This window comes from Aegilops tauschii, chromosome 1 (assembly GCF_002575655.3).
Source record: "Aegilops tauschii subsp. strangulata cultivar AL8/78 chromosome 1, Aet v6.0, whole genome shotgun sequence".
Classification (NCBI taxonomy): domain Eukaryota; kingdom Viridiplantae; phylum Streptophyta; class Magnoliopsida; order Poales; family Poaceae; genus Aegilops; species Aegilops tauschii.
Window position 1 is genome coordinate 324,407,890 of NC_053035.3, and position 72,089 is coordinate 324,479,978.

Sequence of the window (72,089 nt, forward strand, 5' to 3'; positions counted from 1 at the left end):
CGGCTCGTCCGCTAGGCTACACGCAGTAGGGACCAAAGCTTCCACCGCCTGCTCGCGCTGGCTGACCGGAGCGACGCACAGAGCGAATGGACACATCATGTCGGATCCACCGCGACTCGCGACGTCCGTATAACTCGCGGTTGTAGTGTCCAATATCACGTATGCACCACATTCATCTGGTTCGAGTGCAGCTTGCCGCATGCCGCATTCTTCTGGCGTGACCACTCCAGCACACCTCGTGTCGGGTTCTTCTGGCCACACATCTTCGCCGTCCTCTAGCTCCACCACATCATCACACATTATGTCATGGACTTCTGGCGCCACTTCTTTGCCTGCTTCTAACGTGACCACACCGTCACGCGTTGCATCATGGTCTTCTGGCGCCACGACTTCGCCCGGTTCGAGCGTGATCACACCATCACGCCGTGTGTCGTGGTCTTCTGGCGCCACGACTTCGCCTGGGTTTACTGGCGCGGATGCACTCACCGGACATGTGTCCAGCTGACCATGATCATCTGGATCCTCCTCGTCCACTAGCTCGAACATCAGCATCATATCCCCATCATCTCCTTCCTCGGCCATGAGTGCCTTCGGCTTCGGTGCTTCTTCGCAGTCGGCCTTGAAGTGACCGAGGAGGCCACACGTATAACACCTTACTTTTCTGATGTCAAACTTCCTCCTCGGTGGTGCAGGCGCATCCTTGTCATCCGAGCCGGCGAAGTTCTTTCTCGCCGAGTGCTGCTTTCCCTTCCCCTTCTTCTTGCCGTTGCTCGAGGATCCGCCTTGCTTTTCTTTCAACAGGGCGATCCATTGCGCCTTTGTGTGCTCACTCGCCTCCGCGTCGCCGAAACTGAGACAAATTCTCTCGTCATGGTACTTGAACCTTCCGACGAGATCCTCAACCGTGAGATTTTTTAGGTCGAGACATTGCTCGATCAACGTGACAATCTGGATATAGCGTGTCGGCGCGACACGCAAAAGTCGTCGGACGATCGCAACTTCTTCTAGGGTTGAACCATAGCTGCATATGCCATTGACGAGGGTCTTAAGACGGGAGGCAAACTGATCAACCGTCTCACTTTCATCCATCTTCAGGCATTCGTAGCTTCTAGTCAGGGACTGGAGGTGTGCTTCCTTGACACGGTCATGACCCTGGTGCAGGATCTTGATGGTCTCCCATGCCTCCTTCGCCGATTTCTTTCCGACGAGGTGTTGTAGCACATCCTTCGGCATGGCGGAGTAGATCGCCGTCAACGCCTGACGATCAATCCGGTACTTTGCTGCGCCCTTCACGTACTCGGCGCCGCCGGGGTCCACGGCTTCCCAGAACTCAGCCCCCTCCATAGCGATCTCCATGTTCATCGCCCATAGTGCGTAGTCCTCTCGATCCAGACGGGGAAATTGCGACACCCCCACCATCGGCATCGGTGCTCCCGCTGCTGCTGTCACGATCTCCTTGCCTGTGTTCGACATGATCCTTCGAGTGCTTTCCGAAGATCACGACCGATCAAACCAAGCTCTCAATAACAATTGTTGGCACAGGCCCGATCAAACGTTGCACGTCGGCTCCTTGACGAGTACTTTCCGTCGACCGAACACGTACGTACGAAACCACGCTACTATTCTTCCTGAGGCAACGTGCACGTACAAAACTAGCTGATGGATTTTGAAGCTAGCTAGCTTAGTACGTAGCAACGATTGAATACTTAATCGATCTAGACTAGCACAACTCGGCGAAACACAAGAGATTTGATGGCTAATAGGTGCATGTCACAACTATGTATATTATTGCTTTCAATCTGGTTTCAAGGTACAGGGGTACATATGTATATATAGTAGCTAGAACTAGAAAAGCTAACCTAGTCGGTTTACTACTCCTAATCCTAGTCCCTATACGTGATTTGTTCCTGTCCAAGCCGGACAAGGACTCGTGGTTAATTCCAACACAAACGGCCTCATTTTGTCCGGCATCAAGCCCCGACTGGTCGAGCCTCTCGAGCGTTCGGCCGGCTGTTGGCTCGATGAGCTGCCGGCCGTCCTCTAGAGCCTGCGCACAACTCCAAACAAGTCAACCGGCTTCACGCCTTTCTTCCTCGTCTACGGTGCTGAAGCCGTCATCCCGACAGACATAGAATTTGACTCCCCCCGAGTCACCATGTACACTAAGGTGGAGGCAAAAGAAGCACGAGAAGACAGCGTCGATCTGTTGGGAGAGGGCCGGCTGTTGGCACTCAGCCGGTCCACCATCTACCAGCAGAGTCTACGCCGATACTACAATCGAAAGGTCAAGCCAAGATCTTTCCAAGAGGGAGACCTTGTGCTCCGGCTGATCTAGCGAACAGCCGGCCAGCACAAGCTCTCGGCTCCTTGGGAAGGCCCCTTCATCATCAGCAAAGTTCTGGGCAACGACTCCTACTACTTGATCGATGCTCAGAAGCCTAGAGCACGCAAGAGAGACGACTCCGGCAAGGAGACAGAGCGGCCGTGGAATGCAAAGCTCCTCTGAAGATTTTACAGTTGATGCAGTATGTACCACGCTACCTTTTGTATTAAGTACGAAGACTCCGGGTCCCCCGAGAAGAGCTCAGGGGCTGCCCTCTTTTATCTATATGATAAGTATTATGCCTATAAATGTGTCATTTCATTATTCCGCCTGGCACCGGGCTCGACCAGTCGGCCCGGGAGCTCGCCGCCTTGTACTATGTGGTGCTTCCTGCAGTCGGACAAGTAGTGTGTTGGCACCTAAACCTTCTCCTGCCAGAAGCCGCAGCTCGCAGAGCGACTGTCCGGTGGGCAGGAGTTGCAGAAAGGGTGTCCACATGAAAAATGGCTAAGGACCCAAAGCACGCACATAGTCCAGGCCGGCATCCCACCTCATCGACCGGCTGCTGAGCAGCCGGCCGAACGGCTTCTACTTAACTTGCTAACGCTCTCGTCGGCAAAGTACTTGCTCTCCCGAAAGTAGCTAAGTACTTGACCCAGCCGCAGTCCGCAGAGCGGCTGTTTGGCTGGCAAGAGGGCAGCCTAGGGAGGGCGGCAAAGGAAAAAAGCCAAGGAGCAGAAAGCAAGAAAAGTCAGAACTCGGCAAAAGCACAACTTGGGTGGAAGAATATTTACATGTCAAAAGGCCCTTGGCCAGCATTCAACAGAGTTTGAAATACACCCCGCGGGTGGAATTGTGCAAATTTAACAAAGTTTGTCGAGACTGATAAAACAGGAAAAATAAAGATTAGTCGGCGGCCTAGGGAGCGGCAGAGGGGTCCGGCTGGTTGGTGGAGTCGGTAGTGCCGATTGGTGGAGTGGACGGCTGGTCAGTCTCCGCTTGGTCGCCTCCAGCAGCAGTCGGCGCACTCGAGCACGGCTCGTTGTTTGAGGCACGGTCGAGCTGAGGCTGGCCATCCGCTCCAACCTCTAGCATATCCTCTTCGCCTTCTCCCTCGTCGCTGGAGTCGATCATCTCGGCCGAGTCTTTGTCATCCTCCGGGTTCAGCCCAAACAACTCCAGTGGCGCCTCGGCACCATTCTCAGCCAGCTCGGGGACGAAGATGCTGTTGTTGGTGTACTTGGCGATCGCCGCTGCCCGTCTGACAAGGTCACGCTCCACCGCCACCAGCTCCTCCTGGACCTCCTACCGAAATGTGGTCAACTGGGCCAGATTTAGCCCAGGATACCACGCCTTGACGAACTCCTAGGTCCAACGCGCTCCAGCTCGGGCCCAGGAACCCTTCCAAGCCTCGAGTCGGCCAGCTGCCACCTCCAGCCAGTCGGCAGTCTAGCTAGGAGTGCGCGGAGCCAGCATGTCTGGCCACAGGGCGGAGATTGCCTAGGCCCCGACACGCTAAAGATGGCGCAGCATCCGATGAGCCGGCCGAAGACGGGCCTGGATGCTGAGAAGCTGTTCGCTAAGAGTCCGGGGGGCGTTGGCGGCGATCTGCGCACCTTCCGCCATCCGTTCTTCATGATAAGCCTCAATAGCCTGGTTGGCAGCGCCGGAGTGTCCAGGAAAGAAGTCTGCTCAGGCAGAAAGCAAAGAAGTCAGAAGCTAGAAGCCGGCTCGATCAGCAGCTGGCAGCTCAAAGAAAGAAAAAGAAGAAAGCTTACCATCAACCATGTCTTCAATCTTGCCAAAGCCGGCAGTCAGCAGCGCCTCCTTATCGGTATAGGTGGAGCGTTCTGTCTCGAACTCGGCGAGGAGACTGGACTCTTTCGCCTCTGCATCCTTCTGGGCCTTCTAGAGAGGCTCGGCCTGCTCCGTCAGTTGCTTGGCCAGTCGGTCACGCTCCTGGGTCAGCTCGTCGCACTCTGCCTCCTTGGCACGCAACGCGGTGTTGGTCTCACCCAGCTGTTGCTGCAAAGCAGCGTTGGCCTCTGCAAGAGTAGAGTAAGGAAAATACGTCAACAATCAACAAATAAGAAGTACAGTTGCCGGGGAGATCCGGCCCGACTGCTCAACAGTCAGCCCGAATCTCGGGGGCTATAGCCCGCGGGTGCGCTATCGCGCCCCCGCAGAGAAAGAGGTTATCAACAGCCAACAAAAAGAAGTACAGTTGCCGGGGAGATCCGGCCCGACTGCTGAATAGTCGGCCCGAATCTCGGGGGCTACAGCCCGCGGGTGCGCTGGCGCGCCCCGCAGAGAAAGAAAATAAGGACTTACTCCGGCTTTCCGACAAGTCGGCGGTCCAATGGTCCAGATCCCGGACGTTGGAGTTGAAGGTGATCGCGCGGAGGTTATGATAGTCCTATAATGAAGATAGCAGATAAAGTTAGCTCCCGGAGCTTGCAGATTAAAGTTCCGAGCCGCCTGCTCAGCAGCCGACCCGAAACTCGGGGGCTACACCCAGTGGGTGCGCTGGCGTGCCCCCACAGAGAAATACAAGAATCGAAGACGAAGATGTAAAAGACATACCCGAATGGTCGCTCGCGAATCCAAGAACGCCTTGTTGCATTGCTTAAGGGCATCGGCCTCAGCTCGGAGTCTGGCCTGGACGTCTAGGATCGCTTGGTTCAGAGCGCCCGTCCCACCTCCACGCACCCATTCAGTGGGCGCGGCGCTGGTTGCTTCGGCATCCGGGATGGACGAGCTCGCGGCGCCGGCTTCCAACGGCCGTGGCGCGGAGGCCGCCTTCGCGCCCCGGTGGCGCGATGGTGTGCTTGCGTCAGGAGTCGGGCCCGTCACCATCTCGTTTCCGGCTGGCGGCGCCGGCGGGGCGACCGGCTGCTTGTCCCGCGCTCCTCCAGACGGCGGTGGCGGGGGCACGACCACCTCCGGCATGAAGACATCGCCGCCTTCCCTCTCCATGACCGGTTGTTCGTCGCCGGCTCCCTAGTCGGCGCCGTGAACTCTGGTGGTGGCAGCACGGAGTTCAAGGGAATGACGAATAGCAGCGCCTGACGGCGCGCGGCCTCTTCAGCCAGCTTATTCGCCGCGGCATCGGCCTCAGCCTCCGCCAGCTTCTTCGGTGCGCCGGCCTCCGCCTTGTCCGCCTCCGCCTTCTCCATGCGGGCGGCTTCCTGCTCCTCGCGCGCCTCCCGCGCGTTTCGATCCTGCGCCTCCCGGAGGTCGGCCGCAGGGTCGATTCGCCGGGTGGTGGTAGAGGTCTCTGCCGACCCAATGACGGAGGCGGCGGCCGACTACTCAAGAGAGAGCGGGGCCCTGAATCAAGAAAAATAAAAGAAGAGAAGCTCAGATAAAATCAACAAGAAAGGAAAGCACAAGAAAAAGATACTTACACCGACACCATAGGAGGCACCTTCGGAAGCTTCTGGAACTTGGTCGCCTTCACGGCAGCCTCCTTCAGCCTGGTCACGGCGGTCGAGTTCTTGGTCTTCTTCGGCGCGCTGCCGAACAAGACAACACCTTGTTTGCGCTCACGTGTGCCGCCTCGAGCAGCCGGCTCGGCAGAAGGGCCCACGTCCACCTTGTCGGTGCCTCGCGCATGGCGCAGCTCGTCTTCCTCCTCATCATCATCGGGCCAAGTCTCAAGGCGACCTCCTTCTTCGGAGCTGCTTGCGACGTCGCCGCCGCCTATGGCGTCGTCTTCCAGGACGGCCGCCCCCAAGTCGGGGTCGTCATGGTCGCTCACCTCGCGGTTCGGCTGGTAGCCTCCACCCGGCCCCACAATGGCGGCCGTCGCCGGAGACATATAGATCTGCGTCCAAGCGACCGACTACTCAAGACTAGGGCCAAGACAAGTACTAAAAAGGAAAGAGTTCAAGAACTTACAGCAGGTGGCGAGTTGGCGCGGGAGTACGGCCACTTGCCGTACCGCCAAGACCCTTCCGATAGCTTGAGGTCGGAGATCTCGTTCACCATGCGGGCCACCTCGGCAGTCGGCATGTCCCTCGTGCACAGCCGGCTCGGGTCATGGTGCCCACTCATCTGACAGATCAGATGAGGCCGGCCTTGGAGCGGGAGAACCCGGTGCTCGACGAAGGCGACCAGCAGGTCGGACGCCTTGAGGCCTTCGGCGTCCGTCAGCACCCGGAGCCGGTTGATGGCGGCGGTGGCATCGGCCGACACGGGCTTCGCCTTGTAGCCCCAGTTGGCCCGAGGCTCAGTCGGAGGGCCTGCTTCGTAGGGCAGCAAGTTGATGAAGTCGATGGCCGGGTCGACATTCTCCGCGTAAAAATACGATTTCTGCCACAGTTTGACCGACTGTGACAGCTTGATGGCGGGGAAGGCATTCCTCGGGGATGGACGGCGCATCGCGACGAAGGCACTGCACTGGGCCGCCTTCTCCCTGGCGGAAGTGCCCAGTTTGATGTAGAAGAATGCTCCCCACAACTCGATGGTGGGGAGGATTCCGAGATAGCCCTCGCACATCGTGACGAAGGCGGACAGCAGCGTCACGGTGTTGGGCGTCAGGTAGTGCGGCTGAAGATGGTAGAAGTCGAGGAACGAGCGGAAGAATGCGCTCGCCGGCAGGCCGAAGCCGCGGAGGAAGTGCGAGCGGAAGATAACCCGCTCGCCTCCTTGCGGCACCGGCAAAATCTCTTTCTCCGGCGGCACGCGCACCTTGACGAAGCCCACGCCGGGCAGCCGCCCTGTGGCGCGAGGAAAGGCAAGATGGTCGTCGATCACGACCGAGCCATCCCAGTCCCCTCCCCTCTCGCGCGCCATGGAGTTTGAGCTGGACGGAGTGATGGCGCGGCGGTGGGGCGAAGACCGCTGCGGAGCAAGGAGCTTGGGGCGAAGGAGACCGACAGCAGCGAGCTGCGGCGGCGCCTCAGCGGAGCGCGGAGGTGCGGCGGCAGCGAGGAGAGGAGAAAGATGAGAATGGCAAGGGGAGAGGAGGGCGCGCATGCTCTACCGCTCCCCCTCCTCCCCCTACTTATAGCCCCTGGGCTACGAAGCCGAGGGGGCGGGGCGTGGGATCGCGGGATTAACTGCGCCCATGACCCCATCACCCCGCGATTATTGCGCAAGTTACTGCACGCAGTAACTCCGCACGGAAACACAACTGTCTGCCTCGGCCACGGCAAATCCGCCCGCGCGCCGAGGCCCGGTAGTGGCGGGCCCAGCCTGCTGTCGCGTCCCATCGATCGCATGGGCTGGCAGGCTGGCCCGGCTAGTTGGCGCCGCGTGGCATGCTCACAGTGGGCGGTAGACCTCGAAGCTTAGCAAGCACGCCACCAGGTTCCCGCCTTGACGTTTCAAAATTATCAGACGAGGCCGCCTGGTCATGGCCAACTCCCAGCAGGCGGCACACCAAGAGACAGACAAAGCATTCAGCAAGAGCACTCGGAGAAGGAAACTGCTGAGGCTTCTCGACTTATCAGCCGCGACGCCTCACCAGCTTCAGGGACTACTGTCAGAGTAATGGGCCACGGGTAGCCTAACCCGAGTCCCTGGGCATTTCAAGACATTTGGGCCGGCTGCGCCCCTCAAGCATCAAGGGTGAAGCGTCGCCTTCTGGTGGCCGGCATGCTCATACGGCCGGTTGCCAAAAGACGGCCTAGCACCAGAAGACGGCCCTGAGACGGGCCGACTCCTAGCAGGCGGCCTCCAGAGAGGCCGACTCCTAGCAGGCGGCTCACGACGCCCTCAAAGTCTGCGCCCCCATTAAGAAGACAAGACAAGATGTGGGTACAGTGTAGCCCATCACCCCCACGTCCAGGGCGCGGCGCGGCCACAGTGCCCCGTACAGGCGGAGATCACCGCGCGGCGTGGCACTGTTGCCACTCCACCCTTGACATCACTCCTGTCAGGCGGAGCCCTGCTCCCACGACGGCGTGTCGGTACAGCCTGCAGGCGGCAGGCCCTACCAGGCAGCGAGAGCCCAGAGGGCCGCAGACGCCTGACCATTCGGACCTGGGGGAGGCCGGCCTCTAGCAGGTGGCCCACTCCTCCCTCAGGATCCATGCGCCATTAACCAGATGAGACATGGTGTGGCTACAGTGATCTCCCACCAGACGGCGGGACTGTAGCCATGCCTCCCCGACCAAATGTGTGTCATTAGCATTACGGCTACAGTAACAAGCAGCCAGCAAGACCCGCGAGCGGCGGGAGCAGCCTGTCGGCCCCGTACCAGACTAGTCGGCAGGGCCCACCAGGCGGCGGAGAAGCCGGTGGCCAGAGATGCTGATGGCCAGGACCTACACCCGGCCGGATTACCATTGTACCCCTGGGGGGTAGGCCTTTATAAACCCCCCAGGGCACCTGTGCAAAGGGTTCCCAACCTGTTAGACCTAGACCCACACATAGAGAGAGGAGAGAGCTAGCCCTGCTTTCTTCCACCTCTAGCATACAGCTCGAGGAGCACCATTGTACTCACTAGTGCCTTAGTGATCATGCGGAGACCCCGCAGAGCAGGACTAGGGGTGTTATCTCCTAGGAGAGCCCCGAACCTGGGTAAAGTACGCCGGCGTTCGTGTCTACGCCTCATCCCACTTTCGGGCACCGGCGACGTTCTACTCGCTCCCACCATGATAAGCCATCCTTCGGCATATGTCGCACCCAACCCCCGACAATACCTATAGAAATGATTGGGTTTTGATGCCTCGCCCGATCGCAGACGAGCTCATTTGGTGTCCCAGGAGGGCCTATCCCCGACGATTTCTGGGTCGTGTGGGAAGGACCCCCTATAGCCCACACTCACTTGGCGACGGTTCCAAACACCGTCGCGGAAAGGGGTTAAAAACCGTTTGTATAGCACTTCCCTGTACCAGTGTTGTATGTTGTTTAATGAGAATAAGTGTGTATGAACTTGTATTAATTTGGTATTTTTGGTGTTGTGTAATGAAGATGAACCGGCAAGGGATGTACGATGACCGTTGCTCTCCCCAGTTCATTAATGGCGTGCATACTTTTCTGATTGCGACTGAGGCAAACAAGCGGGCGGATGGGTTTATGTGTTTTCCATGTGTTAACTGTAAGAATGGTCAAAATTACTCTAACTCAAGAACCATTCACATCCACCTGTTTGAGTCCGGTTTCATGTCCGGCTATAAGTGTTGGACCAAGCACGGAGAAAGAGGGGTCCTAATGGAAGAGAATGAAGAAGAAGAGGATGACAACAGCTATCCTGGCCATGGGTTCCCTGAATACAATGGTACAACAACAATGGGGGAAGAAGATGAGTTGGCAATGCGGGAAGAAGTTGAAGAAGAGGCATCAGATGAGCCCGCTGATGATCTTGGTCGGGCCATTGCCGATGCAAAGAGAAACTGCGCAAGTGAAAAGGAGAGGCCGAAGTAGTAGCTCATGTTAGAGGATCACAAGAAATTGTTGTACCCAAATTGTGAAGCTGACAAGAAAAAATTGGGCACCACACTAGAATTGTTGCAATGGAAGGCAAAGAATGGTGTATCTGACAAGGGATTTGAAAAGTTGATGTTAATGTTAAAGAAGATGCTTCCAAAGGACAATGAATTTCCCGACAGTACGTACGAAGCAAATAAGACTGTCTGCCCTCTAGGATTAGACGTGCAGAAGATACATACATGCCCTAATGACTACATCATCTACCGCGGTGAGTACGAGGATTTGAATGCATGCCCAGTATGTGGTGCCATGCGCTATAAGATCAGCCGCGATGACCTTGGTGATGTTGAGGGCGAGCGCCCCATGAAGAAGATTCCTGCCAAGATGATGTTGTTGGAAATATGCCTAGAGGCAATAATAAATTGGTTATTATCATATTTCCTTGTTCATGATAATCGTTTATTATCCATGCTAGAATTGTACTGAACGGAAACTCAAATACATGTGTGGATACATAGACAACAACGTGTCCCTAGTGAGCCTCTACCGGACTAGCTTGTTGGCCAAAGATGGCTATGGTTTCCTAGCCATGGACATGAGTTGTCATTTGATAACGGGATCACATCATTAGGAGAATGATGTGATGGACAAGACCCAAACTATAAATGTAGCATATGATTGTGTCAAGTTAATTGCTATCGTTTTCTGCATGTTAAGTATATCTTCCTATGACCATGAGATCATGCAACTCACTGACACCAGAGGAGTACCTTGTGTGTACCAAACGTCACAATGTAACTGGGACTATAAAGGTGCTCTACAGGTATCTCTGAGGTTTTCTGTTGAGTTGGCATGGATCAAGACTGGGATTTGTCACTCCGTATGATGGAGAGGTATCGCAGGGCCCACTCGGTAATACAACATCACAAGAAGCTTGCATGCAATGTGACTAATGAGTTAGCCACGGGATCTTGTATTACGGAACGAGTAAAGAGACTTGCGAGTAACGAGATTGCACTAGGTATGGAGATATCGATGATCCAATCTCGGGCAAGTAACATACCGATAGACAAAGGGAACTGCATACGGGATTAGCTGAATCCTTGACATCGAGGTTCGACCGATAAGATCTTCGTAGAATATGTAGGAACTAATATGGGCATCTAGGTCCCGCTATTGGTTACTGGTGACCCACAAGGATAGGGGATCGTTTGTAGCCTTTTTCGATAAATAAGAGTGTTGAACCCAACGAGGAGCTAAAGGTAGAATAAATATTCCCTCAAGTTCTATCGACCACCGATACAACTCTACGCACACTTGACGTTTGCTTTACCGGAAACAAGTATGAAACTATTTTGTAGGTGTGATGCTAGAACAACTTTGCATGAATAAAACTAGAAGTACTTTGCAAGATAACAAAAGTTAGGTGTTTAGAAAAAGGGTTTGTGTCAACAAGAAAGTTATTTGTCCCTAGGCAATCGATAACAAGTACCGGTAATCATTCTTGCAATTTTATATGAGGGAGAGGCATGAGCTAACATACTTTCTCTACTTGGATCATATGCACTTATGATTGGAACTCTAGCAAGCATCCGCAACTACTAAAGATCATTAAGGTCGTGAAACCCAACCATAGCATGAAGTATCAAGTCCTCTTTACTCCCATACACCATACCCCACTTACTCGGGTTTAAGCTTCTTTCACTCTGGCAACCCACCATGAGCGAACCATGAATGTATTGCAACACCCTACAGCGGGGGCCCCTCACGTTTGCATGAGACGTAGGGCACCATAAATAAAATATAAAATCATACCAACCAAGATCACGATTAACCCACAGGACAAAGCGGATCTACTCAAACATCATAGGATAACCATAGATCATTGGGAAATAATATATGGAGTTGAGCCCCATGTTTAAGTAGAGATTATAGCAGGGAGAAGAGGTGTTACACCGCTGCATAGAGGGGGGGGGGAAGCTGGTGTTGACGGTAGCAAGATTGTTGATGTAGATCGTCGTCCCGATCGTTGCCCCGGCGGCACTCCGGTGCCACCGGAAGCGAGGGGAAGAGAGCCCCCCTCCTTCTTCTTCTTCCTTGGCCTCCCCCTAGATGGGAGGAGAGTTCCCCCCCTCTGGTCCTAGGTCTCCATGGCAGCGGAGGGGCGGGAGCCCCTCCGAGATTGGATCTCTCTCTATGTTCTCTTCTGTTTCGTGCTCCCCTGATCTGGCTGAACACCGTTTCTTATATTCCGGGAGATCCGTAACTCCGATTGCGCTGAGATTTTAACACGATTTTTTTCCGGATATAAGCTTCCTTGTGCCTGAAGTAGAGCTTCAACCAACGTTCGAGGAGGGCACAACCCACCACCACGCGCCATGGGCCTCTGGCGTGCCCTGGTGTCTTGTGGGTTGTGTGGGCCTCCGTTTGCGGTGATTCCAACTCCCAAAAATCACATGTATTCCAAAATAACTCTCCGTAAAATTTTATTGCAATTGGACTTCATTTGATATGGATTTTCTGCGATACAACAAACATGCAAAAAAAGGAACTGGCACTGGGCACTGAATCAATAGGTTAGTCCAATAAATCATATAAAAAGTTGCCAAAAGTATGTAAAAGTTGTATAATATTGGCATGAAACAATCAAAAATTATAGATACAAAGGAGACGTATCAGTTACTGACTGTAGAGGTGTCTTGGTCATGTTTGCATAGTTCTCGAACCCGCAGGGTCTACACACTTAAGGTTTGGTGACGATATAAGTATAGTTGAGTCATTAGGGTGGTTACTGAAGGTTGTTCGGAGTCCCGGATGAGATCCCGGACGTGACGAGGAACTCCGGAATGGTCCGGAGGTGAAGATTGATATACTGGACGAAGGGTATTGGAGTCCGGAATTGTTCCAGGGGTACCAGGCGATGACCAGCGTCGCCGCAAGGGGTTTCAGGGGGGCCGAGAAGTGTTGGGGGGCCCATGGGCCAAGGGGAGGGGGAAAACCAGCCCACTAAGGGGTTGAGCGCCCTCCTCACCCCATCTCACATAACAACGAGGGTTGGGGCGCCCCCTAGGGTTCCCACCTCCCGGCTTGGGGGGCAAGTCACCCTAGGGAGATCCCATCTGCCCTGGCGCCCCGCCCCTAGGGGAAACCCTAGGGGCACCACCCCCTCCTCCCTTCCCCTATATGTAGAGAGAGGTAGAGAGAGGGCAGCCGCACCCCTTGAGCACATCTCCATGCCACGATGCTGCCCCTCCTCTCCCTCGTGGTCCTCTTCCTCTCCCTAGCGCTTAGCGAAGCTCTGCTGAGATTCCACCACCACCAAGACGTCGTGCTGCCGGAGCACTCGAGCTACAACTTCACCATCACTCACTGGATCGAGGAGGTGAAGTTGTCATCAAGCCGTACGTGTGTTGAACATGGAGGTATCGTCCGTTCAGCACTTGGATCTGGAGTTCGCAGGACGGATCGCGAAGACGTTCGCGAGACGAATCGTGATTGGATCGCGAAGATGTTCGACTACATCAACTGAGTTTATTAACGCTTCCGCTTAGCAATCTACAAGGGTATGTACATGCAATCTCTCCTCTCGTAGATGGTCATCTCCTAGATTGGATCTTGGTGAGCGTAGAATTTTTTTGTTTCCCATGCAATGTTCCCCAAAAGTGGCATCATGAGCTAGGTCTATGCGTAGATGACATCACGAGTAGAACACAAAGGAGTTTGTGGGCGTTGATATTCAGATTGCTTCCTTCCTTGGTCTTTTCTTGATTCAGAGGTATTGTGGGATGAAGCGGCCCGGACCAACTTTACATGTCCACGTACATGAGACCGGTTCCATCGACAAACATGTGACTTTGTTGCCTAAAGATGGCTGGCGGGTGTCTGTCTCTCCCACCTTAGTTTAATGGGATTCGAAAAAGGCGGTCCTTGTAGAAGGTTAAATAGCAACTTGCATATCACAGTTGTGGCTTTGCGTAGGTAAGAATCGTTCTTGCTAGATACCCATAGCAGCCACGTAAAACATGCAACAATAATTAGAGGACGTCTAACTTGTTTTTGCAGGGTATCTTGTGATATGATATGGCAAAGACATGATGATATATATATATATATGATGTATGAGATGATCATGTTTATAATAGTTTATATCGACTTGCATGTCGATGCATACGACAACCGGCAGGAGCCATAGGGTTGTCTTCAATTATTGTATGACCTGCATGTCAATCATTATGCGCTATGTAATGCTTTACTTTATCGCTAAGCGGTAGCAATAGTAGTAGAAGCATGGTTGGCGTGGACAACCCCGATGGCGGCACGATGATGGAGATCATGGTGTCATGCCGGTGACGATGGAGATCATGTCAGTACTTTGGAGATGGAGATCAAAAGCACAAGTTGACGGCCATATCATGTCACTTATGATTTGCATGTGATGTTAATCCTTTTATGCATCTTATTTTGCTTAGGACAATGGTATCATTATAAGGTGATCCCTCACTAAAATTTCAAGATAAAATTGTGTTCTCCCCAAGTGTGCACCATTGCGAAAGTTCGTCGTTTCAAAGCACCACGTGATGATCGGGTGTGATAGACTCTACGTTCCTATACAACAGGTGCACGCGAGTGTTGCACATGCGGAACACTTGGGTTAAACTTGACGAGCCTAGCATGTATAGACATGGCCTCGGAACACAAGAGACCGAAAGGTCGAACATGAGTCATATAGTAGATATGATCAACATTGAGATGTTCACCATTGAGACCACCTCATCTCACGTGATGATCGGACTTGGGTTGGTGAATTTGGATCATGTTACACTCGGATGACCGGAGGGATGTTGATTTGAGTGGGAGTTCTTAGGTAATATGATTAATTGAACTCATTATCATGAACATAGTATAAATTGTCTTTGCAAATTGTAGATCAATAGCTCGCACTATAGCTCCCTGTTCTAATATGTTCCTAGAGAAAGACTAAGTTGAAAGATATTGTAAGAAATTATGCGGACTAGGGCCGTAGTATGAGGATTGTCCTCACTGCTGCACATAAGGCTTATGTCCTTGATGCACCGCTCGGTGTGCCAACCCCTCTAGCATCGTCTGTAGATGTTGTGAACATCTGGCAGACACGTTATGATGACTACTTGATAGTTTAGTGCGCCATGCTTTACGGCTTAGAATCGGGGCTCCAAAGGCGTTTTGAATGCCATGGAATATATGAGATGTTCCAAGAGTTGAAATTGCTATTTCAGGCTCATGCCCATGTTGAGAGGTATGAGACCTCTGACAAGTTCTTTGCCTACAAGATGGATGAGAATAGCTCGGCCAGTGAGCATGTGCTCAGAATGTCTGGGTGCTATAATCGCTTGAGTCAAGTGGGAGTTAATCTTTCAGATAAGATAGTGATTGACAGAGTTCTCCAGTCACTATCACCAAGCTACTAGAGCTTCGTGATGAACTATAACATGCAAGGGATGGACATGATCCCAGAGCTATTCGCAGTGCTTACGCCGTGAAGGTAGAAATCAAGAAGGAGCATCAAGTGTTGATGGCTAACAAGACCACTGCTTTCAGGAAGGGCAAGGGGAAGAAGGTAAACTTCATGAATGGCAAGCTAGTTGCCGCTCCAGTGAACAAACCCAAGGTTGAACCCAAACCTGAGACTAAGTGCTTCTATTGTAAGGGGAATGTTCACTAGTAGCGGAATTACCCCAAATACTTGGTAGATAATAAGGCTGGCAACGTCAACAAAATTATATTTGATATACGTGTTATTGATGTGTATCTTACTAGTACTCCTAGTAGCACCTGGGTATTAGATACCGGTTCAGTTGCTAATGTTGGTAACTCGAAACAAAATCTACGGAATAAACGGCGACTTGCTAAGGGTGAGGTGACGATGTGTGTTGGAAGTGTTTCCAAGGTTGATGTGATCACCATCGCACGCTCCCTCTACCTTGGAGATTAGTGTTGAACCTAGATAAATGTTATTTGGTGTCTGCGTTGAGCATGAACATGATTAGATCGTGTTTATTGCAATACAGTTATTCATTTAAGTCAAAGAATAATGGTTATTCTGTTTACATGAATAATACCTTCTATGGTCATGCACCCAATGTGAATGGTTTATTAAATCTCGATCGTAGTGATACACATGTTCATAACATTGATGCCAAAAGATGTAGAGTTGATAATGATAGTACCACTTTCTTGTGGCACTTCCCCTTAGGTCATATTGATGTAAAGCGCATGAAGAACCTCCATGTTGATGGACTTTTGGAGTCACTTGATTTTGAATCACTTGACACATGCGAACCATGCCTCGTTGGCAAGATGACTAAAACCCCGTTTTCTGGAACTATGGAATGGGCAAGTGAATTGTTGGAAATCATACATGCTGATGTGTGCGGTTCGATGACTGTTGATGTGTGCGGTAGATATCGTTATTTTGTCACCTTCACCGATGACTTGAGTAGATATGGGTATATTTCAGAGCGAAGTTGAGAATCGTAGTAACAAGAAGATTAAATTTCTGCGATCCGATCGAGGGGGAGAATATCTGAGTTATGTGTTTGGCAATCACATAAGATAATGTGGAATTGTTTCATAGTTGACGCCACTTGGAACACCATAGCGTAATGGTGTGTCCGAACGTCGTAATCGTACCTTATTGGATATGGTGCGTTCTATGATGTCTCTTGCCGATCTGCCACTATCGTTTTGGGGTTATGCATTAGAGACAACTACATTCACTTTAAATAGGGCACCATCTAAGTCCATGGAGACGACAACGTATGAACTGTGGTTGGCAAGAAACCTAAGTTGTTGTTTCTTAAGGTTTGGGGCTACGATGCTTATGTCAAAAGGCTTCAGCCGGAAAAGCTCAAACCCAAAGCGGACAAATGCATCTTCATAGGATACCCAAAAGAGACAGTTGGGTATACCTTCTATCTCAGATCCGAGGGCAAAGTTTTTGTCACTAAGAACGGGTCCTTTCTCGAGAAAGAGTTTCTCTCAAAAGAATTGAGTGGGAAGAAGATAGAACTTGATGAGGTTGTTGAACCTTTACTTCAACCAGAGAGTAGCGCAGCACAGAAAGATGTTTTTGTGACACCTATGTCAGTTGAAGAGGAAGCTAATGATGATGATCATAAAGCTTTGGATCAATTTACTGTCGAACCTCGTAGGTCGACAAGGGTATGTACAACTTCTGAGTGGTACGGTTACCCTATCTTAGAGGTCATGTTGTTGGACAACGGTGAACCTACGAGTTATGGAGAAGCGATGGTGGGCCTGGATTCCAACAAATGGCTAGGAGCCATGAAATCCGAGATAGGATCCATGTATGAGAACAAAGTATGGACTTTCGTGGACTTGCCCGATGATTGGCAAGCCATTGAGAATAAATGGATCTTTAAGAAGAAGACACACGTTAATGGTAATGTCACCATTTATGAAGCTCGACTTGTCGCAAAGAAGTTTCCGACAAGTTCAAGGAGTTGACTATGATGAGACTTTCTCACTCATAGCGATGCTAAAGTCTTTTGGAAATATGTTAGCAGTTGCTGCATTTTCAATTACTAAATCTGGCAGATGGATGTCAAAACAAAGTTTCCTTAACGTTTCTAAGGATGCTAAAAGGTATGCAAGCTCCAGCGATCCTTCTGTGGACTGGATCAAGCATCTCGGAGTTGGAATATATGCTTCGATGAGGTGATCGAAGCTTGTGGGTTTATACAAAGTTTGCAAGAAACTTGTATTTACAAGAAAGTGAGTGGGAGCACTACAACATTTCTGATAATTATATGTGGATGACATATTGTTGATCAGAAATGATGTAGAATTTCTGGAAAGCATAAAGGGTTGTTTGAAAGGTGTTTTTCAAAGGAAGACCTGGGTAAAACTGCTTAAATATTGGACATCAAGATCTATAGAAATAGATCAAGACGCCTGATAAGATTTTCACAGAGCACATACCTTGACATGATTTTGAAGGAGTTCAAAATGGATCATTCAAAGAAGGAGTTCTTGCCTGAGTGGTAAGGTGTGAAGTTGAGTGAGACTCAAAGCTCGACCACGGCAGAAGAAGAGAAAGGACGAATGTCGTCCCCTATGCCTTAGCCATAGGCTCTATATGATATGCCATGCTGTGTACCGCACCTGATGTGTGCCTTGCCACGTGTCTGGCAAGGGGGTACAAGAGTGATCCAGCAGTGGATCGCTGGACAGCGGTCAAAATTATCCTTAGAGGAATAAGGAAATGTTTCTCAGTTAAGGAGGTGATAAAGAGTTCGGCGTAAAGGGTTACGTCGATGCAAGCTTTAACACCTATCCGGATGACTCTAAGTAGCAAACTGGATACGTATAGTGGAGCAACCATTTGTAATAGCTCCAAGTGGAGTGTGATAGCACCATCTACAATATGACATAGAGATTTGCGAAGTACATACGGATCTGAATGTTGCAGACCCGTTGACTAAAACCTCTCTCACAAGCATAACATGATCAAACCCCAGAACTCATTGACTGTTAATCACATGGTGATGTGAACTCATTGACTGTTAATAACATGATCAAACCCCAGAACTCATTGACTGTTAATCACATGGTGATGTGAACTAGATTATTAACTCTAGTAAACTCTTTGGGTGTTAGTCACATGGCGATGTGAACTATGAGTGTTAATCACATGGCGATGTGAACTAGATTATTGACTCTAGTGCAAGTGGGAGGGAGGGAGTCCAGGATTATGGGGTCCTCGGGTGTCCGGGCTATGCGACATGGGCCGGACTGATGGGTCATGAAGATACAAGATAGAAGGCCTTCCCCCGTGTCCGGATGGGACTCTCCTTTGCGTGGATGGCAAGCTTGGTGTTCAGATGTGTAGTTTCCTTTCTCTGTAAACCGACTCTGTACAACCCTAGGCCCCTCCGGTGTCTATATAAACCGGAGGGTTTAGTCCGTAGAGGCCATCACAAATCATATAGGCTAGACATCTAGGGTTTAGCCATTATGATCTCGAGGTAGATCAACTCTTGTAACACCTATACTCATCAAAGTCAATCAAGCAGGAAGTAGGGTATTACCTCCATCAAGAGGGCCCGAACCTGGGTAAACATCGTGCCCCCTTCGTCTCATGTTACCTTTGATCCTCAAACGCACAGTTCAGGAACCCCTACCCGAGATCGGCCGGTTTTGACATCGACATTGGTGCTTTCATTGAGAGTTTCACTGTACCCTCGACAGAAGGTCCGGTGGCTCATTCGATCATCTACAATGATGCTGTTTCGGGGGAGACTTTTCTCCCCGGTAAAATTTTTGTGTTCGGCGGCTTCGCACTGCGTGACAACTCGATTGGCCACCTTGAACAGATCGGCAGCTACGCCTCTGGTCATCAGATCAGTTTTGGGAATCTGAATTATGCCGCGGATATCCGAGGAGACTTGATCTTAGAAGGGTGCGCAGCCTTGACCAGCGCTCTGGCCTTAGATCCGGAGCAAACTACCGGGTCCGAAGACGGGAGTTTGGAGCCCACCGGACTCTCTGCAATTATGAAGCTCGCTGCCGGAGATCCGGAGGGGAATGCATCATTGGCAAGCCCAGAGTCAAACTAGGCTCCCCTGTCATTGGAAAGTCGGACTCGCCCCCGGACACTAGCTTTCGCCCTGCCTAGCTCCACGGACGACTCTCGCTTCCCCGTCCAAACCTCGCTCTTAAACGAGGCGCTGGACTTAATGTGATCCCTCGCCATCACAGAGGAATCACCTCCGAACTACGCCCAGCGCGGACTAGGGGCTGAAAGCGGGGAATTTTACGTCCCACCCACCACCCACTTTATAGCCACTGTCGAAGACTAACCGACATGCTGGACTACGCCTCCGAAGACATCGACGGCATGAACGACGATGCCGGAGACGAACAAGGCCAAGACCCGCCATTTACCGGACGTTGGACGGCCACCTCCACATATGACGTGTATATGGTGGACACACCCAAAGAGGATGGCGGTGGCAGCAGGAAGGATCCGGTTGAGGACAAGCCTGCTGAGGCACCACCAAAGCGTCGACGTCAGCGGCGCCGCTCAAAATCGCGTCGCGAAAAAGATAGCAATACTGGTACCGGAGACAATAACACTCTGGAGAACGCCGAAGACCCCGAAGCCCCCGTCGAGCCAACATCCGAACAGGATGATTGGGAGGAAGGGCAAGTTAAACCTAACGATCCGGTCAGGAACGAGGACACGGAGGATACTAACTATCTACCGATCTTCGAGGATGATGTGAGCCTCGGCGTCGAAGACTTCATTGTGCCAGAGGAACCACTCTAGCAGGAGCGCTTTAAGCGCCAGCTAATCGCCACTGCGAGAAGCCTAGAAAAGAAGCAGCAACAGCTCCAAGCCGAACAAGATACACTCAACGACAAATGGACCCAGGTCCTAGCTGCCGAAGAGTATGGCCTTCAACACCCAGCAAAGAGTTATCTGAAGCGTCGGCTACTACCACAATTTGACGACGAGGCCCTCGAGCCCATACCGTTAAGACATGACCGCGCTGATGAACCAGACCGGCCACCACGTGGGCGAGATAAAGCGGCCACCTATGCCGAACACCAACCCGCACCACCTCGCCATAGAGGCAGAGAGACAACGGCTCCAGGATACACCTATGACCTACGACAGGACCTGGACAATACAGCAGGCCAAGCTATATCAATCTATGGATCAAGGGGGCCTGCCCCAACGCGAGAAGATGGCCATCACGCCTGGCGCGAGGCACAACCTCACCCAGGCCAAAACTGCATACGGACGCCATCTGAACTCTGCCGTGACGTCGCCCGATACAGAGGTGCCGCACACCCCCTATGTTTCACCGATGAGGTAATGGAGCACCAGTTCCCAGAAGGGTTTAAACCCGTGAACATTGAATCATACGATGGAACGATAGATCCCGCAGTATGGATCGAAGATTTTCTTCTCCACATCCACATGGCTCGCGGTGACGATCTCCATGACATCAAGTACCTCCCACTAAAACTAAAGGGACCAGAACGGCACTGGTTAGACAACCTCCCAGAAAACTCTATTGGTAGCTGGGAAGATTTGGAAGATGCCTTTAGAGACAACTTACAAGGTACCTATGTCCGGCCTCCAGACGCCGATGACCTTAGTCACATAGTCCAGCAACCCGGAGAGTCAGCTCGGGAGCTCTGGACTAGGTTCTTAATCAAAAAGAACCAAATTGTCGATTGTTCGAACGCCGAAGCCCTCGCGGCCTTTAAACACAGTGTCCGGGATGAGTGGCTCGCCCGACACCTCGGCCAAGAAAAACCGAAGTCCATGGTAGCTCTTACCGCACTCATCACCCGCTTTTGCGCGGGAAAAGATAGCTGGCTAGCCCGCAGAAGCAACAGCACCAGCGACCCTGGCACCTCCGAAGCTAGAGACGGCAACGGTAGGCCACAACGCAACAAACACAAGCGTCGGAGCAACAATGAAGATACTGAAGACACGGCTGTCAATGCCGGATTCAGTGGCTCCAAACTCGGTCAGTGGAAGAAGGCATTCAAAGGAAACAAAGATGGTCCATCCAGTTTGGACAGAATACTCGATCGGCCTTGCCAGATCCATGGCACCCCTGACAAGTCTGCTAATCATACCAACAGAAATTGTTGGGTCTTTAAACAGGCCGATAAGCTAAACACCGAACACAAGGGGAAAGGGCCGCCTAGCGAGGACGACGATGAGCCTCGCCCAACAAACACAGGGGGGCAAAAGAAATTTCCCCCCGAGGTAAAAACAGTAAATATTATCTACGTTACTCATATCCCTAAGTGGGAGCGCAAGGGCACATTAAAGGACGTCTATGCCATAGAGCCAGTCGCCCCAGAATTCAACCCATGGTCAACCTGTCTGATCACTTTTGACCGCAGAGACCATCCGACCAGTATCCGTCATGGAGGTTCGACAGCATTGGTCCTCGATCCAATTATCGATGGATTCCATCTCACGCGAGTCCTTATGGACGGCGGTAGTAGTCTTAACCTGCTTTATCAGGACACCATCCGCAAAATGGGTATTGATCCGTCAAGAATCAAGCCCACTAAAACCACCTTTAAAGGAGTGATACCCGGCATAGAGGCCTGCTGCACAGGGTCCATAATGCTGGAAGTAGTCTTCGGCTCACCGGATAATTTCTGAAGCGAAGACTTGATCTTCGACATCGTCCTTTCCGCAGTGGCTATCATGCACTGCTCGGACGAACCGCTTTTTCCCGTTTCAATGCGCTCCCGCACTATGCTTATCTAAAGCTCAAGATGCCCGGACCACGTGGCGTCATAACAGTCAATGGAAACATGGAGCGCTCCCTCCGTACTAAGGAGCATACCACGGCCCTCGCAGCCGAGGTACAGGGTGGCCTTATCAAGCCGAATACTTCATCGGCCATCAAACCCCCGGACACTATCAAACGAGTCTGGTCTACCCTGCAGAACGACAGTTCGGTTCATCCAGAACTTGATTAGCAATTCTGCCTCCGTCAAAACCCCCCACCTAATCGTGGCATACGTACCGCGTGTACATAACTACGCACTAAAATACCATGGGCAGGGACGGAGGCCCATTAAGGACAAAGTCCACAATACGGCTCGACCCTATTCGGACCTTAGTAATCTTCCTTTTTCCCTTTTTTCTCTTTTTTATTTTTCAGGTTCTTTAATACCCAACTCACTTTTCGGTGGTACAAAGGGCCCTTTCCTAGGCCTCTTCTGTTTACTCGATCATTGATCCTCTCAAAGGATCCCACACCAAAGGTGAAAAGTGGCGCAGACGTGCGGCAGGGTGTCCAAAGGATCTTCCAGACCACATTTTTAGGACTTGCATACAACTTTCCCTTGTTCTCAAATTCTTGGCATGTAAAATAGCCTTGATGATTGTGGCATTCTCTATAAGAACACGTTTGACTTATCAATCAGAATTGCCTAACCTTATTCGGTATTGGCTTATTTCATAATTTGTATTCCATCTTCACGACAGATTGAAAAATACACCTTGGCACAAATTGCCAAGGGCTCTATTCGGACACATGTATATTTTTCAAAAACAAAAAGTCCGAACACTTTTATAGTATACTTCGGCGTCCCGAATACCGCATTATATGCATCGGCTCCGAATCATGTCTTTGGTCAATAGTTGGGTTGCCCGGCTCCTGTGGTCACCACCTTATGTTCCACTTGTTCGGCTAAGGTAGTAAAGGGAGAACTACTATGATTGTGTTTCTGGCTCGCCCGGTCAAACACCTCAGTAGAGAAAGCCAAAAACTGACTGCCATGATATATCAAGAGCTAGTCAGTGGTTCGGTGACTTAATAAATCTTTTGCGATTTTTTCCGTATTATACGAAGGACTGGCCTCCACCCGGTCAGGCGCCTAAAGCATCCAAGTTCGGAGAGCTGCACGCGCACCAGGGGCTAGATCATAGTCCCCTTGTCAAACTCCTATGGCTAAGTGAAAGTGATAAAGCCGCATAGTCTGATAGCCTAGTTCACTGCACGGTCAAATCCTTTACGGACCAAGACGTTGGGTCAAGTGTGGTCATGTGCTACTCCAAACAACCCCGTAGTATCTACGTGGGGGCTGAAGCCGACGACTGGCAAACTTTTAGAAATAAATATGGCCGCATAGGAGGAAAATATTTCAGACAAAAGCACAAGTATATTACAAAGGCCTTGTTTCATAACACAAAGTCTGGGCAACCCGGATACATTCATTCAAACATAATATCCTTTGAGCATTGACCCTCTATTAAACGGGCACCCTACAGGATGTCCTCGAAGTATTGCTCCGGCTTGCGGTAGTCCTTGCCTTCGGGGGGACCCTCGACTGCCACGACAGCGGCCTTCATCTTCGCCCAGTGCATCTTGATACGGGAAAAGGCCATCCGCGCACCCTCTATGCACGCCGAGCGCTTCACAGCCTCAACTCGGGGCAAGGCATCGCCAAGCCGCTTGACCAGGCTGAAGTAGCTGCTAGGAATGGGTCCGGCTGGCCATAGCCGGACTATGATGTCCTTCATGGCCAAACCGAACATCCTATGCAGCTTCGCTAGCTGCATCATCCAGAAGAGCTTCTCCGTCGTGTTCCCTTCTTGGGCCCAGAAATATTGTGCGGCGTCAGCAGCACTCCTAGGGAGATCCGCAAAGGCGTCTAGAGCACTCCATAGTTGATTTAGCAAAGCATATCTCTAACTGCCAAATATGCTCTGTAAAAGAAAAGGCTTACCAGCCGCTATCTGTTCGGCTTGCTTGATCTCCTCGCGAGCCACCTGGGACTCGGTCCGCGCCTCCTTGGCCTCCTATAGAGCCTTGGTGAGATCGGCCGCTTGGGCCTTATTCTTCTCCTCCAAGGCCTCGCACTTGCCGACAGTATCCTTGAGCTCATGTTCCACTTCGGTCACCCGCTCCTCATACTTGCCGCGGGTGACCTGCTCGGCCTTTAAATCCACAGCCGCTTTTTCAACGGCCGGTTGGCTCACCCGTGTGTGCTCCTTGGCTTTGGCGAGGGCGCTCTTCAGGGCCTCGACCTCGCTCGCGCTACCTACAAATTCGATCAGGACAACACAGGAGATTAGACTCCATATTGGCACATTATTTCAGGCGTGTAAGCACTTTTTTCAAAACATACCTTGCGCCTCATCAAACCGCTTGTTGATGCGGTCAAGATCCTCATCGGCCAGCTCCAGCTTCCGCTTGAGCTCAGATACTTCGGCGGCCTGGGCGGTCGTCGCTAATAGTGAAGCCTGTTTATCAAAATAGACAAGTATGTTATCTCTGGCGAATATTTGATCCTCTGTTCGGCCTTTGTTTCCAAAAGCCGAACAAAGTCTCAGGGGCTACTAGCTATACACAGGCATTTTTTACACATGCAAAGCGGCTAAGAATATTACATCGCATACCTCGAAGCCTGATAATAGGATGGTCAAGGCTTCGTTCAGCCCGCTCTTGACGGACTGAACCTTCTCAACCACCGCACCCATCAGGGTACGGTGTTCCTCCACGACGGAAGAACGTCAAAGTGCTTCCATCAAAGTGTCCGGCGCCTCTGGATTGATGGAGGTTGCCGGTGGAGTTGGCGCTCCCCCCTCCTTCAAAGGGGGTTGTTCGCTTGATTCCGGAGTCACGTGGGTCTCCGGAATGGTGTCCGGCTGGGGGGCCGGACTGGTCCGGGCCCCCGTCATCAGTCTCCATGGGGGTTGTGCCCCCCTTGTTCTCGGCAGCGGAGGCATTACCCTCTGGCGCCATCTTGGCAGCCTCCCGCACCTCTCCATGGCCCTGAGAGGCTCTTCGGGACAACACTTTGGTGCCGTCCGGGGTGGTTGGCGGAGAGGCTCGCGGAGGCGTCTCGATCTCCCATCTTCGGCGCCAGAGAGTTCCCCGAAGACGATGATTGTTGGGGGAGATCACGGGCTGGACTGAAATACATAATGATATGTTATCCTACAATCTGTAGAAGACTGGATATATGCATAGTATCTTTGAATGCTTAGGATTTGGCCAGGGGCTTTTCCCTGGGGCGCCGCTGGGGGATGACTTCATCATCCGAGTCCGAGCCATCCGAGAGGGATATCTTTCCCCTTTTGGACGCCTCCACCTCTAGGTCTGCGGAGGCCGCCTTTTCTTCTTCCTCCCCTTAAGGGGAGAATTGCTCTCTTCCTCCTCCTCCTCTTCGTCTTCATCTCCCTCGTGGGAGGAGAGAGCTTCGGTACCTCCGGACACAGCGTCCGAAGTAACTTTACGGCGGAGGCCACCTTTGGCCTCCTTGCCCTTCTTCTTGGCCTTCTTCTCCGGCGCCTGGTATGGCGTCGGGACCAGCATCCTCATCAGCAGTGGATCAGCTGGGTTTTCGGATCCCTGGTTAAAGGAGGGAAGTCTCACCATACCCCTTTGATTTGTGAACTAAGTTATGTTCGGAAACTAGAAAACTTACCAGGGTGGCGGATGAGCGCAGTCGAGGCTGATGTCGTCGGTCGTCTCTGGCCACGACTTCTGGGCCTTGAAAAGTAGCTTCCAGATCTCTTCGTGTGTTGTGCCGAAGAATCGCTACAATGTCCGCAGACCCATCGGATTAAACTCCCACATCTGGAGAGGCCGGCGCTGGCAGGGAAGGGTTTGGCGGAACGGCATCACCTGGATCACATCAGTGAGGCTAGTGTTATTTTCTATAATGTTCTTGATGCGCTTTTGCAGCATCAATACCTCGTCGGTCGACCCCCAATCTAGACCCTTGTTGGTCCATGATGCTAGCCGCATTGGGGGTCCGGATCTAAACTTAGGAGTGGCCGCCCAGTTGGTGCCGCGGGGTTCGGTGATGTAGAACCACTCCTGCTGCCATATCTTGACAGTTTCCACGAAGGCCCCTTTTGTCCAGGTGACGTTGGGAAGCTTGCTCACCATAGCACCTCCGCAGTCTGCGTGCTGCCCGTCAACCACCTTCGGCTTCATGTTGAAGACTTTGAGCCATAGGCCGAAGTGGGGGGCAATGCGGAGGAGCGCCTCGCACACGACGATAAACGCCGAGATGTGGAGGAAGGAGTTTGGGGCTAGATCGTGGAAATCTAGCCCATAATAGAACATGAGGCCGCGGACAAAAGGGTGAAGTGGAAACCCTAGTCTGCGGAGGAAGTGGGGGATAAATACCACCCTTTCGCCGGGCTCCGGGGTGGGGATGACCTGCTTCTTGGCAGGGATCCTGTCGTGGTTTTGTCACGGCAGATGTCCTAGAGAAAGGACTTAGTCATGGAGCCATCGCTACGGGTTAGCTTAAAGAGGTTAACGCGGACAAGGGACGCAAGAGAGTTTTATACTAGTTCGGCCCCTTACGATGAAGGTAAAAGCCTATGTCTAGTTGTGATGGAATTGATGGGGTTTCGAAGACCAGGGAGCGAATACGCTTTGCCTGAGTCTCGAGTTGTTGTCTGTCTCCTCTGAACCGCCGCCGGGTCGTCCCCTTATATACATGGGTTGACACTCGCCGGTTTACAGAATCCTAAGGCCGGCTCATAATCATGTCCGGCTCGGTCTCTGCTACTTCTATCTTACAACACAAGTTTACATATCAATGCCGGTTTATGTCTACAGGCCTTAAACCGGCTTTGGGCCTTGGGCCTTTATGAAGCGTCACTATCTGTCTTCATGGACTTCAGATATAGATGAATTACTTATGGGGTTAACCCGGCCTCTCCTGGCCGGTTTACGCCCAGTGGCAATATCCCCAACATTAGGCCCCAGATTGATTTGAACTGGTTCATGTCAATCCTCGATACTTAAGAAAATTTCTTCTTCAACATCTTCACATAATCTGGTAAACCGCCGTGACATCATCTTCTAGGATCATGGTAAACCGCCGTGACGTCACCTGTCATTTAAAACTGTGTATAACCCACCTTTATTAATGAGCCTCCAACAATCGAGGCGACAGATGTGCCTCATATCCAAAAATTCAGCTCCTCGATTTTCGCGCCTATCGTTTATCTCCCTTATAAATAGGGCCAGGGGCCTTTCCATTTCCCCCCTCGTGCCTCTTCGCGTCATCGTCATCCTCGCGATGCCCGAACCTTCGACCTCGGCCGCCGCCGTCAACCTTCGACTGTTGCACCAACCTTGGCCGCTGCATCGACCTGAACGTACCAGAGCTCCTCCGCGCGCCGCTGCTCAATAGCCTCCGCAAGTATCCCCTTTCTCTTACCATAGATCTGCACTTAGGGTTTCTGTCGTTCATCAGTGTTCGTCGCCGCCCTTCTTTTTCCTTATTTATATCCATGGATTAAATCCAAAAACCATACAGATCTCGCGCGGTAGTAGTTTTAACACCTGTTTGATATCCAACTCCTCTCAACTTGGTAAATTTTTAGTATGCTGGAAATTAGGTTAGAATATATTTTGTTTTTCCAATGCGCGGTAGATCTGAAATTACCATAGCAAGATGTGAAACCTGTTTTTCCCTTCACTTAGACATCTTTAATACCAGATAGGGCGGTTTAACTTCATATACAGAATGATGACCCAGTAGATACCATTAGTCCCCTGTTGAACCGCCAATGCATTACACTGTTTCCATCGTTAGACTCCGGTTTACGAATAACCAAATCCGGTTTATCAATATGCTTGTATCCTTATATCACTGTATAGTTGTCCACTGTAAATCTTAAACCGACAATAATCATGTTTCAGATTTCCCTTGTCATGGCCAAACAAGTCTATGAATGCAATTGGGCTCCCACTCGAGTAACCGAGGAGCAATTAAACAACCTTGTTAAAATGGGCGCTTTAGCCAAGAAAGATGTTATCCACTGGAGGGTCCCTGGCCCGGAAAATCCTCCTACACCCAAGGATGGAGAGGTAGTCGTGTTTGCTGATCATCTCGGACGAGGTTTTAGCCCTCCCGGTTCAAAAAAATTCCGAGATGTACTAGCCAATTTTCAGCTGCGCCCTCAAGACATCGGTCCCAACTCTGTTACCAACATCTGCCACTTCCAAGTATTCTATGAGGTTTATCTGCAAGAGGAACCTACAGTCGAACTGTTTAGGGATTTCTTTCACTTAAACCGTCACAACGAGTTCTCAGATGGACCCAATACGGAACTGGGCGGAATGGTGGTTCAGAAGAGGAAAGAAGTCACCTTCCCTCATCCCAAACTCCACAGTCACCCCAAAGAGTGGAACCAAACTTGGTTTTACGGCATGGATACCTCTCCGTCTGACGAAAAACCCCTGCCGGGTTACCGCCCTGAACGCCTGAGCAACACACACCCTTTTCCTCAGAGGCTGACTGCAAGAGAAAGGGCCAACTATGCTCCTCAATTATCAAAGCTCAGAGCCTTCATGGCAAACGGTTTGACAAGAGTTGATCTTGCTCGCTGTTGGATAAGCTGGAGTATTCTCCCCTTAAGCCGGCGCTCTGGTTTGATGTGTGAATATACGGGGAGTCTGAAGGATGCTCAGCGGCACATTGAAATTCAGCTTACAGATGCAGAAGTCACTGAGGCTGTAAAAAAGATATTGAACGAACCGGAGGCTGTCTGTGCCCAAACCGGACTACTCCCTTTCTGCACCTTCAACAAACCACCAGCTGCAAGAATCATATAATCTTTTTATCTGAAGTTTCTTCTATCCAAATATTCTCTCACAGTGTGATTATTTTATCACAGGGTGATGATCCGTTCTGGAACAAGAAACCATCCCAAGACAAACCGGCGAAGCCGCAAGATAAACCGGTCAAGCCAGTTCGTCCAAAGACCAAGGTTGTTATGAAACCTGCCAAGAGAAGGACCACTGCATCCTCCGATCTATCAGCTGATGACGATGTGGGTAACCCGGAACCAGAGGTAGAACTTGACTCTCTTGGTTCATTTTTCGTACATCTCATTGACAATGATTATTATCAGGACAACGCTGAAGGCAGTCATGCTGAGGACGTAGAGGTAACCATTCTTTCTTCCGATTCAGATCCTCTGCCAACATCAAAAATCCGTCAAGCAAATCGGAAAGTAAAATTTTCTCGCCCTCTTGCTTACTTGGACCCAAACTTTCTTTTGAAGACGCAGCAGCACGAGGCTCGCCGTACAACCCGGCGCAGCGGCCAGGTAGTTACCTCTGCCGGTTTACCGAACAGTCCGGTTCGAAAACGCTGATCTGACGTCTCTTATCCCATTGATACTTCATACCCAAAAGCAGGTTGTTTTCGCCAGCCTCTTAACCCGTCCGATTTAAATTATCAGGGTACTTCTCACTCATCCTCTGGTGAGTCATCGCCCACATAGCTTCCACCCCTCAAAACAGTTCCTGGGTGAGCTATGCATGTGTCTTTATTCTTGATGTGTTATCTTTACATATTGTACTGATCCTTATGTCTATCTTTTCTCAGCGCCAAGCCAAGACCCAGCAAGAAAGCTCGGTTAAACAAACCGGCTGATGATAATGTAGCTGCTGAACCGGAAACAACTCCAGAGGCGGAAGAAACCGACGCCGACACCATGCTTCACGATCCGCCACCTCAAGACCATGACTTCCTTGCTGAACAAGTGCAAGTTGACACTACAAGCCATGCAGACCGGCCAACCAGCCCTGTCCGAACTGATGACAAACCGGTCAGTCCAGTTAAGGACACTGATAAACCGCCAACTCCGGTGAAGGCTACCAATGAACAAGATGATGACATTATGATTACTGGCACTAGCGACACCACTCCTGGCAATCCTGTAGCTTTGTCAAAGCATACTGCCAAGGATGATCTATCTACTGTCGGCAAAGGCAAATGGAATGCCAATTTATCAAGCTACGCCCATCTCAATGCTCAAGACATTCACTCTGGCTTCTTGAACCGTCTATATACCAGCCGTGACTATAAAGCTAGTTTGGTAAACTTGATAAAGGAGCGATATGAGGTAACTACTGTTTTTCTCTTTTCTCCAATTGTAGTTTATCAACTCCTAGTAGCCCCCAAGTGACGGTTTATGATACCAATCTAAACCGGGACTTTTGTCACAACTTATCTTTGCATATTTATCCTCCAGGGACCAGATTACCTCTTTAAGATGAACCGGTTTCTTTAAAATTTGCCATACTCTCCTTTCACCGGTATAGCCCCCAAGGGCCGGTTTAACTTTATAAAGATGAACCGGGGATGTAGAAGAATTCCCATACCAACAGCTTTTTGAGCAAACACACATTAGCCCCCAAGTGCCAAGATTAATACTTGTATTGTGCTTGGGACTTGTAGAAATTTCTGATCAAGAGCAAACATGCATTAGCCCCCAGTATCAAGGGCATAACTTGTTATGGGCTTGGTACCTCAAATATGTAATGTCAACTCATTATACATCTATTCCTTTACAGGCGGAGCTGAGCAAGAAGGAAAGCCAAACCGATGATCTGCAAGAGAACATCAAGTCCCAACAGGCTGAAACTTCCAAAGCAAAAGATGAGCTGACAAGCGCCTTAGCCGCTATGGAAAAGCTAAAGGAGAGCTTCGCCAAGTAGCGGGCGGATTGGAACACAGAGAAATCCGCTTTGCAGAAAAGAGCTGAAGAAGCAGAAGCAGCTCTCAAACCGGTGGTAGATGAGCTGACTGGCGTAAAGCGGCAAGTACATGCGATGACCACTGCTGTGTTTGGTAAGCATCTTTTCCTTAATACTTTCAACATATCTTCCCATTCGTTGCCGGTTTACTGATGTTTTCAATGATGCAGGAACTCGCATTAGTCGTCTAGGCTCTGATGTTCAGAAGAAGCTGAAGGCTGCCTACACGCTAATAGAACAACTGTATACCGGCGCTCAACGAATTATCTGTACCGCTTCTCACAATAAGCCGCCCCCGACGTTGATCAAGGATACCTTAGACAGGCTATCTATGTTGCCTGCCCGGATAGAAGAGCTAAAGCGGTCTGCTGCAAGGGCTGGCGCTCTGACCGCACTAACCCGGGCAAAAGCATGGGTGCCTGATCTTGATCCGACGGACGTGGCTAAAGGCTACCCATGCTTAAAAGAAGACGGATCAGAGTTTGGCACTGAAGATCTCCGCGCCATAAACCGGGAAATACGTCCACTCGCTTGTCAACTTGCTTAAGAGGCTGATCTTTCATTTTACCAGGCGAGCTATGATACCAATAACAAGCGGGTTGCTGCACCAACTCCTGAGGCTCAAAACCTGATCCCTCCAATCCGTAAGCACACTTATGCCTCTGACATTGAACCGTACACCCTTATAAGCGATGAAGCTATTTTCCAAGCTTTAACCGGGATCGACTGGACAACTATTGACTTCCAGCCGCTGGGTAGAGACGAAGAAGATGAACCGGTGCAAGATGATCCGCAGCCGTCAGGTCAAGCTGTTCAGGGATCATAATCCGGGGGCCGGTTTAATCTTCCATGCTGCAATGCTTATTGAGAAACAGTTATCCCTTTGGCACTGAAACTCCTTGTAATAGGCTAGTTAAAACACTTGGTCTGTTATGCCTTCGTGCATATTTATCTGCAACTGATGCGTGTTAATCCGCCATCCTTAAGATATGATGTTCATGATCCATAGCTATTTACTCAAGCTGTTCCTGCAGATAAGAAGCTTAAAGCGCCCTGGCGGTTTACCACCGGGCGGGTCATGATACCCAAATATATATATGACCAAGGTTTATAACCAAGGTTGTAAAAGATAACCAAATATGGAAATATATGATACATGTGACCTTTAGGCATAGTGTTGGCTGACCAACCTTGTAATGAGGGTAATAACCCTAATCCGGAGTAAAAGTAACTCCTGTTATGGTGCCGGTTTATAATAAAACCGTTCCGGGTTGTGATAAACACCGGTTTATTCCATACTGGTGACTATGAGTCAAAACCAGACCGGGCTGATAGTCTCCGGATTATAACTTGACCATATACCGACAACTTGTAGTTGACAGCCTAACCGGGTTGATAAACACCGGTTTGAAAACATCACAAATCTTATCAAAAGAAAGAGAAACTTAGAAAAAGGAAAATAAAACCATTGTAGTCGAGGCTTTTTACGGGCTGCCAGGCCCTAAATTCGACAGCAAAGAAATCCCAAGCAACATTGCGAGCTGTGCTCAGTGGGTGCCTATGTTTGAGCTGTTGTTTTACAACACTCTCTTTGGCCCCGGTTTGACGTGGCTTTGAGCCGATCAAGAGGTGTTACTATGGTTCGGGTTCGACCAAGTCCCCAAGTGATGTTGCGGCATTGCGCCGATCAAGAGGTGTAGGTATGGTTCGGGTTCGACCAAGCCCCCAAGTGATGTTGTGGCATTACGCCGATCAAGAGGTGTAGCTATGGTTCGGATATGACCAAGCCCCCAAGTGATGCTGTGGCATTACGCCGATCAAGAGGTGTAGCTATGGTTCGGATACGACCAAGCCCCCAAGTGATCTAATATGAAGCTTTGAGAAGCTAAATCAAGGGGTAAACCGGACGCCGCTTTGTAAGCTCCATGTAACCACACATGATGTAAGGAAAACAACAGATACCCCGCTTTAGCTGAGGTTCCGGTTTATTATATTGATCATAATATATACAATGTCATAATATGTACATAAGTAGAGCCTGTAGCTCAAGTATAGGGCCGAAGATGAGTAATATTCCACGGCCGGTTGGTCCCCTCCTCCGATTTACGTGAGTCTTTGCGCTCTCGAACATCGATTAGGTAGTATGACCCGTTGTGCAGATTCTTGCTGACCACAAAAGGTCCTTCCCAAGGGGGGGGATAACTTGTGCATATCCGTCTGATCCTGGATGAGTCGAAGCACCAAATATCCTTCTTGAAATGTTCTGGTTCTAACCCGGCGGCTATGATAACGACGCAGATCTTGCTGATAAATCACCGAACGGGCTGCCGCCATGTCACGCTCCTCATCTAACAGGTCAAGAGCTTCCTGTCGTGCCTTCTCATTGTCAGCTTCAACATATGCCGCTACACGAGGCGAGTCATGACGGATGTCACTAGGAAGAACTGCTTCCGCTCCATAAACCATGAAGAATGGTATGTAGCCTGTCGATCTGTTGGGCGTGGTATTGATGCTCCACAACACAGAAGGTAACTCCTCAACCCAACAACCCGGTGTCCGTTGCAAAGGGACCATAAGCCGGGGTTTGATGCCTCTCAAGATCTCTTGATTGGCCCTCTCCGCTTGACCATTGGACTGGGGTGAGCCACTGATGACACGTCAAGCCGGATGTGCTCACGTCGACAGAACTCCTTCATGGCCCCCTTTGATAGATTGGTACCATTGTCTGTTATGATGTTGTGTGGAAAGCCAAACCGGAAGATCACCTTTTTGATGAATTGAACCGCCGTGGCTGCGTCACACTTACTAACCGGCTCTGCCTCCACCCACTTCGTGAACTTATCAACCGCCACCAAGAGGTGGGTCTTCTTGTCCTTGGACCTCTTGAAAGGCCCAACCATATCCACCCCCAAGTTGCAAACGGCCAGGTGATTGGAATCATCCTCAATTCTTGCACCGGTACATGAGCGCATCTTGAGAATTTCTGACAGCCATCACATCTTTTGACCAAGTCCTCGGCATCAGCATGAGCTATCAACCAATAGAAACCGTGACGAAATGCCTTGGCCACCAAAGATTTTGAACCGGCGTGGTGACCACAATCTCCTTCGTGGATCTCACGCAAAATTTCACGGCCTTCCTCAGGAGACACACAGCGTTGAAACGCCCCTGTCACACTGCAATGATGTAACTCTCCATTGATAATAGTCATGGACTTGGACCGCCGGGTTATCTGCCTGGCCAAAGTTTCATCCTCTGGTAACTCGCCCCGGTTTATATACGCCATATATGGAACTGTCCAATCCGGGATAACATGTAGAGCTGCCACCACCTGAGCCTCCGGATCAGGAATAGCCAAATCCTCTTCACCAGGGAGCTTGATGGACGGATTATGCAAAAACATCCAGGAAGACATTAGGTGGAACCGGTTTACGTTGGGAACCCAGGACACTTGTTGAACCACCAGATCCGAGTCACCGAAGCACTTAACTCGGCTTAGGTTCATCTCCTTAGCCATCCGAAGACCATGGAGTAAAGCCTCATATTCAGCTGCATTGTTAGTGCAAGGGAACATTAAACGGAGAACATAACAAAACTTATCACCTCGTGGGGAAGTTAATACGACTCCAGCCCCCGAGCCCTCCAATTTCCTGGACCCATCAAAATGAATAGTCCAATAAGTATGATCCGGCTTCTCTTCTGGTGCTTGTAGTTATGTCCAATCATTGATGAAATCCACAAGTGCCTGAGATTTGATCACCGTTCGGGGTATGTATTTCAACCCGTGAGGCCCGAGCTCGATAGCCCACTTAGCAATCCAGCCAGTTGCTTCCCTGTTCTGGATTATATCCCCCAAAGGAGCAGAGCTGACCATCATGATGGGATGACCTTGGAAATATTGCTTAAGCTTCCGGCTTGCCATAAAAACCCCATACACCAATTTTTGCCAATGCGAGTACCTTTGCTTGGACTCAATAAGTACCTCACTGATATAGTAAACCGGCCGCTGAACCGGATATTCCTTTCCTGCCTCCTTGCGCTCCACCACAATAGCCACACTAACAGCCCGAGCATTAGCTGCCACATATAGCAATAATGGTTCTTTATCCACTGGAGCGGCGAGAATCGGCGGATTAGCTAGCTGCCGCTTTAAGTCCTCAAATGCTTCATTAGCGGCGTCACTCCAGACGAAGTTATCCGTTTTCTTCAGCATCTGATACAAAGGAATGGCCTTCTCGCCAAGGCGACTGACAAACCGACTCAACGCGGCAATCTGGCCTGCCAAGCGTTGAACATCATTGATACACTTCGGTTTAGCCAAGGAGGTGATGGCTTTGATCTTCTCCGGATTAGCTTCAATGCCCCTGTTAGACACCAAAAAGCCCAAGAGCTTCCCTGCAGGTACACCAAAAACACACTTGGCCGGATTAAGCAAAATTTTATAAACCCGTAGGTTATCAAATGTTTCCTTCAAGTCATCAATCAATGTCTCCTTCTTCCTTGATTTTACCACAATATCATCCACATAGGCATGAACATTGCGGCCGATCTTTTTATGAAGACAATTCTGCACACACCGTTGATAAGTCGCCTGTGCACTCTTGAGCCCAAAGGGCATGGACACATAGCAGAAGGCTCCAAAGGGAGTTATGAAGGCTGTCTTCTCCTGGTCCTTAACTGCCATTTTGATCTGATGATAACCAGAATATGCATCCAAAAAACTTAAACGCTCACAACCCGCCGTAGCATCAATAATTTGATCAATACGGGGGAGGGCAAAAGGATCTGCTGGACAAGCTTTGTTGAGATCTGTGTAGTCCACACACATACGCCAAGTGCCATTCTTTTTGAGGACCAGCACCGGATTAGCCAACCACTCAGGATGGAATACTTCAATGATAAATCCAGCCGCCAAGAGCCTGGCTACTTCTTCTCCAATAGCTTTGCGTCTTTCTTCATTGAACCGGCGGAGAAACTGCTTGACCGGTTTATACTTAGGATCAACATTGAGAGTGTGCTCAGCGAGTTCTCTCGGTACACCAGGCATGTCAGAAGGCTTCCATGCAAAGATGTCCCGATTCTCACGGATGAACTCGATGAGTGCGCTTTCCTATTTTGGATCCAAGTTAGCGCTGATGCTAAACTGCTTGGACGAATCGCCAGGCACGAAGTCAACAAGTTTAGTCTCATCAGCCGATTTAAATTTCAGGGCCGGATCATGCTCTATAGTCGGTTTCTTCAACGAAGTCATATCTTCCGGATCAACATTGTCCTCGTAAAACTTCAACTCTTCTATTGCACAAACCGACTCAGCATAAGCCGCATCACCTTCCTCACACTCCAGAGCAATCTTGCGGCTTCCAGGCACAGTTATAGTTCCCTTGTGACCCGGCATCTTGAGCTGTAGATAGACATAACAAGGCCGTGCCATAAACTTAGCGTAAGCTGGCCGTCCAAATAGGGCATGATACGGGCTTCTGATTTTCACCACTTCAAAGGTCAAGGTTTCTGATCTCGAGTCATGCTCATCTCCAAAAGCCACCTCCAGAGCTATCTTACCAACAGGATATGCCGACTTACTAGGCACCACACCATGGAACACCGTATTGGACGGTTTGAGATTTTTATCTGTTAGCCCCATGCGACGGAAAGTTTCATAATAAAGGATATTGATACTACTCCCTCCATCCATGAGTACCTTAGTGAACTTATAACCTCCCACCTGAGGTGCCACCACCAGAGCCAGATGACCCGGATTGTCAACCCGGGGCGGATGATCTTCTCTACTCCACACAATCGGCTGCTCGGACCAGTGCAAATAACGGGGCACCGCCAGTTCAACGGCATTCACCACCCTTTTATGAAGCTTCTAATCGCGCTTGTCCAAGCTAGTGGTGAAGACATGATACTGTCCGCTATTCAACTGCTTCAGGTTGCTCTGGTAACCCGACTGCTACTGCTGATTGCCCTGATGATTATAGCCACCTTGGTAACCTTGATTACTTTAATTGTTATGTCCACCCTGATTACCGTGAAAGCCTGAACCGGAATTTCCTCCGCCATAACCCGGCCCATGGGAGCCGGGGCCCGAACCGCCTCCTGATCCATGATCATACCGGAAAGAATCGGAATTTTTGAACTCCTGCATGATGTAACAATCTTTCCAGAGGTGCGTGGACGGTTCCTCCTTCGTCCCATGCTTTGGACAGGGCTGGTTCAATAGATAAGACAAACGGTCCAGATTAGGACTTGGCTTTCCACCGCGCTGGGGCGGTTTACCCTTACGCCGCTGGCCCTTGTCATGTGCATTGGTGTTAGCCACAAAGTCTAAACCGTGGTCCACTTTACGCTTGCCGCTATTTCCATGACCCGCCGGGTTGTGGTGCTGCCCCTTGGCGTTGCCGCTCCTTTTTCCCTTCCCTGTCTTATCATCGTCAGACTCGGGATCCTTGGTACTATCAGAGTCGGCATACTTCACCAGCGCAGCCGTGAGGGTTCCCATGTCATTACAATGACGTTTGAGCCGTCCCAACTTCAACTTCAAGGGTTCAAACCGGCAATTTCCTTCCAATGTTAAAACTGCGGTGTCAGCGTTGATGCGGTCTGATGAATGCAAAATCTCCGAAACCCGGCGCACCCAATGGGTTGTTGACTCTCCTTCCTCCTGGACACAGGCGGCTAAGTCCACAATTGACATGGGCTGCTTGCATGTATCCTTGAAGTTCTGAATGAACCGGGCTCTCAACTCGGCCCATGACCTGATAGAATTAGCTGGTAAGCTCTTTAACCAAGTGCGGGTTGTCCCTTCTAGCATCATGGTAAAGTATTTCGCACACGCCGCATCATCCACATCCAGCATCTCCATGGCCATCTCATAGCTTTCGTCCCATGTTTTAGGGGATAAATCGGCGGTGTAATTCGGCACCTTGCGCGGGCCCTTGAAATCCTTAGGCAGGCACACATTGCGTAACGCCGGGACGAGGCACGACACTCCCAAAGAACTAGAGGTAACTCCTCGTTCCACCGATGTGGTTGGACGAACCGGAGTAAGCTGACGGGCTTCATGCTGCGCCGCTAACTCGGCCTCTCTGCGTGCCCGAGCCCGGTCCACCACCTCCTGAGCATCACCAGCACCACCCGCCGGGTTATTGCCACGGGGCGGATCATGGTTCCACGCATTGCTTGACACTGCCAGTTCATCCATACGCCTGTTGTAACTCCGGCTTGGACGGGGAGTAGAATGAATCCGATCGCGACTATATGAATAAGCCTCCTGTTGAACCAAGGCTGTCTGAAGAAGCTCCTTAACCCGACGCGTCTCGACCGCTGCCGGAGAATCGCCTTCGATCGGGATGGCCGCCAGCCATGAAGCGGCAGCGACAATGTTGTCCATTGGGTTAGAATAATGACCCGGTGGCGTGGGGACATGAGGTACCACAATGTTGTTTTGACGAGGCGGATCCACCAAACGTGGTTGAACCGGCGCCCCTGCTCCGAGTGCCTCCACCCGGTTTACCACCGGCGGATTACTGGTCCCTGCTCCTGGGGTGTTAAAGAGATTTCTAGCGTCATAAACCGGCGGCAGGGGAGATCGGTGCCTCCTCTTTAGGACTTCGTTCGACGCACTCTGATCCAGCATAATCCGGTAAGCTTGTGCATCCAAAGCGGCCCGCTCCGCGGCTATCCTGGTATCCTCAGCTGCTAAGTCGGCTTTGGCCTGGGTGATGTGATCTTTCACTTTCGCGATTTCCGTATTGTGTGCATCCCGATCCGCCGGGTTAACCTCCGCCATCAGCGTTGCCAACACATCAAACAAATCAGATGGAACCTGAGCTGGCGGTCGCACAGGGCCTCCTGCCCCGGCCGCTGCCGCCGCTGCCGATCCGGAAATCATCACCGCCGCGGTCGAAGAGTGGAGCGCTGGTTGCGTGCCGGCCATGAAGATCGCGACCCAGTTTGGCAGATCAAAGGGGTCCGGAATACTGTCGCCATCAGAACAACCCCCAATCCGGCCATCTTGTAACTGATATAACGACTCGGTCTCTCCGGTCGATGACTCGTCGCCGGAATAAACGACGGTCTCACCACCAGATTCCAATATATCCTCAGATTCCCCTCCATGGATAACTCCCACGAAGGCACGCTTCATGATAGGCTTGACCCGGGCAGATCTCGCACGCTGAGCCGTTTCGGCGAGGTCGGTGCAGATGTCCGGCTCAGGGACCTGTTCACCGATCTTGCCAATGAAAATGTGTATGCCACCAAAGGGGACCCAGTACCCGTACTCGATTGAGCCGGCCTCGGGGCCCCAGCCTGCATCGTCGATGTAGAGCTTGCCGCGACGACTCTTGGTCATCCGGCCCACAGCGTAACCCTTGAGTCCTTCGAAGTTGCCCTCCAAGAACTTGAAACCATCATGCGATAGCCCCACGGTGGGCGCCAACTATCGTGGTTTTGTCACGGCAGATGTCCTAGAGAAAGGACTTAGTCGTGGAGCCATCGCTACGGGTTAGCTTAAAGGGTTTAAAGCGGACAAGGGACGCAAGAGAGTTTTATACTAGTTCGGCCCCTTACGATGAAGGTAAAATCCTACGTCTAGTTGTGATGGAATTGATGGGGTTTCGATGACCAGGGAGCGAATACGCTTTGACTGAGTCTCGAGTTGTTGTCTGTCTCCACTGAACCGCCGCCGGGTCGTCCCCTTATATACATGGGTTGACGCCCGCCGGTTAACAGAATCCGAGGCCGGCTCATAATCGTGTCCGGCTCGGTCTCTGCTACTTCTATCTTACAACACAAGTTTACATATCAATGCCGGTTTATGTCTACATGCCTTAAACCGGCTTTGGGCCTTGGGCCTTTATGAAGCGTCACCGTCTGTCTTCATGGACTTCAGATATAGATGAATTACTTATGGGGTTAACCCGGCCTCTCCTGGCTGGTTTACGCCCAGTGGCAATATCCCCAACAGATCCTGTGCGCAACGTCCGCACTCAGGTACCCCGCCTCCCGGAGCTCCTTGATGTCCTTATCCATCACGGAGGAAGCCACCCACTTGCCTTGAGACCCGGATCCGGACATGGCTGGAGTGTTTGGTGGCGATGGAAAAGATCGAAACATGAATATGGGTCATTATCCTCTTATATAGGTAGTGAATATCAAGCGCCCCTCACAAGCTTTAAAGCTTGACTATTCCCAAGGGGTCGTGCAAATGGCACGGTTGGATTACCCAAACCCGTATTGATGAGAATCCCGCAATAAGGGGACACAATCTCTGCTTTGACAAGACGTGTCAGTGGACGCCGTGCCTCGAAACGCGAAGCAGGAGGCCAAAAAACGGTTCGAAATAATAAAAAGGCCAGACGTAATGTTTCGCCGAAAAAGCTGTCAGTGGGCATGCCTTATTTTGATTAAGTAGTTTTCCCTTGCGTTGAGGGTTGTAACTATTATACAAAGCCGGATTTAGTTCTCTTGTTCGGAGGACTTCTTTGGAGTATTCGGAGGAGGAACCCACCTTGCAATGCCGAAGATAATCTGCGTGCTGATACGTCTCCAACGTATCTATAATTTTTTCTTGTTCCATGCTATTATGCTAACCATCGAGGATGTTTTATGATTTTTGGGACTAACCTATTAACCTAGAGCCCAGTGCCAGTTTCTGTTTTTCCTTGTTTTTGAGTTTACAGAAAAGGAATACCAAACGGAGTCCAATGGACGTGCCAATTTTTGACAATTTTTTATGGACCAAAAGAAGACCCCGGAGTAAAAGAATTGGGCCAGAAGAGTCCCGGGCCGTCCACGAGGGTGGGGGTGCGCCCACCCCCCCCCCCCCCCCGGCACACCGGCCTACCTCGTGGACGACTCGGGCACCTCCCTGACTTGTTCCCGACGCCAAAAATTCCTATAAATACTGAAACCTCCAGAACATAACCTAGATCGGGAGTTCCGCCACCGCAAGCCTCTGTAGCCACCAAAAACCAATCGGGACCCTGTTCCGGCACCCTGCCGGAGGGGGGATCCCTCACCGGTGACCATCTTCATCATCCCGGCGCTCTCCATGACGAGGAGGGAGTAGTTCACCCTCGCAGCTGAGGGTATGTACCAGTAGCTATGTGTTTGATCTCTCTCTCTCTCTCATGTTCTTGATTTGGCACGATCTTGATGTATCGCGAGCTTTGCTGTTATAGTTGGACCTTATGATGTTTCTCCCCCTCTACTCTCTTGTAATGGACTGAGTTTGCCCTTCGAAGTTATCTTACCTGATTGAGTCTTTAAGGATTTGAGAACACTTGATGTATGTCTTGCGTGGGATAACCGTGGTGACAATGGGTTATTCTATTGATTCACTTGATGTACGTTTTGGTGATCAACTTGCGGATTCCGTGACCTTGGGAATCTATGCATAGGGGTTGGCACACATTTTCATCTTGACTCTCCGGTAGAAACTTTGGGGCACTCTTTGAAGTACTTTGTGTTGGTTTGAATAGATGAATCTGAGATTATGTGATGCATATCGTATAATCATACCCACGGATACTTGTGGTGACATTGGAGTATCTAGGTGACATTAGGGTTTTTGTTGATGTGTGTCTTAAAGTGTTATTATAGTACGAACTCTAGGATAGATCGAACGGAAAGAATAGCTTCGTGTTATTTTACTACGGACTCTTGAATAGATCAATCAGAAAGGATAACTTTGAGGTGGTTTCGTACCCTACCATAATCTCTTCGTTTGTTCTCCGCTATTAGTGACTTTGGAGTGACTCTTTGTTGCATGTTGAGGGATAGTTATATGATCCAATTATGTTATTATTGTTGAGAGAACTTGCACTAGCGAAAGTATGAACCTTAGGCCTTGTTTCAACGCATTGCAATACCGTTTGTGCTCACTTTTATCATTAGTTACCTTGCTGTTTTATGTTTTCAGATTACAAAAACCTATATCTAGCATCCATATTGCACTTGTATCACCATCTCTTCGCTGAACTAGTACACCTATACAATTTACCATTGTATTGGGTGTGTTGGGGACACAAGAGACTCTTTGTTATTTGGTTGCAGGGTTGCTTGAGAGAGACCATCTTCATCCTACGCATCCCATAGATTGATAAACCTTAGGTCATCTACTTGAGGGAAATTTGCTACTGTCCTACAAACCTCAGCACTTGGAGGCCCAACAACGTCTACAAGAAGAAGGTTGTGTAGTAGACATCAAGCAGTTTCTGGCAGTTCCCGGGGAGGTTAGTGCTTGAAGGTATATCTTTAGATCTTGCAATCGAATCTTTTAGTTTCTTGTTTTATCACTAGTTTAGTTTATAAAAGAAAACTACAAAAAATGGAATTAAGGGTGCCTCATATGCTTCGTCTTTTTAATGTCTTTCGTGAAAATGATGGGAAGGAAAATTGTGCTCAAGTACTAGAAGAAGAATTACATAGAATGCTTGGCATAAAATATGTGAATGATGAGCATGATTGCAATGTTGTTAGTATGAATTCTTTGAATACCCATGATTCTAATGATATGCAAAGCCACAAGATTGGGGATGCTATGTTTGATGAAGTTGATATGTTTAGTCCCCCAAGTTTTGATGAGCAAATTTATTATGATGAAAGAATGCCTCCTATTTATGATGATTATATTGATGAAAGTGGGTTTGGAAGAGTGTCAACTTCAGGAAGTAATGATCCCACTATTTTGGAGGATCTTGAATATTATTGTGATAATTATGAAAGTGGATTTGGAGAGGTCATGACTTTATTTAGCGATGAATCCACTATTTCGGAAGAGGTTCCAATTGATTATGAGAACAAAGTTGCTATCTATGATGATTATTGTGATGAATTGTATGCTATTAAGAATAATGATAACCATGAAACTTGTCATCTTGATTTTAATTTTCAATCACATGATAGTTATTTTGTTGAGTTTGCTCCCACCACTATTCATGAGAATAAAATCGCTTATGTGGAGAGTAATTAAATTTCTATGCTCGTAGATCATGAAAAGAATGCTTTATGTGATGGTTATATTGTTGAATTAATTCATGATGCTACTGAAAATTATTATGAGGGAGGAACATATGCCTGTAGGAATTGCAATAATATCAAGTTTCCTCTCTATGTGCTTAAAGTTTTGAAGTTATGCTTGTTTTGCCTTCCTATGCTAGTTGATTATTGTTCCCATAAGTTGTTTTCTCACAAAATCCATATGCATAGGAAGTGGGTTATACTTAAATGTGCTAGTCATATACTTCATGATGCTCTCTTTATGTTTCAATTCTTATCTTTTATGTGAGCATCATTGAAATCATCATGCCTAGCTAGGGGCGTTAAATGATAGCGCTTGTTGGGAGGCAACCCAGTTTTATTTTTGTTCTTTGCTTTTTGATACTGTTTAGTAATAAATAATTCATCTAGCTTCTGTTTAGATGTGGTTTTATGTTTTAGTTAGTGTTTGTGCCAAGTAGAACCTTTGGGAAGACTTGGGTGAAGTCTTTGCGGTCTTACTGTAAAAAACACAAACTTTAGCGCTAACGAGATTAGCTGCCATTTTTTACTGGAGAGTGCTTTTAGGTTGATTCTTTTTGAAGGTGATTAATAGACAAATTCCTCATGTCCACCTATTTATTTCAGAACTTTTGGATTTACAGAAGTATTCGAATGATACAGATTACTACAGACTGTTCTGTTTTTGACAGATTCTGTTTTCATTGAGTTGTTTGCTTATTTTGACGAATATATGAGTAGTATCGGAGGGTATGAACCATAGAGAAGTCGGAATACAGTATATATTACACCAATATGAATTTAAAATGAGTTCACAACAGTACCGAAGTGGTGATTTGTTTTCTTATACTAACGGAGCTTACGAGTTTTCTGTTGAGTTTTGTGTTGTGAAGTTTTCAAGTTTTGGGTAAAGATTCGATGGGCTATGGAATAAGGAGTGGCAGGAGCCTAATCTTGCGGATTCCCAAGGAACCCCAAGGTAATATTCAAGGAGAACCAAGAGCCTAAGCTTGGGGATGCCCCGGATAGCATCCCCTCTTTCGTCTTCGTTCATCGGTAACTTTACTTGGAGCTATATTTTTATTCACCACATGATATGTGTTTTGCTTGGAGCGTCATTTTATTTTATATTGTTTTGCTTGCTGTTTGAATAAAATACCAAGATCTGAAATTCTTAAATGTTAGAGAGTCTTCACATAGTTACACAATTATTCGGCTACTCATTGATCTTCACTTATATCTTTCGGAGTAGTTTGTTTTTGCTCTAGTGCTTCACATATATCCTTCTAGAGCACGGCGGTGGTTTTATTTTGAAGAAATAGATGAACTCTCCTGCTTCACTTATATAATTTTGAGAGTCTTTTTAGAACATCATGGTAATTTGCTTTGGTTATGAATTTAGTCTTAATATGATAGGCATCGAAGAGGGATATAATAAAAACTTTCATATAGAGTGCATTGAATACTATGAGAAGTTTGATACTTGATTATTGTTTTGTGATATGAAGATGATTATATTAGAGTCGTGCTAGTTGAGTTATTGTGAAATTGATAATACTTGTGTTGAGGTTTGCAAGTCCCGTAGCATGCACGTATGGTAACCGTTGTGTGACAAATTTGAAGCATGAGGTGTTCTTTGATTGCCTTCCTTATGAGTGGCGGTCGGGGACGAGCGATGGTCTTTTCCTACCAATCTATCCCCCTAGGAGCATGCGCGTAGTGCTTGGTTTTGATGACTTGTAGATTTTTGCAATAAGTATGTGAGTTCTTTATGATTAATGTTGAGTCCATGGATTATACGCACTCTCACCCTTCCATCATTGCTAGCCTCTTCGGTACCGTGCATTGCCCTTTCTCACCTCGAGAGTTGGTGAAAACTTCGCCGGTGCATCCAAATCCCGTGATATGATACGCTCTATCACACATAAACCTCCTTATATCTTCCTCAAATCAGCCACCATACCTACCTATTATGGCATTTCCATAGCCATTCCGAGATATATTGCCATGCAACTTTCCACCGTTCCGTTTATTATGACACGCTTCATCATTGTCATATTGCCTTGCATGATCATGTAGTTGACATCGTATTTGTGGCAAAGCCACCATGCATAATTTCATACATGTCACTCTTGATTCATTGCCCATCCCGGTACACCGCCAGAGGCATTCATATAGAGTCATACTTTGTTCTAGTATCGAGTTGTAATCTTTGAGATGTAAATAAATAGAAGTGTGATGATCATCATTAATAGAGCATTGTCCCGAAAAAAAAAGAGAAAGGCCAAATAAAAAATAAAGAAGGGACAATGCTACTATCCTTTTTCCACACTTGTGCTTCAAAGTAGCACCATGATCTTCAGGATAGAGAGTTTCTTATATTGTCACTTTCATATACTAGTGGGAATTTTTCATTATAGAACTTGGCTTGTATATTCCAACAATGGGCTTCCTCAAATGCCCTAGGTCTTCGTGAGCAAGCAAGTTGGATGCACACCCACTTAGTTTCTTTTGTTGAGCTTTCATACATTTATAGCTCTAGGGCATCCGTTGCATGGCAATCCCTACTCCTCGCATTGACATCAATTGATGGGCATCTCCATAGCCCGTTGATTAGCCGTGTCGATGTGAGACTTTCTCCTGTTTTTGTCTTCTCCACACAACCTCCATCATCATATTCTATTCCACCCATAGTGCTATGTCCATGGCTCGCGCTCATATATCGCGTGAAAGTTGAAAAAAGTTTGAGAATACTAAAGTATGAAACAATTGCTTGGCTTGTCATCGGGGTTGTGCATGATGAGAGCATTTTGTGTGACGAAGATGGAGCGTGGCCAAACTATATGATTTTGTAGGGATGAGCTTTCTTTGGCCATGTTATTTTGATAAGACATAATTGCTTGGTTAGTATGCTTGAAGTATTATTATTTTTATGTCAATATTAAACTTTTGTCTTGAATCTTATGGATTTGAATATTCTTGCCATAATAAAGAAGATAACATTGATAAATATGTTAGGTAGCATTCCACCTAAAAAAGTCTGTTTTTATCATTTACCTACTCGAGGACAAGCAGGAATTAAGCTTGGGGATGCTTGATACGTCTCCAACGTATCTATAATTTTTTATTGTTCCATGCTATTATGTTATCCATCTAGGATGTTTTATATGCATTTATATGCTATTTTTTTATGATTTTTGGGACTAACCTATTAACCTAGAGCCCAGTGCCAGTTTCTGTTTTCCTTGTTTTTGAGTTTTACAGAAAAGGAATACCAAACGGAGTCTAATGGACGTGCCAATTTTTGACGATTTTTTATGGACCAAAAGAAGCCCCTGGAGTAAAATAATTGGGCCTGAAGAGTCCTGGGCCGTCCACGAGGGTGGGGGTGCGCCCACCCCCTCCCCCCCCCCCCCCCGGGGCGCACCGGCCTACCTCGTGGATGACTCGGGCACCTCCCAGACTTGTTCCCGACGCCAAAAATTCCTATAAATATTGAAACCTCCTGAACATAACCTAGATTGGGAGTTCCACCGCCGGAAGCCTCTGTAGCCACCAAAAACCAATCGGGACCCTGTTCCGGCACCCTGCCGGAGGGGGGATCCCTCACCGGTGGCCATCTTCATCATCCCGACGCTCTCCCTGACGAGGAGGGAGTAGTTCACCCTCGGGGCTGAGGGTATGTACCAGTAGCTATCTGTTTGATCTCTCTCTCTCGTGTTCTTGATTTGGCACGATCTTGATGTATCGCGAGCTTTGCTATTATAGTTGGATCTTATGATGTTTCTCCCCCTCTACTCTCTTGTAATGGATTGAGTTTTCCCTTCGAAGTTATCTTATCGGATTGAGTCTTTAAGGATTTGAGAACAGTTGATGTATGTCTTGCGTGGGATAGCCGTGGTGACAATGGGTTATTCTATTGATTCACTTGATTTATGTTTTGGTGATCAACTTGCGGGTTCCGTGACCTTGGGAATCTATGCATAGGGGTTGGCACACACTTTTGTTTTGACTCTCTGGTAGAAACTTTGGGGCACTCTTTGAAGTACTTTGTGTTGGTTTGAATAGATGAATCTGAGATTATGTGATGCATATCGTATAATGATACCCACGGATACTTGTGGTGACATTGGAGTATCTAGGTGACATTAGGGTTTTGCTTGATGTGTGTCTTAAGGTGTTATTATAGTACGAACTCTAGGATAGATCGAACAGAAAGAATAGCTTCGTGTTATTTTACTATGGACTCTTGAATAGATCGATCAGAAAGGATAACTTTGAGGTGGTTTGTACCCTACCATAATCTCTTTGTTTGTTCTCCGCTCTTAGTGACTTTGGAGTGACTCTTTGTTGCATGTTGAGGGATAGTTATATGGTCCAATTATGTTATTATTGTTGAGAGAACTTGCACTAGTGAAAGTATGAACCTTAGGCCTTGTTTCAACACATTGCAATACCGTTTGTGCTCACTTTTATCATTAGTTACCTTGCTGTTTTTATATTTTCATATTACAAAAACCTATATCTACCATCCATATTGCACTTGTATCACCATTTCTTCGCCGAACTAGTGCACCTATACAATTTACCATTGTACTAGGTGTGTTGGGGACACAAGAGACTCTTTGTTATTTGGTTGCAGGGTTGCTTGAGAGAAACCATCTTCATACTACGCCTCCCACGGATTGATAAACCTTAGGTCATCCACTTGAGGGAAATTTGCTACTGTCCTACAAACCTCTGCACTTGGAGGCCCAACAACATCTACAAGAAGAAGGTTGTGTAGTAGACATCACGCGCCGGACACATCATCATTAAAGACTGGTTCAGAGGCTACTGAGGTAGTCCTGGATTATGGGGTCCTCGGGTGTCCGGGCTGTGCGACATGGGCCGGACTGATGGGCCGAGAAGATACAAGATAGAAAGCCTTCCCCCGTGTCCGGATGGGACTCTCCTTTGCGTGGATGGCAAGCTTGGCATTCAGATGTGTAGTTTCCTTTCTCTGTAAACCGACTTTGTACAACCCTAGGCACCGGCTGTGTCTATATAATCCGGAGGGTTTCGTCCGTAGAGTCCAACACAAATCATATAGGCTAGACATCTAGGGTTTAGCCATTATGATCTTGAGGTAGATCAACTCTTGTAACCCCTATACTCATCAAAGTCAATCAAGCAGGAAGTAGGGTGTTACCTCCATCAAGAGGGCCCGAACCTGGGTAAACATCATGCCCCCTTCGTCTCCTGTTACCTTCCATCCTCAGACGCACAGTTTGGGACCCCCTACCCAAGATCGGCCGGTTTTGACACCGACAGGGAGACTGCTGGACATATGCCCTCGAGGCAATAATAAATTGGTTATTATCATATTTCATTGTTCATGATAATCCTTTATTATCCATGCTAGAATTGTATTGACCGGAAACTCAAATACATGTGTGGATACATAAACAACAACGTGTCCCTAGTGAGCCTCTACCGGACTAGCTCATTGATCAAAGATAGATATGGTTTCCTAGCCATGGACATGAATTGTCATTTGATAACGGGATCACATCATTAGGAGAATGATGTGATGGACAAGACCCAAACTATAAACGTAGCATATGATCGTGTCAAGTTTATTGCTATCGTTTTCTACATGTCAAGTATATGTTCCTATGACCATGAGATCATGCAACTCATTGACACCAGAGGAGTACCTTGTGTGTACAAAACGTCGCAACGTAACTGGGTGACTATAAAGGTGCTCTACAGGTATCTCTGAGGGTGTACGATGAGTTGGCATGGATCAAGACTGTGATTTGTCACTCCGTATGACGGAGAGGTATCTCAGGGCCCACTCGGTAATACAACATCACAAGAAGCTTGCAAGCATTGTGACTAATGAGTTAGCCACGGGATCTTGTATTACGGAACAGAATAGTAAAGAGACTTGCCAGTAACGAGATTGCACTAGGTATGGAGATACCGACGATCCAATCTCGGGCAAGTAACATACCGATAACAAAGGGAACTACATACGGGATTAGCTGAATCCTTGACATCGGGGTTCGACCGATAAGATCTTCGTAGAATATGTAGGAACCAATATGGGCATCCAGGTCGTGCTATTAGTTACTGACCGTAGAGGTGTCTTGGTCATGTCTGCATAGTTCTCGAACCCGCAGGGTCTACACACTTAACATTTGGTGGCGATATAAGTATAGTTGAGTCATTATGGTGGTTACTGAAGGTTGTTCGGAGTCCCGGATGAGATCTCGGACATGACGAGGAACTCCAGAATGGTTCGGAGGTGAAGAATGATATATTGGACGAAGGGTATTGGAGTTCGGAATTGTTCCAAGGGTATCGGGTGATGATCAGCGTCACCGAAAGGGGTTCTGGGGGGCCCCGACAAGTGTTGGGGGGGCCTATGGGCCAAGGGGAGGGGGAAAACCAGCCCACTAAGGGGCCGAGCGCCCCCCTCACCCCATCTCACGTAACTAGGACGGTTGGGGGCGCCCCCTAGGGCTTCCCACCTCCCGGCTTGGGAGGCAAGTCACCCTAGGGAAGATCCCATCTACCCTGGCTGCCGCCCACCTAGGGAAACCCTAGGGGCACCACCCCCTCCTCCCTTCCCCTATATATAGATAGAGAGGTAGAGAGAGGGCAGCCGCACCCCTTGAGCACATCTCCACGCCGCAGCGCTGCCTCTCCTCTCCCTCGTAGTCCTCTTCCTCCTCGTAGCGCTTAGCGAAGCTCTGCTGAGATTCCACCTCCACCATACCACCACGCCGTCGTGCTGCCGGAGGACTTCAGCTACTACTTCACCATTGCTCACTGGATCGAGGAGGTGAAGGCATCATCAAGCCGTACGTGTGTTGAACACAGAGGTGTCGTCTGTTCGGCACTTGGATCGGGAGTTCGCGGGACGGATCGTGATGGGATCGCGAAGACGTTCGCGGGACGAATCGCGATTGGATCGCGAAGATGTTCGACTACATCAACCACGTTTCTTAACGCTTCCGCTTAGCAATCTACAAGGGTATGTAGATGCAATCTCTCCTCTCGTAGATGGTCATCTCCTAGATTGGATCTTGGTGAGCGTAGGGAAAATTTTGTTTCCCATGCAGCGTTCCCCAAAACATGAAGCTCCTATAATACCACGGTTGAAACGTTTGTTCCAAAACAAAGAGCATGCGAAGTTGATGCGATGGCACAAAGAAGACCGTAAGAAAGATGGGAAGTTGAGAGTACCCGCTGACAGGTCGCAGTGGATAAAAATCAAGAGAAAGTGGGAGGACTTTGCAGATGATGCAAGGAATGTATGGTTTGGTCTAAGCGCAGATGGCATTAATCCTTTTAGGGAGTAGAGCAGCAATCATAGCACCTGGCATGTGACTCTATGCATGTATAACCTTCCTCCTTGGTTGTGCATGAAGCGGAAGTTCATTATGATGCCAGTGCTCATCCAAGGCCCTAAGCAACCCGGCAACGACATTGATGTGTACCTAAGGCCATTAGTTGAAGAACTCTTATAGCTGTGAATGAAAAAGGTGTACGTGTGTGGGATGAGCACAATCAGGAGGAATTTGACCTACATGTGTTGCTGTTTGTGACCATCAATGATTGGCCTGCTCTTAGTAACCTTTCATGACAGACAAATAAGGAATACCGTGCATGCATGCACTGTTTAGATGATACCGATAGTATATATTTGGATAATTGTAAAAAGAATGTGTACCTGGGACGTCGTCTATTTCTTCCGAGCAGGCATCCCGTATGAAAGAAAGGCAAGCATTTCAAAGGTGAGGCAGATCACTGGAAGAAGCCTCGCCACCGTACTGGTCGTGATATACTTGATATGGTCAAGGATTTAAAAGTAATCTTTGGAAAGGGTCCTGGCGGACAATCTATTCCGAATGACGCTAACGGACGCGCACGCATGTGGAAGAAGAAATCTATATTTTGGGACCTACCCTATTGGATAGACCTAGATGTCCGCTCTGCAATCAATGTGATGCACGTGACGAAGAATCTTTGTGTGAACCTACTAGGCTTCTTGGGTGTGTATGGGAAGACAAAAGATACATCGGAGGCACGGGAGGACCAACAACGTATGCACGGAAAAGACGGCATACAATAGGGTCATGCCAGCTATGCTCTTACCAAAGAAGAGAAGGAAATCTTCTTTGAATGCCTGCTCAGTATGAAGGTCCCGTCCGGCTTCTCGTCGAATATAAAGGGAATAATAAATATGGCAGAGAAAAAGTTCCAGAACCTAAAGTCTCATGACTGCCACGTGATTATGACGCAACTGCTTCCAGTTGCATTGAGGGGGCTTCTACTGGAAAACGTTCGATTAGCCATTGTGAAGCTATGTGCATTCCTCAATGCAATCTCTCAGAAGGTAATGGATCCAGAAATCATACCAAAGTTAGAGAATGATTTGGAGCAATGCCTTGTCAGTTTCGAGTTGGTGTTCCCACCATCCTTCTTCAATATCATGACGCATGTCCTAGTTCACCTAGTCGAAGAGATTGCCATTCTAGGTCATGTATTTCTACACAATGTGTTCCCCTTTGAGAGGTTCATGGGAGTCTTAAAGAAATATGTTCATAACCATGCTAGGCCAGAAGGAAGCATCTCCAAGGGCCAGGAAAATGAGGAGGTCATTGAGTTCTGTGTTGACTTTATTCCTGACCTTAAGCCGATTGGTGCTCCTGTATCGTGGCATGTGGGCAGACTGGGTGGAAAACGCATGCTAGGACCGAAAGCAATAATATGTATGGACGGGCATTCTCTCACTCAAGCACACTACACAGTTCTACAAAATTCCTCCGTGGTGGATCTGTATATCGAGGAACACAAGAATATTCTACGCTCCAAACACCCAGTGCAGTCTGGCAACTGGATTACACGTGAACAAACGGGTACTTTCGCTGGTTGGTTGCAGACACGTCTCATGCATGACGACGCCGTTGAAGATGAGTTGTACTTGTTGTCCAAGTTACGATCTTCGAATATATTGAGTTTCAAAGGGTACGTGATAGATGGGAATACATTTTAGACGATCGCCGAAGATAAAAAGGGCACCAACCAAAACAATGGTGTCTGGTTTGATGCAGCAAACACCAATAGGCCAAAGGACACATATTACGGTTGCATAGAGAGATATGGTAACTTTACTATGGACGTGATTTGAAGGTCCCGTTGTTTCGGTGCAAATGAGTCAATCTGATAGGAGGTGGGTAAGGGAAGACCCGCAGTACGGAATCTCAACAATCTTGCATACGCAGATGAACCATTCGTCCTAGCCAATGATGTGGAGCAGGTTTTCTATGTGAAGGACATGTCTACCAAGCCGAGAAAAATAAAAGATAAGGAAGCGAATACATCATACGATGAGCCAAAGCGCCACATAGTTCTTTCAGGGAAATTAAAGAAACATCACGGGAGTGGAGGACAAGACAGACATGTCAGAAGATTATGAAAAGTTTCATGAAATTGCTCCCTTCACAGTGAATATTGACCCAAGCATCCAGTTAAATGATGAAGATTGTCCATGGTTACAGCACAAAGGGAGACACGCAAAGAAAAAGTTTTATACCCAAAGATCCCACTCTTGGATGTGATCGGCTTCACTGTCATCACTTTCTTCTCTAGTGAGTTTCTGGACTTATATATCTGGAAAGTGCCACTTCGGACAAACCGGAGGGAATCTTTGTAATAGTTAGGGTACTTATGTGTTTTGGCATTTGAAACGCGAAGAAATATTATGTACAAACAATTTTTCAACCCTTTCTGACTTCATTTGCTATTTTTCATGCATTTACTGATTTTTTTAGCTAAATGACCCTGAAATTGGAAAGCACTACAAATGAACTCTGAAAAGGTTGAAAGTTGGCATGGTATCATCATTTCACCCACATAGCACGTGCTAAAAAGTTGAGAGGGTTATGGCAAAAACTGGATGCACTTCGTGTACAAAATGAACAATCTCTTTAGAAGTATCAGGGTTTCAGACGAAAACTCATCTGTTACAAAGGCATTTCATTTTTTAACTTGCTTCAACTCCAGACTTTTTGTGTGTTCAGTATGCACCATTCGAAGCCACGTCATCAATTTTCAACCCTTTCTGACTTCATTTGCTATTTTTCATGCATTTACTGATTTTTTTTGAGCTAAATGACCCTAAAATTGAAAAACACTACAAATGAACTCTGAAAAGGTTGAAACTTGGCATGGTATCATCATTTCACCCCACATAGCATGTGCTAAAAAGTTGAGAGGGTTACAGCAAAAACTGGATGCACTTCGTGTATAAAATGGACAATCTCTTTCGAAGTATCAGGGTTTCAGACGAAAACTCATCTGTTACAAAGGCATTTCATTTTTTTAACTTATTTCAACTCCAGACTTTTTGTTCGTTCAATATGCACCATTCGAAGCCACATCATCAATTTTCAACCCTTTCTGACTTCATTTGCTATTTTTCATGCATTTACTGATTGTTTTTAGCTAAATTACCCTGAAATTGAAAAGCACTACAAATGAACTCTGAAAAGGTTGAAAGTTGTCCTTCTATCATTTTTTCACCCACATAGCATGTCCTAAAAGTAGAGAGGGGTTACGGCACAATCTGGATGCACTTCGTGTACAAACTAGACAATCTCTTTTGAAGTATCACGGTTTCTAACGTAAACTCGTATGTTACAAAGGCATTTCATTTTTTTAAATAACCTAAGAATTACCATATTGAATATGATGATAAAACACACTAATACTCCCTTCGTCCCAAAATTCTTGTTTTAGATTTGTCTAGATACGTATGTATCAAGTCATGTTTTAGTATTAGACACATCCGTATCTAGACAAATCTAAGACAAGAATTTTGGGACGGAGGGAGTATTAAACAGCAGAAAAAGAACCACTAGAAAATCTATTTTTAAAATAAAGTTATTAACAAACTAGTGATTCACACAAATTCCAAATAATTCAAATTTAAACTATTCAAATTTGAAAACTACTGGCACTAGCAGAAAGTTTATAATTTTTTTACCTAAAGCAAAAAGATTCACAAAGAAACTCTAAATAAAGCAAAAAAACAACTCAGAAACAAAAGAAAATAAATAAAGCATAAAACAAAAAAAGATAAATTAATTAATTAAAAAAAGCCCGCTTACTCGGCCACCATGGCCTGCATACGACTAGAAACCGAACCTCTAGTTGGGCCAGGATGCAGGCCCGCAAGGCCCAGTAGGCCCCACAGGGCAGCACAGGTGTAGTAGGCCTGCATTAGAGAAGAGCTCGATGGAGAGGCTGCGCCGGGGCTTATAAACAGGTGCTGGCGCCTCTCGCCAAGCGAGATATGACTAAACTTGCCCCACACTGCGCCTGCGCGAGCACCAGCCTTTAGTCGCGGTTGGTGGCTCCAACCGCGACTAAAGCCCCCCCCCCCTTCCCGCCGCTCTGCCTCGCCAAAAGTGACCCTTAGTCGCGGTTAGTGGTTCCAACCAGGAGTAAAGGTATCTGCATATATATACAACACTTGAAAATTTTCACATCTCTCTCTGCTTTTCTCGACGCCACGCGACCACTACGACAGAGGACACCGCCAGGCTGCCGCCGTCGCCTGCCCCGATGCGGTCTCCCCCTCCCCCCCCCCCCTCCCCGATGCCGTAGCTTGTCCGGCCTCCTCCCCGCACGACGCGCCGCCGCCCGCGCCTCCTCCCTGTGAACGCCGCCCGCACCTCCTCCCCGCGCAACATGCCGAAGCCCGCGCCTCCTCCCCCGGCCAAGTCCCGTCAACGCCGCCCGCACCCTCCTCCCCAATCGAGCCTCACCGTCGCCTCACCCCGCTGTGAGCTCGCCACCCCTCGATCTCCGGCGATTTTTTTCATTTTTTTTCTTTTGTCGGAACTGTAATAGATATGCATGTTAATAAATGATGAATAGAAATGTTAGGTTTTTGTGTAGATGAATTAGTGTAGTATATGTAATTTTTGTGTGTACATGAATGCATGTTAGATGGGTATAATTAGTGTTTAATTATTATAGAAATTTTTTATATAATGTTTCTATTTTTAATGGATGTATAGAAGTATGCTTAATTAGTGTTTCTTTTTCTGTTTTTTAATTTTATATAATGTTGTATATCATAGTATAGAAAAAAATTGTATATAAAAAAGTTGCATAGGAAAATGTTGACCATGTATATATATTTGTTAGAAGGACTATAAGTGGGAAAAGTTTCGGAATTTTTTGAGAAAGGAATATTATTAGGGTAGTTATAACCTAGGAATGGCACATTAAAATTGAAAAGAGGATATTTTGCTCAAATTTCCTAATAAAATGACATTGCATATATAGGAACTTTTTTTCATAAGAATTTGTTCTCGACGTCAACGATGCCCGGCCCGCATCCTCGTCGTCGACTCGTTCGCGATGACGTCCTGCTTCAGAGGCGCCATGTCTGTGACTGGGCTCCGCGGGGCTGGCACTGGGAGGTTCTACCTTCAGGGGCACGTAGCTTGGTGAGGAACCCGGCCCCGGGTCCCGTCATCGACCCGGAGCTCCTTTGGTGGCGTTCGCGTGGGCCACTTTTGGTGCGGAGGCAGCCAGCCCCGCCGGAGGTGGTACGTCCCCATGTCATGGAGGAGGATGAGCACGTCCGTCGCTACATGGATGCGTTGGACGTCAGGTTCTCCAATACCTGGGTTCTTCAGGGATCTCACCCAAGCTATGATCATGTGCTCGTTCCTTCTCTTTGGGTGTCCATCGTCTGCGCCTCAGGAACCGCGAGTGAACTAGATTCTTCGATAATATTTGATCTGTATTAGCTAGTGATGTTATATATATGATAATATTCGAGATGTATTAGTGATAATTCTCGAGATGTATTTGAGATTATATTCGATAATATTCGAGACGATGTATTTGAGATTATATTATTTGATAATATTCGAGATGATGTATTCGAGATTATATTCGATGATGCATATTATCTGGATTAATTATTCGAGATGTATATATATTATCTACTATGATTCAGTTTTTTCTTATTGATTGCATGCATGCATTCGAATTTGAATACTAAATTGTTTTATTTTTCTTCTAGATTAGTTAAATAAAAGCTATGGACAATATCGGCAGAGAAGGAGAAGAGACTCTATTCGACATCATACGCTCGCCGAGCCCAGATGAGAATGAAGAAGATGACGGCTCACAATATCTGAACAATACCGGTTAGGGTATGATATTTGATGAAGGCGAACGAGTAGATGAAGTCCAGAACAATGATGACGAAGGAAATGTTGTTCTTCAAATAACAAAGACCAGCTAGGTATATTTATATAAGGCATCTGGTGATCATCACATGTTTTAATTGATTTGTATATATATTGATGAATCGATCTTTCTTCTTTTAGCCCTCCGGAATGAGAAAATCTTGTACAAGCAGCAGGGCAGTTCGAGGCCCGGCCAAAAAGTTGCAGGCTATCGTAAAGTACAACATCGATGCCATCAAACCTAATGGCGAACCTGATGAACCTAAGAAGAATGCGAAGAAGTTCATTCGTCAATGCGGAGTTATTGTTAGGGACCAAATCCTGATCTCCGTTCAAGAATGGAAAAAGGCAGCAAAGGGAGATCTAGATGTTACTTTTGTTGACCAAAGAGCAAAAGATCTGCTTTGGGAATCGCTCATGTCACATTTCACCCTACCAGATCATTTGACAGATGCATATCTGGAGAAAGCCAAGAACAGTGCTCTTAAGAAGATGGCGATAGCATTCAACAACCACAAGAAAAATATATGGGCTGCGTACCTCAAAGCAGGAAAGCAGACTCCAGAATTCAAGGGAACACTAGAGAAGGCAAGAGATCACTGTGACACTTTTGTGAACTTCAAGGAATCAGAAGTAGCTCAGGAATGATCGAGAATAAACAAGATTAATGCCGCAAAAAAGTAGTGGCACCATAATCTGGGGCCAGGTGGCTACTAGGTGGCCCGACCTAAGTGGGATCTCGCTGAGCAAGAGATGGTGGATGCAGGGGTCAATCCAGTTACACTGAGCTGCCCCAAGGTGCAGGACTTGGTTCTATGCGCATGGGGGGGGGGAAGTTGGACCCAAAGACAGACGAGGTTTTGGAGTGGGCAAGTCTTAAAGGAGCCATCGACAGTTTACTTGTTGCAATAGAAGAGGATTGAATGGGGGTGTTCACGCCCAACATAGAGAACGACGAGCTTATGTGTGCCCTGAATAATCCTGAACACCCGGAAAGAACACGAGGCAAAGGCATTGTTCCATGGTTTGAGGGGTTTGCGGACTGGAACGCCGACTACAGAAGTCGTATGAGAAAGAAGCAGCAGGAGGAGTAGAAGAGGAAGCTGGAGGAGGAGCAGAGGAAGCAGGAAGAAGACCGCCTTCGCATCGTTGAATCAAAGCACGCGGAGTTGGAACGCGCTTTCATCCAGCATCAGGAGAAGATCGAGTGACTTAGCCAGGAAAGGGCGTCTCAGCGGCAGCAGCAAGCAGATCCAGCATTGGCTAGCACCGTGCCATCCATGCCGAGAAGCAGCGTGGGTTCCGCCCCGGGCAATGATGCACTGCTGGATAGATACCCTGTGGATGATATCATAGCTACAACAACTTGTGAGATACACATTAAAGTGAAGAACATATACATGAAGGTGGCGGACGACTATGCTCAAACAAATCCCCCTGAATTTACCTTCCATTGCAATCCGATTCTAGCTGGCTATGCTCGTGTCAGGGTTGATGAAGTGATGACAGGATATTTGGGGCTAGAGCTTGACATTATTCCTGGAGGTGATGAGGAGCGCACACTGGGAGAGGCCATACATCGTATCATTCTATGGAGAAAGGATTGCATCGTCTTTCCAAGGCCACCATGACACTGCGTCAGCTGACTCCTCCTCCAAGTCCGCCACCGCGTCAGCAGACTCCCGCTCCTCTAAGTCCTCCACCGCGTCGGCAGACTCCTGCTCCTCCAAGTCTGCCCCCGCGTCAGCCCACTCCTCCTCCTCCAAGTCCGGCACCGCGTCAGCCTCCTCCTCCTCCTCCAAGTCTGACACCGTGTCAGCCAACTCCTCCTTCAAGTCAGGCACCGCGTAAGCCATCTCCGCCGCCTCAGCGGGCTCCGCGCCTCAGCAACAATGGAAGAGAGGCACCATAGCTACGTCGGCTAGCGGTACAACAGGAGGCAATAAATTCAGATTTGGTCCGAGCCTCAAGCCTCTTCCGAGGTTGCCTTACCACTTGAGTGAAGAGGAAACCAAAGCTAAAGTGGCAGCCCAAGTGAAAGCCCATTTTGGACCGAAACCACCCCCAACGCCAGAGGAGAAAGTACCTGAGCACGTCATACAACACTTTATTGATAATGCTCAACCAGCTGTCAAGCATAGGGACTCAGACTATGAGCGCTCTATCAAGAAGTTATATCATGCACAAAAAAGAAGGAGTCGAGCTCGAGCTCGAGCCAAGCAGCTAGGAAAAAAGCGGGAAAATTGTTCCCTCGCTCATTGTACAACCACATGGGAGTACTGCCGATCAGCTGGTAATAACCGACGATCATAGAAGGCAGGCTGAAGAGGCCGGTGTCATTGTTGAACAACTTCTAGGCATCGAGGAATTCCAAACGTTTACAGAGGAGGAACTAAAATGGAAATATGTCCGCGGCCAACCTCTGGTCAAGCCTGAGGAGATTCCGCTTCTATCAACAAGAATGTGTCAATTGCATGAATGGTACCTGAGAGAAGTAAATACCAATCGAGAGTCCCTCATGGTGAAAGTCAAGGCAAAGCATTAGTTCCATGAAAAAGATTTGTGGGTTGAGTTTCAAGAAATGTTTCAGTTATTCAATCAAGACGCACTCGACAAATCTATCGTCAGTTGCTATTGTGTATAAGTGATTTCTTTCTGTAATTTAAGTCTATAGCTATCTGTAGTGCTCGTTCATTACCTGTAATTATCCTTACTATATTCTTTTCTTTGGTATTATGCAGAATGAGGATGTATGAAATGAAAAGAGTTGGACGCTATGGCATTGGGTTCATTGACCCAAATACCATTAATCAAGAGACATGGTCACGTAAATATGATCCACAATACACAGAGAGAAGCTTGCTAGAGTTCTTGAAGCGACTAAATACCCAACCAGAAATACTACTTTCTTACAACTTCAGGTGAGTGTTACTGTCTTGTACTACAAATACTGTTTTTGCTTACTAGATGTGAATAAGTGTAGTTGATGAGTTATGCACATGCCTGCTTAATTATACAAACGTGTGCGCATGCAGTTTCCATATTATTTTGTTAATCATTGACGTTGATGAGGGAAAATTTCAAGTACTGGACTCACTATATAAAGGTACTAATGAATACTCAATCGTGAAGGGGATGGTCGACAGGTAATTTCAATCATTATCGCATTATGTTGGCCTCTTTAGTTCATTTCCTGATATCAACTAATTAATAACTCCTTTATTCATTTTCTTTACCGGTGGGCGGAGCTTGGGAAAAGTTCATCAAACAGGTTGAAGGCCCATGGAAACAAAAGCTGAAATGGGTGCGACCCAAGGTAATTAATCAAGTAGTACTAGCTAGCTACCATCTCTTTAACTCTAGTTTTGATACCATTATCATGCTTGATTAATTATTATCTAATTGGATTCTATTCTCGTAAAGACCATGAGGCAGGCGTCGGGGAATAATGTATGTGCATACTACATTTGCAAGAACATACGCATGATGGCGTCCGAAAAGAGCAAAGATGGTAGATCACTTTGGGTACGTTTGCTACAATATTATTCATAATTTTTACATCATTATCTAATATATACACACACAACTAATACATTCATATTGATCTCCTTTTTAAAGATGATGGAGATGCGGGATAAGCTCCTACCAAAGGATCGCGTATGAGCAATTCAAGAGGAAATAGCGGGATTTTTGCTCGACCAGGTCATAGATCCCAAAGGAGAATACCATTACAAGCTGTAATGCCTCCATGTAATGATCTGCAAATTGTAGGAGAAATTGTATATACCAAATTGTATATATATATGTGTGTGTGTGTGTGTGTGTGTGTGTGTGTGTGTGTGTGTGAATGGTCATGCGAGAAATTAGATTATATATATATGATCGGTTCTACGAAAATTCTATTTATATATATGCATAACGTGTACAATATGTAGTAGGGTAAAATATGTTTGAAATGAAATTTTTTAATAAAAACACAAAATTAAAAGGAAAAATAAACCATAAACTCCTAAACCTTTTAGTCCCGGTTGGTATAAGGCCCCCAGCCCCCGGCACGGGTTCGTGCCACGTGATGGGCCTTTGGTCCCGGTTCGTGACGATTTAGTCCCCACCCTTTAGTGCCGGTTGCAGAACCGGCATTAAAGGTCCTGACGAACCAGGACTAAATCCCGATTTTGCACTAGTGCCTCGAGGAGGTAGTCAGGGTGATCCATCTCCCAATCTACTAACACCAACGCTTTGTCAATCTTTGTCAGTGTAGGTATCTCGCGTTCATTGCACCAGGTGAATTTGCAGCCATGAAGAAACAACTCTTTGATACCGTATTAGTTAAAGAACGATAATACTACATCAACGGAAGACAACAGACTTTTACGGGCTCCCTTCACACTAAATTAACTCCTCCCCTGACTTTCAGGGGAGTGGGCCCCTCCACCCTCCCTAATCCAATCAGAAAGGTCCAACTAACAGCAATCTGTAAACTCTATAAAACATACCCCGTGAACCTAGCATCATCCTTCTATCAATGTTGGAGTCATTCTTGTTAACATCCCCTATAACAAGCGAAGGACATGGACAGAGTAATCTCCGATTGGAGAGATCGATCAGAAAGTCGATCTTGTTAGTGTCTTCTTGTGGCTCGTAGACGACGGATAACCACCATGGTGTGTCATCCAAAGGGGAGAAGTAGGCGGTTAAGAAGCTACTGTCGAGTATTCCATTAGAGACGTTAGCAACCACCATCATCCAAACCAGGAGAATGCCTCCATGCATTCCCTTAGCAGGCAGGTAGAAGAAGCCATCATAGGAAGGGCCTAGGCATTGTATTACCACAAAAGTATCAATTACATCAAACTTAGTTTCCTCAATACACATGATCGTCGGGTGGGCAGAATCAGCGAACTCCCTCAACGCCCTTCATTTGCTGGACTGTTTAAGCCCCTGACATTCTAGTAAATCAGCTCCAAATTTGTGTGCGACATGGGGATAACAGAGATACTCCCAGTCGTAGTCCCTAGGCCTAAGAAGCCACTGCCCGGACTTCCTCGCTCCCGAGATTGCTGGGCATTGATTTCCCAAAGATAGCGGCCATGGTCCAAACGCGAGGCACTTTCAGAGGGGAGTCAAAGAGTTCACGCAGCTGGGACATTCCATCGTTGTGATGGAGAGATCCTCTTCAGAAATACCTACGACCTATGAGATGAATGGAATTCTAAATCTAGGGATGAGCTTTTACGAGGAAGGGGGAACAATTCAGTTTTCATCTCAAACATATATCAGGCCTGAGTGGCATCTGACGTGCGGGGCCTACTTCCAGATGTGGCAGATTTTCCTTAGAGCCGAGCTACTCTGGTCAAAAGTGCAAAATTAACCTAGACCACCATTCGATGTTTAGTGCATGGATTGAACGTAGTACATCAGTTGTGCAAATTGCAAATGATGATACGATGCTCAGCCCAAATTGCAATTTACGCTAGATCGGGACCTACAAGTTAATCTAACCTATAACACTATTTTACACGCATGTATATATTTCCGAACCATTTTTAAAAGGGGAATATATTAATATCGTGAAAATATCAATTACATCGAGCCCCTGCACCAACAAAAAGTCACAAAGACACCCAAGATACACACAGCCCGAAAAGAAAACAAAAAAGAAAGGGAAAAATGGCCTTGCCAGAGTGATCAACTCCTCTCAGCAGCAGCACACAAACCACCACCAAAGACAGCATCCAAAAAACATAAAAGGTCTCCAAAAGCGACGCCTTTAAGAAGAAAACAGTGCAGAAGCGTCGTCATCGCCCTATCCAGGATCATGGGTTTTCACCCTAGAGAAAGATCAAGCTCTCAAAACAATACCTTCAACAAGGCAATTGTCACGCACAACAAATGAAGGCCTGACCTTAGGTTTTCACCCTGAAAATTATGACTCGGCACCCGAGGAGCACCACCAAAAATGAAATCCTACTGTGTTGCCGCCCCAAGTTGACACTGCTACTACTAAAAGTTACGAACACCTGGCTGACTCCATCGCCTTCAAGGCCCCCTTCGCCTTACTGATCCTCTGATCTTAGCCATCAAGACTTTCTCCGCCACTGTCTGTGCCATGAAAATCGAGATGCCGACATGTCCCATGGTGTCAACAAACAACAGAGCTTCGTGTCGCGCCCTCCTGGAGCCACGCAGCCTGATATGGACGCGCATGACCGGATACTATCGGATCCAGATAACCTTGGGCAAGGTCTCCGGCGGTATTTCCTGTTAGGCAATAAGTCGCGGCGAGGTGTCGAACGAGCCGGGCGCGTGTATGGGCGCGCGCCGGGCACGTTGGACGCGTCGGGTCCGCGATGTAGGTGTGCGTGCGTGCGTGTAGGAGATGCATGGGCGTGTCCATGCAGGTGTGGCATGTGTGTGTGTGTGATCGTTGGCGCAACGGGCGTGGGTGTAGAGCACGTCAGGGCGCGGGACCTGGTCGAGCGGATCGCGTGCGTGCGCGGCGGGAGCGCGGGCCGGGAGCGCAGGGACGTGGGGAGTGCGCGGAGGGGGGTGCGTCGGGGCGCGGTGTGGTGCACCGATGGACGCGGGTATAAAACCCTCCCGCCCGTGTGTTTGTTGTTGACGGAGGTGACGAGTACGAGCTCGGGAACAGGCGTTGTTGTGCCGGGAAAATCCTCACCGTGTCCACTGTGTGCTCCTTCTTCCTCCTTCCACCTTGTCGTCGCTGGTTCGAGCCACGGCCGGAGAGAGAGAGAGATCAGTGCGAGGGAGGAGAGGGCTAGAGCTAGGGCTAGTCGGAACCTACAATTGGCATCAGAGCCACGTGGTGATCAGGGCGGGCCGGCGATGTCGATCGTCCCGTACGCCGGCGGATCGGGCGGCGCGGTGGCGCATCAAGCGCCTCTGCTCACGGGGGACAACTACACTACCTGGGCCATCAAGGTGGAGGCGGACCTTGATGCCGCAGGGCTCTGGGAGGCGGTGGTGCTGCCGGAGGACGCGGCGTCGGCGGTGATCGCCAAGAAAGATAAGCCGGCGAGGGCTTATCTGCTCCGGGCGCTCGCCGACGACCTTCTGATGCAGGTGGCTGCGAAGAAGACGGCGGTGGAGATATGGGCCAGCCTCAAGGCACGCTTCGTCGGTGCGGACCGCGTGCGCGCGGCGCGGCTCGGCACGCTCCGGGGGGAGTTCGAGCTCCTGCGCATGGCGAGCGACGAGTCGCTGGACGCGTTCGCGGGGAAGATCAGCGGCATGGCGGCGCGCTATGCCGGGCTGGGGTCGACGCTGGAGCACTCGACGATGGTGAAGAAGCTCCTGGACTCGGTCCCGGATCGTCTGTACGCCGCCATCGCCGGAATGGAGCAGTTTTGCGACCTGAACACGCTGCTCTTCGAGGACGCGCTCGGGCGCCTAAAGGCATTCGACGAACGACTGCGTCGGCGCGCGCAGGCCGGCGGCGAGCGCACGGACGGGTAGCTGTTGTACACCGCGGCACAATGGCGGGTGCATGCGCGGCGTCGGGGCGGTGTGCACGGAGAGGACGACGACGACGGGGCGCGCAGTGAGGCATCGGATTTCGGTGGGAACCGGCGCGGCCGCTGCTACAAGTGCGGTGAACGCGGGCATTTCAAGCGCGAGTGCCCGCAGTGGAAGAAGGCGCCGGCGGCGGAGCGTGCGCTGCTGGTCGACGGCGACGTCGAGGACGCCGGTCTGCTCTGAGCCGCGACTAAGGGCGCGAATGTTAGGCAATAAGTCGCGGCGAGGTGTCGAACGAGCCGGGCGCGTGTATGGGCGCGCGCCGGGCACGTTGGACGCGTCGGGTCCGCGACGTAGGTGTGCGTGCGTGCGTGTAGGAGATGCATGGGCGTGTCCATGCAGGTGTGGCATGTGTGTGTGTGTGTGATCGTTGGCGCAACGGGCGCGGGTGTAGACCACGTCAGGGCGCTGGACCTGGTCGCGCGGATCGCGTGCGTGCACGGCGGGAGCGCTGGGACGTGGGGAGTGCGCGGAGGGGGGTGCGTCGGGTCACGGTGTGGTGCGCCGATGGACGCGGGTATAAAACCCTCCCACCCGTGTGTTTGTTGTTGACGGAGGTGACGAGTACGAGCTCGGGAACAGGCGTTGTTGCGCCGGGAAAATCCTCACTGTTGAGGATATAACCATTAGAGTCACCCGCCCAGGAGGGGCCGGGTTACGTTATAATGGTCATCACGCGAAGCCCGGTACCAAGCTTGAAGACAGCGGGCCAATAATGGGCTTAAGACCCGGAGATGGTTTAAGGCCCGTAGTTATAAACCGCCGTTATGGCAAGACTTGTAGTGTAAGGCAAGAATAGTTGAGAGTCCGAGCCGGACACTCTTATGAGCCGGCCGGGACTCTGAGAGCCGCTGGGCGTCAACCTCTCTATATAAAGGGACGACCCGGCGGCGGTTCAGGGACAAGAAAGATAAGATCGATAACCAGGCAGGGCGGTTTAGCTCCTGGTCGTCGAAAACCTAAGCAATACAACCTCAACTGGACGTAGGCTTTTACCTTCACCGTAAGGGGCCGAACCAGTATAACCCTCGTGTTCCTTGTCCCGTTTAACCCCTTCAAGCTTCCTAGTTGCGATGGCTCCACGACTAAGTCCTAGCACGAGGACATCTGCCGTGACAATTCCACGACAGTTGGCGCCCACCGTGGGGCCAGCGCACGGGGGATTTGAGTTCTTGAAGGGCAGCTTCGAAGGGCTCAAGGGATACGCTGTGGGCCGGATGACCAAGAGTCGTCGCGGCAAGCTCTACATCGACGATGCAACCTGGGGCCCCGACGCCGGCTCAATCGAGTACGGGTACCGGGTCCCCTTCGGCGGAATCCACGTCTTCATTGGCAAGATTGGTGAGCCGGGCCCTGAGCCGGATCTCTGCACCGATATCATCGAGACGGCTCAGCGTGCACGATCCGCCCGGGCTCCACCTGCCTTGAAGCATGCTTTCGTGGGATGTGTCCATGGAGGACTCTCTGAAGGATCTGGATCTGGTGATGAGACGGCCGCCGGCTCTGACGGCGAGTCGGCTACGGATGAGTCAAATTCGTTATATCAACTTCAGGATGGCAGGCTCAGGGGCTGTTCCGATGGCGACAGCATTCCGGACCCCTTTGAGCCGCCGAGCCGGGTTGGAATCTTCATGGCCGGCGCACAACCTGTTCCAAACCCCGCCCCCGGGTCAGGTAACCCTGTGCCCTCGCCGGCTCAGGTGCTGATGGATCTTACAGACAAGATGACGGTCCTGTTGACCGCTACGGTCGCCCCGGCGGATCAAGTTCAGCATGACGCGGAGGTGGCACAGTTAAAGTTGGACCTAGCAAAATCCAAGGAGGATCTGGCGGCGGAAGGGATCAGGATGGCTGCAGAGAGGGCGGCTCTCGACGCCCAGACTCAGCTGATTCAGGCACAATCTTTCCGGCTCACGATGGATCAAAACGCGTCCAATGAGGTCATGAGAAGGAGGCACCAAAAAACCCAATCTCGACTCCCTCCGGTTTACGATCCTCGAAACCTCTTCAACACGCCTGGTGCAGGGCCTAGTAACCCGCCGCAGATCATAGCGCCCGGGACTGGGACGCCATATCAACCCCAAGTGATGGGGCCTCCCCGGGTGAACCCTGCCCCGCCTCAGTACGTGCCAATACCCCCGGGTCATTATGCCAACCCGTTGGAAAACATGGTCGCCGCGGCGGCGCGGCTGACGGCTCTCCCAATTGACGGTGACTCTCCAATGGCGGTTGAGACCCGCCGGGTCAGAGAACTTCTTCAGACGGCTCTGACGCGGCAAGAGGCGTATTCTTATAGCCGGGACAGGATTCATTCAACCCCTCGTCCAGGCCGGAGCCCGAGTTATAGCAGACACATGGCCTCAGCAACCGGCTCAAGTAATGTCCGACGCCATGACTTGCCTCCTGGCCACGGCCCGGCTCATAATGGAGCTTTTCATGCGGTAGACCAAGACAGAGCACGGCAAGAGGCGGAGCAGATGCCTCAGTTGACGGCTTACCAACCACCCCCGGCTTACCCGACGGCTTCCGTCGACGTGAGTATACCTACGAGGACCGGAGGTGTCCCTTGTCTGGTGCCGGCTCTCCGCAATGAACGTCTGCCCAAGGACTTCAAAGGGCCTAGGGAGGTGCCTAACTACACAGCTGATTTACAACCCGGAGCCTGGATCGAGAGTTATGAGATGGCCATGGAGTTACTGGAGGTTAGCGAAGCGGCAATGGCCAAGTACTTCACCATGATGTTAGATGGGATTGCCCGCACTTGGCTGAAAGGGCTGCCACCCAATTCTATCGGGTCATGGGCTGAGCTGAAAGCCCGGTTCATCCAAAACTTCAAAGATACCTGTAGGCAGTCTATGTCAATTGTGGATTTGACTAACTGTAAACAGCAGGAGGGTGAGTCTACAACCCATTGGGTTCGCCGGGTCAAAGAGATAATACATTCATCTGATAAGATGGATGCCGGCTCTGCAGTCCTAATATTGGAGCAGAATTGTCGTTTCCTGCCCCTGAAGATGAAACTCGGGCGGCTCAAGCGCGATTGCAATGATATGGGCACGCTGATGGCGGCTCTCGTCAAATATGCCGACTCTGATAGTACCAAGGACCCCGCGTCAGATGATGAAAGGACAGGGAAGGGAAAGAAGAACGGCAATGGCAAGGGTCCTCAGCATAACCCGCCGAACCAAGGAGGTGGCAAGCGTAAGGCCGACGGCAGCCTAGAGTTTGTGGCCAACGCCAGCTCACAGGTTAACAACCAGTGACGCAAGGGGAGGCCACCTCCCCGAGCCGGCGGGTCAGGCCCGACGCTCGAGCAGTTGTTGAATGAGCCTTGTCCAAGGCATGGCTCTAGGGAGAAGCCAGTTACTCATCTATGGAAAGATTGCGCAATCATGAAGGCCTTTAAGAATTCCAATGCCTTTAATGGCAACAATGGCCCGGGCGGCGGCTCAGGCGCTGGCGCCTTTCATGGCCCGGGTGGCGGCTCAAATCCCAATCTTCAGAATGTTCAAGGGGGCTTTAATCAGCAGTCCGGCCAGGGTCATCAACAGCAGCAGGGGGGTTACCAGACCAATCCAAAGCAGCTCAATGGCGGACAGTATCATGTGTTTACCACCAGTCTGTGTAAGCGAGATCAGAAGCTTCATAAGAGGGCTGTGGATGCTGTTGAGCCGGTGGTTCCACGCTATTTAAGATGGTCTGAGCAGCCTATCGTGTGGAGTAGGGAGGATCACCCTCCCCGGGTTGATAATCCGGGTCACCTGGCCCTGGTGGTGGCTCCTCAGGTGGGAGGATATAAATTCACTAAAGTGCTCATGGATGGAGGCAGCAGCATCAACATCCTCTATTATGAGACTTTCCGTCGTATGGGATTGATTGATAAGAATCTCAGCCAGTCCAATACTGTTTTCCATGGCGTGGTGCCTGGTAAGTCGGCGTATCCAGTGGGTAAGATTGAGCTGGAAGTAGCTTTTGGAGATGAGTACAACTACAGGGTGGAGAAATTAACCTTTGAGGTGGTTAAGATAAGAAGTCCATATCATGCTATATTTGGGCGGCCGGCTTACGCCAAGTTCATGGCACGACCGTGTTACGTGTATTTACAGCTCAAGATGCCGGGTCACAATGGGACCATTACGGTTCATGGCAGCCGCAAGATAGCCTTGGAGTGTGAGGAAGGCGACGCGGCTTATGCAGAATCTGTTTGTGCAACAGAGGAATTGAAGTTTTATAAGGACAATGTTGACCCAACAGATATGACATCTCTGAAAAAGCCGACCACGGAGCATGAGCCGGCAATGAAATTTAAGTCAGCTGATGAGACTAAACTTGTTGATTTCGTTCCAGGTGACTCATCTCAGCAGTTTAGCATCAGTGCCAATCTGGATCCAAAATAGGAAAGCGCGCTCATCGAGTTCATCCGTGAGAATAGGGACATTTTTGCATGGAAGCCTTCTGACATGCCAGGTGTACCTACAGAACTCGCTGAGCACACTCACAATATTGATCCGAAATTTAAGCCGGTCAGGCAATTCCTTCGGCGTTTCAATGAGGAGAGGCGGAAGGCCATTGGTGAGGAGGTGGCCCGGCTCTTGGCGGCCGGGTTTATTGTCGAAGTCTTTCATCCAGAATGGTTAGCTAACCCGGTGCTCGTGCTCAAGAAGAATGGCACCTGGCGGATGTGTGTGGACTACACGGACTTAAACAAGGCATGTCCGGCTGATCCTTTTGCTCTCCCCCGTATTGATCAAATCATTGATGCTATGGCGGGTTGTGAGCGCTTAAGTTTCTTGGATGCTTATTCTGGATCCATCAGATTAAAATGGCAGTTAAGGACCAGGAGAAGACGGCATTCATCACTCCCTTTGGAGCCTTCTGTTATGTGTCTATGCCTTTTGGACTCAAGAGTGCACAGGCGACTTATCAGCGTTGTGTGCAGAATTGTCTTCATAACCAGATTGGGCGCAATGTTCATGCCTATGTGGATGATATCGTGGTTAAGTCCAGGGAGAAGGAGACTCTGGTAGATGACCTTCGAGAAACCTTCGATAATCTCCGGGTTTACAAGATGATGCTTAACCCGGCCAAGTGCGTTTTTGGTGTTCCCGCAGGGAAGCTCTTGGGTTTCCTGGTTTCTAACAGAGGCATTGAAGCTAACCCGGAAAAAATCAAGGCAATCACCTCTCTGGCTAAGCCGGTGTGCATAAACGACGTCCAGCGTCTGGCGGGTCGCATCGCTGCCTTGAGCCGGTTTATAAGCCGTTTGGGTGAAAAGGCCATGCCACTGTACCAGTTGATGAAAATAACTGATGACTTTATCTGGAATGATGCTGCTAATACTGCCTTTGAGGATTTGAAGAGACAGCTGGCTGAGCCCCCAGTCCTTGCTGCTCCAGTTGATAAGGAGCCCTTGTTACTGTATGTAGTTGCTAACACGCGAGCCGTCAGTGTGGCTGTGGTGGTGGAGCGCAAGGAAGAGGGTAAGGAGTATCCGGTTCAGCGGCCGGTTTACTACATCAGTGAAGTGCTTATAGAGTCCAAACAGCGATATCCACATTGGCAGAAGCTTGTTTATGGTGTGTTCATGGCAAGCCGGAAGCTTAAGCATTATTTTCAGGGTCACCCCATTACTGTGGTTAGTTCTGCTCCCCTTGGAGATATCATCCAGAACAGAGAAGCCACAGGAAGAGTGGCTAAGTGGGCTATAGAGCTTGGGCCTCATGGTCTGAAATACGTACCACGCACTGCTGTTAAATCTCAAGCTTTGGTGGATTTCATCAATGATTGGACAGAGCTACAGGTGCCAGAAGAAAAGCCGGATAATACGTATTGGACTATTCACTTTGATGGGTCTAGGCAATTGGAGGGCTCGGGGGCTGGAGTTGTATTGGCTTCCCCTAAAGGTGACAAGTTTCATTATGTGCTACGGTTGATGTTTCCTTGTACTAACAATGCGGTTGAGTACGAGGCCTTGCTCCATGGTCTTCGGATGGCTAAGGAGATGAGTTTGAGCTGGGTAAGATGCTTTGGCGACTCAGATTTAGTGGCTCAACAAGTGTCGGGCAAGTGGGACTCCAAGGACCCTCTCATGGCGGCTTATCACCGTGAAGTCGATGCTATTGCTGGACACTTTCAGGGTTACCAAGTAGAGCACATCGATCGCAGGAAGAACGAGGCGGCTGATGCTTTAAGCCAGCTGGGCTCTCAGCGAAAGCCGGTGCCGCCTAATACTTTCTTGGACATCCTACATAACCCTTCTGTTAAGTTGCCTACAGAGGAAGACTTGGCTATCCCTGACCCGGAGGCACAGTTGGTGGCGGCTCTCCACATCACCCCAGACTGGACAGTACCATATTTGACATACATGACCCGGGGAGATTTGCCTGAGGATGAAACTTTGGCCAGACAAATAACCCGGCGGTCTAAGTCAATGGTCATTATCAATGGTGAGCTGCATCGCCGCAGTGTTACTGGAACGTTCCAGCATTGTGTTTCCCCTGAGGAGGGTTAAGAAATCTTACGTGAGATTCACGAAGGGGATTGTGGCCATCATGCCGGCTCAAAATCCCTTGTGGCCAAGGCTTTTCGTCATGGTTTTTACTGGTTGACGGCTCATGCTGATGCGGAGGAGTTGGTCAGTAAATGTGACGGTTGTCAGAGGTTCTCACGACGGGCTCACGTGCCGGCTCAGGAGCTGAGGATGATTCCAATTACCTGGCCATTTGCGGTCTGGGGGCTTGATATGGTTGGGCCTTTTAAAAGGTCTAAGGATAAGAAGACCCACCTCTTGGTGGCGGTTGATAAGTTCACGAAGTGGGTTGAGGCAGAGCCAGTTAGCAAGTGTGACGCAGCCACTGCGGTTCAGTTCATGAAAAGGGTGATATTTCGCTTTGGTTTTCCACACAGCATCATAACTGACAATGGTACCAATCTGTCTAAAGGCGCCATGGAGGAGTTTTGTCAACGAGAGCATATTCGACTTGATGTTTCATCAGTGGCTCACCCTCAATCCAATGGTCAAGCTGAGAGAGCTAATCAGGAGATTCTGAAAGGCATCAAGCCCCGGCTTTTGGTCCCTTTGCAACGGACGCCGGGTTGTTGGGTGGTGGAGTTACCCTCCGTGTTATGGAGCATCAATACTACTCCTAACAGGTCTACGGGTTACACGCCTTTTTTCATGGTTTATGGAGCGGAAGCAGTCCTCCCTAGCGACATCCGTCATGACTCACCTCGAGTGGCGGCTTATGTTGAGGCGGATAATGAGTGGGCGCGCCAAGATGCTCTTGACTTGTTGGACGAACAGCGCGATGTGGCAGCAGCTCGCTCGGCGATTTACCAACAAGACCTGCGCCGTTATCACAGCCGTCGGGTTAAGTCTCGGGTCTTCCAGGAAGGTGTTCTGGTGCTCCGGCTCATCCAAGATCAAACAGATGCACACAAGTTATCCCCGCCTTGGGAAGGGCCCTTGTGGTCAGCAAGAACTTGCACAACGGGTCATACTACCTTATTGACGTTCGGGAGCACAAAGATTCACGCAAGTCAGAGGAAGAGACCCGTCGGCCGTGGAACATAGCTCAGCTTCGGCCTTATTACACTTGAGCCACCGGCTCTCATAATGTACATATTTCTATAGTCATGTATATATTATGATAAATAATAAAGCAGGACCTCTGTCCTTTTCTCCTCCAAAGGTAAACGTGTTATTTCCATTACAACATCACATGGTCACTTGGAGGTGGATCTGGCTTATGATCGTATTCGAATCTAGCCGTAAACAATATGATCACCTGGGGGCTTCCTGTTCAAACATAGGTCCTATTCGAACCAAAGAGAACATAGCTGTCGATACCCACTTGATTGGCAAATTGCCGAGCTCATTGGGGAGTTCTCTTTGATCATATTTGAATCATAGCTCAACCCCCTTTGGGAACCGACGTGGATCGTATTCGAATCAGCGTCGTTAAACAACTCTTAAGGTCATTTGGGGGCTTCCTGTTCAAACATGGGTCGTATTCGAACCAAAGAGAACATAGCTATCGGTACCCTCTTGATCGGCATCGCCAAAGCCACTGGGGGCTATATGATCGCATTCGAATCTTAGCTTAACCCCTTTGGGACGGTTCTCTGGTCATATTCGAACCGGAAGCCCCTAAGTTTTGATCTTTTGACTTACAACAAATTCTTCTGGCTTCTACTTCGCCGGCTTAATTTTGCTTCACAACATTGATAGCACATAGTAAGTGTTACTGATGCTGGTGAACCGGAGTTACGATCTTAACCTCATTATTCGGGTTACATGAACCGGAAGTATACTTGAAGGCTTGTAAGTATGTTATTCTGGTTATATCGAGAATATAATTGAGGGCCAGTCTTTGGTGTCTTTGGTGACTTTGGTTCATATTCCGGGTTATATACACGGTCTATGATTCTCTGTGCGGTAAGCTACCCAGAGACTTGTGATTTGTTTTCTATGCAGGATGGTTAAAGACAGTTCTTCAAACTTAA

The 72,089-nt window shown here is 49.0% G+C and overlaps 2 pseudogenes; both read left to right on the forward strand.

Annotated features, from left to right (window-relative positions):
• Nucleotides 1-9,484: 9,484 nt before the first annotated feature.
• On the forward strand, nucleotides 9,485-52,394 carry LOC141030793 (uncharacterized; annotated as a pseudogene).
• Nucleotides 52,395-63,185: 10,791 nt separating this feature from the next.
• LOC141042833 (uncharacterized) lies at nucleotides 63,186-63,767 on the forward strand (annotated as a pseudogene).
• Nucleotides 63,768-72,089: the final 8,322 nt, after the last annotated feature.